We start from the raw sequence: 72,089 nt of genomic DNA, 5'->3' as shown, positions 1-72,089 counted from the left end.
ATGATGCTGAGTCTAGTTGGGCAGTAAATTCTTGGTTATAAGCCTCAGTCCTATGCCTTCAAGCGTATATTATTCCAGTCCTTCCAATCCTAGATAGTGGAAGCTGCCAGATACTGGGTAATCCTGACTGGTTGAAAATTTGCTCCTTGATAATATAAATTGGTTTTGTTTGTTTTGTTTTGTTTTGTTTTGTTTTGTTTTGTTTTGTTTTTTGGCAACTTGCAATATTTTTCTTCAAGATTATAATTTTGGAGTTTCACAACAATGTTCCTTGAGGTTTTCCTTGTGGGATCTCTTTCTGAAGGTAATGGATGGGTTCTTTTAATGAGTGTTTTTCCCCTCTGTTTCTATAACATGAAGGTGTAATGACCGCATATTTAAAATCAGCCGGAGTCAGGAATTCAGGTTAAGGGAAAAATCTTCAATCTTTATTGAAGTGAAGAGGTGAATAAGGATTGCAATAGTAATATGGGCAAGAAAGATTGCGATAGGAATATGGGCAGCTGTGACAGGAAGCCAGCTAACAGAGGGGGATCTGAGCTGAAAATCCGTCACAATGGCAATACAAGCAGTCTCTCTTTCCCCTTCCTTTTCCACTCCCCTGCCTCCACCCACCAAAATCGTCATTTCCTATAAAACACATCAGGACTTGCACAAAGAGTGGGCGGGGACCATTCTTTCTCCAAGCTTATATATTAATAGAGTATGGTCCAATTACTATTTAGCCTCATGTGCTTGGGACCTCAGTGCATCAACTCAAGCCTCAGCCCATTACATGAAGGCAGTTTTCTTTCTTTCTTTCTTTCTTTCTTTCTTTCTTTCTTTCTTTCTTTCTTTCTTTCTTTCTTTCTTTCTTCTTTCTTTCTTTCTTTCTTTCTTTTTTTTAAATTTTAATAGCTTTTTATTTACAAGTTTATTTACAAGTTATGCATGGGTAATTTTACAGCATTGACAATTGCCAAACCTTTTGTTCCAATTTTTCCCCTTCTTCCCCCCACCTCCTCCCCTAGATGGCAGGATGACCAATATATGTTAAATATATTAAAGTATAAATTAAATACAAAATAAGTGTACATGTCCAAATCGTTATTTTGCTGTACAAAAAGAATTGAACTCTGAAATATTGTACAATTAGTCTGTGAAGGAAATCAAAAATGCAGGTAGGCAAAAATATAGGGATTGGGAATTCAATGTAATGGTTCTTAGTCATCTCCCAGAGTTCTTTCATTGGATGTAGCTGGTTCAGTTCATTACTGCTCCATTAGAACTGATTTGGTTCATCTCATTGCTGAAGATGGCCAGGTCTATCAGAATTGATCCTCATATAGTATTGTGTATATAATGATCTCCTGGTCCTGCCCATTTCACTCAGCATCAGTTCGTGTAGGTCTCTCCAGGACTTTCTGAAGTCATCCTTGAGTTGGTCATTTCTTACCAAACAATAATATTCCATAATATTTTTATATCACAATGTATTCAGCCATTCTCCAATTGATGAATATCTACTCAATTTCCAGTTTTTGGCCACTACATAGAGGGCTGCCACAAACATTCTTGCACATACAGGTCCTTTTCCCTTCTTTAAGATTTCTTTGGGATATAAACCCAGGGTATGCACAGTTTGATAACTTTTTGAGCATAGTTCCAAATTGTTCTCCAGAATATTGGATGTATTCACAATTCCACCAATAATGTATTAGTGTTCCTGTTTTCCCACATCCCCTCCAACATTCCGCATTATCTTTCCCTGTCATTGTAACCAGTCTGACAGGTGTGTAGTGGTATTTCAGAGTTGTCTTAATTTGCATTTCTCTGATTAATAATGAGTTGGAGCATCTTTTCATATGGCTAGAAATAGTTTCAATTTCTTTGTCTGAGAATTGTCTGTTCATATCCTTTGACATTTATCAATTGGAGGAAAGGCTTGATTTCTTATAAATTAGAGTCAATTATGTATATTTTTTTGGAAATGAGGCCTTTATCAGAACCTTTGACTATAAAAATGTTTTCCCAGTTTATTGCTTCCCTTCTGATCTTGTCTGAATTAGTTTTGTTTGTACAAAAACTTTTCAATTTGATGTAATCAAAAATTTCTATTTTGTGATCAGTAATGATCTCTAGTTCTTCTTTAGTCATAAATTCCTTCTCTTCCACAGGTCTGAGAGGTAAATTATTCTGTGTTACTCTAATTTATTTATAATCTCATTCTTTATGCCTAGGTCAGAAGGCAGTTTTCTTTAACAATCTCCTGAAGAATACTATACAGGCTTTTTTTTTTTTTTTTGGACATGGCCTTCAGGTTGACCAACACTTTTAAATTGTCTTTATTTCTAGGTTGACCACTTTTTCCAATGTAATATTTCACATTTTCTTCCATTTTTTCATCCTCTGTAGTTTGTTTCATTGATTCTTGTTGTATCAGAAAGTTATTGTCTTCCATTTGCCCTAGTCTAGTTTTTAATGTTATTTTCTTCAATTAGCATTTTTAAAATTTGAGTAATTTTACTTTTGAAGATGTTGTTTTTTCAGTGGATATATTTTGCATTTGGCCAATTGCATTTTTAAGGAGTTGTTTTCTTCTGTCTCTTTGGGTTTGCGACCAATTCAAATCACTCTTTGAGATTTCCTCTGTGGATAAAGTCCTTATCTGGATTGGTGTTCTGATCTTCTATGTCATAATAATTTTCTATGATGTTGGCTTCCCCTTGATGATTTCTTGAAAAATTGTTGTCTAAACTCTTTTTATCATCATGGTTTCCAGGTAGCCCAATAATTTTTAGATTGTTTCTCCTGGATCTATTTTTCATGTCAGCTGTTTTTCCAATGAAGTATTCTTCTATTTTTCTCCTATTTTTTCAGTTTTTTTATTTGATTTGACTGATTCTTCATATCTCATAGAATCATTCACTTCCATTTATTCTATTTTAATTTTTAGTGAATTATTTTCTTCAGTTAGCGATTTTACCTCCTTTTGCATTTGGCCAATTGAAATTAAAATGAATTGTTTTGTTTATTTTTTCCCCCCATTTCACAAATTCTCTTTTTCTTTTTCTTTTTTTTAATTTTTATTTAATAATTACTTTATATTGACAGAATCCATGCCAGGGTAATTCTTTTTTTTTTTTTTTTTACAACATTATCCTTTGCACTCGTTTCTGTTCCAATTTTTTTCCCCTCCCTCCCTTCACCCCTCCCCTAGATGGCAAGCAGTCCTTTATATGTTTGATATGTTGCAGTATATCCTAGATACAATATATGTTTGCAGAACCGAACAGTTCTCTTATTGCATAGGGAGAATTGGATTCAAAAGATATAAATAACCCGGGAAGAAAAACAAAAATGCAGATAGTTCACATTCGTTTCCCAGTGTTCGTTCTTTGGGTGTAGCTGCTTTTGTCCATCATTTATCAATTGAAACTCAGTTAGGTCTCTTTGTCAAAGAAATCCACTTCCATCAAAATATGTCCTCATACAATATCATTGTCGAAGTATATAATGATCTCCTGGTTCTGCTCATTTCACTTAGCATCAGTTCATGTAAGTCTCGCCAGTCCTCTCTGTATTCATCCTGCTGGTCATTTCTTACAGAACAATAATATTCCATAACATTCATATACCACAATTTACCCAGCCATTCTCCAATTGATGGGCATCCATTCAATAAATTCTCTTTTTCAAAGAGTTGTTTTCATTTTCCATTTTGATAAAACTTTTTTTAAGGAGTGGTTTTCTTCAGACAAATTCTGTTTTTCCTTTTTTAAAGCTCTCATTTCCTATCTCATTTTCCTTCTAACTCTCTTAAGATCCCTTTTGAATTCTTCCAATAGAAGAATTTCTTTGTTCTTTAGAAGAGTTGGAGACTAACATATCATCTTTCGAGGTTTCACTTGGAGGCAGTTTGCCCCTAGTGTCTTCAGGATTCGAGATCTGTTCTTCCCTGTCTCCCTAAAAACCCATCTATGGTCAGAGTTCTTTTTGCTTTTTATTTTTAAAGGTTGAGGTCTGCTCTTACAACAAAATGGAGATTTCCCAAATTTCTTCTACAGGCAACAGCAGCCTCACACTTTCCTGGAGCCAGCACTCCTGGCTTCCTTCTAGTGCTGTGTGAGTGTGGCCAAACCTTACTTATTATGTTGAGTTTCAAGGTCTCACTATTTGCCTTCTGTAGTTGCATTGAAGGTCTCACAGGTAGTCTGCTGACCCACCAGTTTCTGAATCAGGTCAAAGTAGCCAATGTTGCAGTATTTTGGCTAAGAGACCCCCAGTAGATTTACCAGTATGCAGAGGCCACTCTGACCTGAGTCACTGTACTGTGCCTGTGCTGGGTTGCCCCTACTCCACCCTAACATTTTGACAGTTTTTCCTAAATATCTTCTACTGGATATCTGTTACATATCAAATATTTGTGGGATCCATCTCTTCAAAATCAGTTCAGAGGCTTGATCTGGTATGACCTCAGGGAAGCCAGTAAGAGCTCAGACAAAAACTTGTCTGACATATTGGCTTTGCTTCATAGTAATATATCTCCTGAACATATCTAAATAGGGAGAATCATTAGTTACTTTGTTCTATATGAAGTTAGATGACTTGTTCAGACCCTCCATTCTTTGGGATAGAATCTAAGAATACCATTTTATGCTGCAAAATATGGCATGCATTTTTAACTTACTTATATTTAAATGGGGAGAAGGTAAGAGTCATGTTGGTTACTCAGGGGTTACTCACATAAATCTTTTCTAGACAACCCAATAAGTATTAGGCTCTATATAGAAGTCTTAATTCTAAAATACATCAGGGAATAGAGAGAACTCTAAATTCTCATGAGGTCTGAGTAGCCACAGAGAATACTTTTGAAGGTCCTAGCCACTTGGCAAAACTGAATAAAAAGCTGTCATTTATAGCTAAAAGTCATGGGTTTAAAACCCATTTGTGAAACATACTACTGGGTTGATTCTAGCCAGGTTGCTTAATCTCTGAAGGCCTCAATTTACTAATTCACTTAAAATATAATTTTCAGAGAAATTACCTATCAATGGAGGTAATTTTTATCACTGTGATTTCCATGCAAATGATATCTCATATCTAGTTGAACATAATGAGTTCAAAAGCAATCTGACAGCATTATGTTGGATACTTTGGAGAATAGTTATAAATCAAGTTATAAAATAATATATCTAGTGAAATGGGCAAATGGTCACTTCTTAGTTCTTTCCCTTAGATCCATATGATGGATGAGAGAAGAAAAAAAGGAAGTGCTTATTTCATTTCCTAACTGAATATTTATATTACATTTTGCAGTCAAAGGTCAGAAGAAATAATAGATGTGCATTGTACATCATAAGTTTTATTTTTATTTTTTGCTTCCCTTTCTAGGAAGGGTTGAAAAGAGAAAATGCATTGGTTTGCTGCTCATTAATGCATTTCTTCTAGGGAATGTAAATGTCTACAATGTTTTAGACCTCTTGCCCATGGAGAAGAGGTTGAAATAGGTTATGTCATACTAAACAGGAAGTCTCTGGATTTCCTTAATTTACAGAATGAACAAATAAGCCATGCCATGTCATGTTGAATTTGGCAGTACGACATCTCCACACATTGTGAACTGTGGTGAGAAGGTCAATTTTTTCAATGTGGTCTTTTTGCAATCTACTTCCATAAAAAAAAAAAGTATGGATTAATCATATTATGACAGTTTGTTCCTTCTATTTATGGTATCTGCTAGAGATATTGTGCTCTGTCAGTGTAAAGCAGTGAATGTAACCAAATCACTGACAGATAGCTAATACTTTAAGACTACTTCTTTATACCCACTTCATTCTACTTAAAGACATTTATTTACATCACAATTCCATTTAAATTATATTGTCATTGATCAAAAAACAAATTGTAGAAGTGCTTTAAAATTATGCTTTTCATATTACACATTATAGATGTGCTTTAAAATTATGCTTTTTACATTAATTCTATTTATGTAGTTTTAATTGTATTTTAATTTTTTTCTACAATAGCAGAAGAAAGTTCTGCAGAAGATTCTATAAGCAGGTAGGCTTAGTAGTAGGCTTACATTTCTTTTAATTTATCCTTGGTCCAGATTTCAATGAGTTTGTCAGTCTTGGGTAAAGCAGACTCTCATGCGTCCAAAAGTCATATCTTTAATTTTATCAGTTTCCACTATCACATTAATCCATATTTGTACTTGATTATCTTTCAAAAAATTAGCTTTACTAAATGCCTAATTGGTATGTATGTATGTACACATATGTATATATGTATATTGCATTATTATGTGTGTATATATGTTTCTATGCATATATACAATATGTAATAGACAAATAATATACAAAAATATACATATATACACATCCAAAGACACACATTTATGCACACTCTGTGTGTGTGTGTGTGTGTTTGTGTGTGTGTGTGTGCTTATTTATCCATGAGATTGGTAACTATTTTGTGTTGAGAGAGTTTTCTGAGAATGCTGAAGGATTAAGTGACTTGTTTGGACTCATAAAATTTGGATTTGACAAAGGACAAACTTGAATCCACTATATTTTTACCCCTTTCTATCATAACTATTAATAGTTATTGGATGAATGAAGAATGAATCAGTTCCATATGGCCACACCACATAATAATCGCTTGAGATGAATTCCTAACAAGCCTTTTAAGGCATATCTACAATGCAAATATGTATTATCTTATACTTGTGGAGATTCATTTAAGTACTCAGAAAAAGGAATTATCAAGATGGGGTAGGATTAATCACTGGGGCCAGGATCCTAATTTAAGAGAAGAAGTGGTATTAAAAATTACTCAGCAAAGAGAGAAGCAATAAAAAAGAAGAGGAAAGTGCCTGGGGAGTGGTTTCTGCTTGGACAACTTGTGGTAGAAACTTGGACAACTACTTTTTACTTTGAGACTTTAGCAGGAATATTCTTGTGTTCCTATTAGAGACATGTGTGCAACCTGGCCTTGTACCTTGAGAAGAAGTGGTAAACCTTTTTTAAAAAAAATTTTTCTGGAGTTCCTAGAAAGGTAAACAGATGTGACAAAGCATTAGTTGTAAAGGCCATTAACAACAATGAGTAAAGATGCTAAAATATCTAACTTCTAGTGAATTCATTTTCTCACAGCACAGAATGTTATTTTTGCAGTGACCTACAGATTCTGTGCTCTTTGTTTTATCAGTGATAAGAGTTAGTTTTACCACAAAAAAAAAGTGAAAAGTCTGGGGGGGGCGGGGAGGAAGAATTTCTACTTTCTAGATGATCAAGTAGAATGTAGTATTCCTGGAAATGATTAAAAAAAATTTTTTTTTAATAAAAAAGAGAGAACCTACAAGAGGCAAAGTGGGGAGTGATTGTGTCAGAAGGTTGGTGAGAAGAATCCTATGACACCAAGAAGCTCAACATTTGGAACCTTTCTTCCAACTTTTGTCCAATAATGAAGAACTGTTAGATATATACATCACCCAGATACCAATGAGAGAGCCATTCCTAATGTGACAAATTCACCGGAGATACTTATCAAAACCACATTTTGAAACAGCTTTTGGGCTAAATCATATATGATTAAGCAAGATGTTTCAAGTGACATGGCTTTTTAAAGTCAGAGGGAAGGAGGGGGGATGGTAATTAAGGACTTGATCTTGGGAATAAAGAGGCCATTAAGAAGGACTTAGGAAGGGGACAGGAAATGGTCTGGGTAAGAACAAATTCTCATGTACATTGTGTTTATATGAGTACAGGATACCTAATGAGATGATTGAGTCAGTCTTAGATATGCTAACAAGACAATCCTGGAAAATTAACTTCCTTTGCAGGGGATTATGGTTGATGGACATGTTGCAGCATTTACATTATTCCTATTAATGGGGCAGAATGAGCTCTTTTAGATTTGAATTTAAGGGAAAACAAATGTGAATATAATTTTGAATCCTTAAGAATTTGGAAAAAATAAAAGATTAAAAGTTAACAAATTCAGGAGGCCTAGAGAAAATGAAGTGACTTGAATTGAAGAAGACTTCAGCTAAAGTAGGAAAAGAAAGAGAGCCGAAGGAGGATTTGAGGAGATGAAGGACAGTACAAAGAAAACAAGGTGAAAGCTATAAAGAGGAGGAGAAGGAGGAGGAAGAGATGGAATTGAACTAAAGAAGACAAGGAGAAAAAGGATTTTAAAAAAACAAGACCAAAAATGGAAAGTCAATTGGCAAATTTAAGGAGAAGGGAACAGAAATTGGCCATGTCTATCAAAGTACTAGAGCTAAAAAAAGAAAGAAAAGCTATCTTTGTGCTAACACATTCTAGGAAACTGAAAAGAGAACTGCCTTGGGGTCAGTGGACTGGGAGTGGGAGTAGGAATAAAGATAAACTGGATTCAAGTTTTCCCTTTGTCACACTCAGCAAGTGTCTGCCAGCAATTCTGATCTACATTTGCCAATCTACATTATTTCCTCTCTGGAAGTTCCCTGCACAATCACAAGTCATATACCCCATACTCCTTGATTCTGGACACAACTACACTGCCTCTCCACCCGAGGTGAATTGAGAAATCTGGCATTGAAATTCCCTGAAAGCAGATTACCACAGCAATTGTAAAAACTGATAAATGCTTGCCCTTTTAATAAAGACTTTTTCTGAGATTGGTATGTATGACCTATTCTCATATCTAAAAGGCAGCCAGGCAAATCAGTGGGTGATGTCCTGGGCTTGGAATCAAGAAGACTCATCTTTATGAGTTCTAATCTGGATCAGATACTTATCAGCTTGTGACTCCACTTAATCATGTTTGCCTTGGTTTGCTCATCTGTGAAATAAACTGGAAAATAAATAGCAAGCCACTTTGGTACCTTTGCCAAGAATATGTCAAATGGGATAACAGAAGTCAAAACACTACTGAAATAATTGAACAACAATAAATACAACTCATATCTGTCTGAAACCTGTGGAGGATAACTTAAAAAAAAAAAGAAAAGAAAAGAAATGCACAGTGAAAATGTATGTCAGAACCTAGTAGGGAAGGCATAGCGAACAGTCACATGCCACAAATAGATTCCAGGGTTTTGATGACTCTGGGGTTTATAATGTCCCATTGTGTTCATTTGTAAACTTTAGAAGCATGTAAAAATTTAAAATGAGATTATTCTGAAAGATAGACCTATTGATAGCTTCTACACAAATATTTCTTCTCTGACAAAATGAATCTTGGAATACAAATTGTTGATATATCCTGCTCTATTAAGTCATCTTTTGTAATGTATCATTTAGTGTTAAAGCATCTTGCAACAACTTAAAAGCCTTCTTGTTCATGATTAACTTCTGGAAATTAAATCATTAATTTTTGGCTTCTTTTTGAAAGACTCTCTGACAACCCAGGACCTGATGATCACTTGCCAAGCACAGATTGTGAATTTAATTTTAATACGGAGGTAAACATTCTTTATTGAATTTTTTCTACTCTTATATTTCTTATATTTTGCCTGGTTAAAAATATTGTATACATTTAGCATTTAACATCAAAGATTCAAATGGAGTTGAATGGACCCAAATGATTTTAAAACAAATATGCCTTTGTAGTGTATCAAGCTTTCTTTCAAGTATTTCCACCTCTAGCTTAGTTTTGTTGCATATTTTTATGTTTTTATTTTTTTCTGAAAAGCTAGTTGAAATCCATTTTTATACAATTTGCTTTCTGCTAATATTTCTATATCACGACGTATTTCTTTGTACTTTTCTATTTTTCTATGTTCTGAAAAGAATATTTGAAATGGAGGATCAGGCTTCATATACCATGACTGCCACTTTAAAACAAATGACATTTTAAAATCTTTGTTTACTATGTGATATTTAAGGTCCCTTCTAGGTCCAAATCTGTGATCCATAACATAATAATACTTTTTTCAAAATGTTGGTTGTACAGATTGCTTCCAATATATTTTTTTAACAAATAGAATAGCTAAGAATATTTTTATATGCATAGATTCTAATTTTCCATCTTTTGCTCTTTTTAGGATGAATTCTAAGCAATAGAATCAAAACATAGAATCAGTTTTATGACTGTTGTATGTTGTTTTCTAAAACACCTAGATCAATGTGAAGTCCTCCTAGTGGCATATTAGAATTTCCCACTATTTGTATTTATTTTTGTTTTTCTATGGCATTTTATTTACTTTTTAAAATTTATTTTATTTTAAAAAAACAATAAGAAAAAGAAAAACAGAAAAGTAATACAAAGCATAATAAAGCAAAATAAAAGAGAACATTGTCATGTGCCCTGCAAAATCTCAGGAAGGATTCAAAATATATAACAAATTTCAAGAACCATAAAGTATATATATATATATATATATATATATATATATATATATATATGGAATTATATTCATGAATATCCATTTTTCTTTACTTCTCTATAAATTGTTCTTTGCTTATTTGCTATATAAATTATTTGCTTTACTCTTTTTTCCCCTTTCATTCCCCCTCCCACCCTCAAACAAGTTAGTTAAGAAAAGAAATGTTTATGTAAATATATGTATGTATATATTATATACACATATCTTCCACATAATCATGCCTTTCTTATTGCTGCTTACTCTTTAATTAAATTCTGCTCCATAAAAATGAATGGATGCCCATCAATTGGAGAATGGCTTGATTTCTTATAAATTTGAGTCAGTTCTCTATATATTTTGGAAATGAGGCCTTTATCAGAACCTTTAACTGTGAAAATGTTTTCCCAGTTTGTTGCTTCCCTTCTAATCTTGTTTGCATTAGTTTTATTTGTACAAAGGCTTTTTAATTTGATGTAATCGAAATTTTCTATTCTGTGATCAGTAATGGTCTCTAGTTCATCTTTGGTCACAAATTTCTTTCTCCTCCACAAGTCTGAGAGATAAACTATTCTATGTTCCTCTAATTTATTTATAGTCTCGTTCTTTATGCCTAGGTCATAGATCCATTTTGATCTTATCTTGGTATATGGTGTTAAGTGTGGGTCCATGCCTAATTTCTGCCATACTAATTTCCAATTATCCCAGCAGTTTTTATCAAATATTGAATTCTTTTCCCAGAAGTTAGGGGCTTTGGGTTTGTCAAACACTAGATTGCTATAGTTGACTATTCTGTCTTGTGAGCCTAGCCTTTTCCACTGATCCACTAATCTATTTCTTAGCCAATACCAAATGGTTTTGGTGACTGCTGCTTTATAATATAATTTTAGATCAGGTACAGCTAGGCCACCTTCATTTGATTTTTTTTTCATTAGTTCCCTTGAGATTCTCGACTTTTTATTGTTCCATATGAATTTTGTTGTTATTTTTTCTAGATCAATAAAATATTTTCTTGGAAGTCTGATTGGTATAGCACTAAATAAATAAATTAGTTTAGGGAGTATTGTCATCTTTATTATGTTCGCTCGGCCGATCCAAGAGCACTTAATATTTTTCCAATTATTTAAGTCTGACTTTATTTGTGTGGAGACTTTTTTATAATTTTGCTCATATAATTCCTGACTTTCCTTTGGTAGATAGATTCCCAAATATTTTATGGTATCAACAGTTATTCTGAATGGAATTTCTCTTTGTATCTCTTGCTGTTGGGTTTTGTTGGTGATGTATAAAAATGCTGAGGATTTATGGGGATTTATTTTGTAGCCAGCTACTTTGCTAAAATTATGAATTATTTCCAATAGCTTTTTGGTAGAATCTCTGGGGTTCTCTAGGTATACCATCATATCATCTGCAAAGAGTGATAGTTTGGTTTCCTCATTGCCTACTCTAATTCCTTTAATCTCTTTCTCGACTCTTATTGCCGAGGCTAGTGTTTCTAATACGATATTAAATAATAATGGTGATAGTGGGCAACCTTGCTTCACTCCAGATCTTACTGGGAAAGGTTCCAGTTTTTCCCCATTGCATATGATGCTTACTGATGGTTTTAAATATATGCTCCTGACTATTTTAAGGAAAAGTCCATTTATTCCTATGCTCTCAAGTGTTTTTATTAGGAATGGATGTTGGATTTTATCAAATGCTTTTTCTGCATCTATTGAGATGATCATGTGGTTTTTGTTTGTTTGGTTATTGATATAGTCATTTATGTTAATAGTTTTCCTAATATTGAACCAGCCCTGCATTCCTGGTATAAATCCTACTTGGTCATAGTGTATTATCCTGGTGACAATTTTCTGTAATCTTTTTGCTAATATTTTATTTAAGATTTTAGCATCAATATTCATTAGGGAGATTGGTCTATAATTTTCTTTCTCTGTTTTCAGCCTACCTGGTTTAGGTATCAGTACCATATCTGTGTCATAAAAGGAGTTTGGTAGGACTCCTTCAATCCCTATTTTTTCAAATAGTTTATATAACATTGGAGTTAATTGTTCCTTATATGTTTGGTAGAATTCACATGTAAATCCATCTGGTCCTGGGGATTTTTTCTTAGGGAGTTGATTGATAGTTTGTTCTATTTCTTTTTCTGAGATGGGACTGTTTAGGATATTTACTTCTTCCTCTGTTAGTTTGGGCAAGCTGTATTTTTGGAGGTATTTTTCTATTTCATTTAAGTTGTCGAATTTATTGGCATAAAGTTGGGCAAAGTAACTCCTAATTATTGCTCTAATTTCCTCTTCGTTAGTGGTGAGTTCTCCCTTTTCATTTTTAAGACTAACAATTTGATTTTCCTCTTTCCTTTTTTTAATCAGATTTACTAAGGGTTTGTCTATTTTGTTGGTTTTTTCATAGAACCAACTCTTAGTTTTATTAATCAATTCAATAGTTTTTTTACTTTCAATTTTATTGATCTCACCTTTTACTTTTAGAATTTCAAGTTTAGTGTTTGACTGGGGGTTTTTAATTTGTTCCTTTTCTAGCATTTTTAATTGCAAACCCAATTCATTGACCTTCTCTTTCTCTATTTTATACAAATAGGCCTCTAGAGATATGAATTTCCCCTTATTACCGCTTTGGCTGCATCCCATACATTTTGGTATGATGTCTCATTATTATCGTTTTCTTGGGTGAAGTTATTAATTATGTCTATGATTTGCTGTTTTACCCAATCATTCTTTAGTATGAGATTATTTAGTTTCCAATTATTTTTTGGTCTACTTCCCCTGCTTTTTTGTTGAATGTAATTTTCATTGCATCGTGGTCTGAAAAGGATGCATTTACTATTTCTGCCTTACTACATTTGAGTTTGAGGTTTTTATGTCCTAATATATGGTCAATTTTTGTATAGGTTCCATGAACTGCTGAAAAGAAAGTGTATTCCTTTCTGTCTCCATTACATTTTCTCCAGAGATCTATCATATCTAGCTTTTCTAGTATTCTGTTTACCTCTTTGACTTCTTTCTTATTTATTTTCTGGTTTGATTTATCTAATTCTGAGAGTGCAAGGTTAAGATCTCCCACTATTATAGTTTTACTGTCTATTTCTTCTTGCAGCTCTCTTAGTTTCTCTTTTAAGAATTTAGATGCTACCCCACTTGGTGCATATATGTTTAATATAGATAGTGCTTCATTATCCATGCTACCCTTTAGCAAGATATAGTGTCCTTCCTTATCTCTTTTAATTAGGTCAATTTTTGCTTTAGCTTGATCTGAGATCAGGATGGCTACCCCTGCTTTTTTGACTTCACCTGAAGCATAGTAGATTTTGCTCCAACCTTTTACCTTTAACCTGCATGTATCTCCCCGCTTCAGGTGTGTTTCCTGTAAACAACATATTGTAGGATTCTGGCTTTTAATCCATTCTGCTAACCACTTCCTCTTTATGGGGGAGTTTACCCCGTTCACGTTTATGGTTAGAATGACCAATTCTGTATTACTTGCCATCTTGTTAACCCCGTTTATGCTTTCCTCCCTTCTTTCCCCTTTCCCCCCTTCCAAGTATTAAGCTTGTGAGCACCCCTTGCTTCTCACAGCCCTCCCTTTTTAGTGTCCCTCCCCCCGCCTTAGAGTTCCTCCCCCTATCTTACCCCTTTCCTCCCAGTTCCCGTATTCCCTTCCGCTTAGCTTATTCCTTCCCTTTCCACTTTTCCCTTCTCACTTTTCAATGAGATGGGAGAAGTTTCACCATAGATTGAATATGTCTTAAGATTTTTCACTTAAAGCCAATTCTGAAGGCAGTAAGATACCCACTATATTCATCCCCCTCCATTCTTTCTCTCAGATATAATAGGTTTCCTATGCCTCTTCATGAGATGTACTACCCCCACTTTACCCTTTTTCTGGTACAATGTCCTTTCCACATCAATTTCTAGAACAAGGTATACATGTATTCTTTATACATCTATATAGTCAAAATATAGTTCCCAAGATTAATCTTTACCTTTTTAGATTTCTCTTGAGTTCTATATTTGTAGATCAAACTTTTTGTTAAGTTCTGGTTTTTTCATCAGAAATAGATGAAATTCGCTTACTTCGTTGAATGTCCATCTTCTTCCCTGGAAAAAGATGCTCATTCTCGCTGGGTAAGTTATTTTTGGTTGCATACCAAGTTCCTTAGCCTTTCGGAATATCATATTCCAGGCCCTTCGATCTTTTAATGTGGATGCTGCCAGATCCTGGGTGATCCTTATTGTGGCTCCTTGATACTTGAATTGGGTTTTTCTAGCCGCTTGCAATATTTTTTCTTTCACCTGAGGGTTCTGGCATTTGGCCACTATATTCCTTGGTGTTTTGATTTTAGGATCCCTTTCAGTGGGTGATCGATGAATCCTTTCAATGTTTATTTTTCCTCTGTTCCTATGACTTCTGGGCAGTTCTCTTTGATGATTTCCTGGAAGACAGTGTCCAGGCTCTTTTTTTCATCATGTTTTTCTGGAGTCCAATGATTCTCAGATTGTCTCTCCTGGATCTGTTTTCCAGGTCTGTTGTCTTCCCCAGAAGGTATTTCACATTTTTCTCCATTGTTTGATTTTTTTGGATTTGCTTGACTGATTCTTCTTGTCTCCTCGAGTCATTCAATTCCACTTGTTCAATTCTGATTTTCAGTGAAGTATTCTCTTCACTCACTTTTTTTAAAATCTTTCTCTAATTGTCCAATTGAGTTCTTTTGTTCTGTGGAATTTTTTTCCATTTCGCCAATTTTGTTTTTTAGAGAGCTGTTTTCTGTTTCCAGTTCACTAATCCTATTTTTCAAGGATTTTACTTCTTTATCCACTCTCTCTTTAACTTTCTCCAGGCTCTTTTGCCAAGCCTCCCTCTCCTTTTCCCATTTTTCTTCTAGCTCCCTTGTGAGAGCCTTTTTAATCACTTCTATGAGGTTCATCTGTGCTGAGGAACAGATGATTTCCTCCTTTGGGGAATCACCTGGGGACTGCCTGTTTTTAGTCTCCTCAGGATTTAGAGTCTGCTCTCTATCTGTATAGAAGCTGTCAAGGGTTAAAGTCCTCTTCAGCTTCTTGCTCATTCTGTCTATTAGTCAGAGATAAACTACCAAAGAAAAACAGAAAAAACTGGAGTCTTTCTTTGGGGGGGGGGGCTGGGTGTGTTATCGAGCTTCCTCTACAGACTGCAGGTGGCAGCAGTGAGGCACTAGCAGGACTGTGCTGCGCCTGCGCTCTGAGATCCCAAAGCGTGCTGAGTCACTGAGGCGGGGGAAGGGGGGGGGGCCAGGTCCTGAGAGACTCCAGCTGTTTGCGGTTGTATTCTTCAACCCCGGTGTTTTTAGCTTCTCTGCTGGGCTGTTGACTTGCTGCAGGTTCCAAACCTGTAGCGAAGCTCTCCCCGCAGAGACGGCTACGATCACTCCCCACCCCCTCTCAGCTCTGCTCCCGTGCTCTCACTGCCGCTGCCCTCAGCCTGCGCCCGATCTAAAACCGCCCCAGCCCTCCAGTAAAGACAGACCTTTCTTGGCGGATCTCAAGGATGGCTTCTCTTGGTAACTATTTGTGGGTTTTTTTCAGTCAAGCATTGATTCAGAGGCTTGTAATGAAGTGGATAGTGAGAGAGAGTGTGGAGCTTATGCAACTGTGAGCCTCCTCTCCGCCATCTTAACCGGAAGTCCCTATCATTTAGTGTTAAAGCATCTTGCAACAACTTAAAAGCCTTCTTGTTCATGATTAACTTCTGGAAATTAAATCATTAATTTTTGGCTTCTTTTTGAAAGACTCTCTGACAACCCAGGACCTGATGATCACTTGCCAAGCACAGATTGTGAATTTAATTTTAATACGGAGGTAAACATTCTTTATTGAATTTTTTCTACTCTTATATTTCTTATATTTTGCCTGGTTAAAAATATTGTATACATTTAGCATTTAACATCAAAGATTCAAATGGAGTTGAATGGACCCAAATGATTTTAAAACAAATATGCCTTTGTAGTGTATCAAGCTTTCTTTCAAGTATTTCCACCTCTAGCTTAGTTTTGTTGCATATTTTTATGTTTTTATTTTTTTCTGAAAAGCTAGTTGAAATCCATTTTTATACAATTTGCTTTCTGCTAATATTTCTATATCACGACGTATTTCTTTGTACTTTTCTATTTTTCTATGTTCTGAAAAGAATATTTGAAATGGAGGATCAGGCTTCATATACCATGACTGCCACTTTAAAACAAATGACATTTTAAAATCTTTGTTTACTATGTGATATTTAAGGTCCCTTCTAGGTCCAAATCTGTGATCCATAACATAATAATACTTTTTTCAAAATGTTGGTTGTACAGATTGCTTCCAATATATTTTTTTAACAAATAGAATAGCTAAGAATATTTTTATATGCATAGATTCTAATTTTCCATCTTTTGCTCTTTTTAGGATGAATTCTAAGCAATAGAATCAAAACATAGAATCAGTTTTATGACTGTTGTATGTTGTTTTCTAAAACACCTAGATCAATGTGAAGTCCTCCTAGTGGCATATTAGAATTTCCCACTATTTGTATTTATTTTTGTTTTTCTATGGCATTTTATTTACTTTTTAAAATTTATTTTATTTTAAAAAAACAATAAGAAAAAGAAAAACAGAAAAGTAATACAAAGCATAATAAAGCAAAATAAAAGAGAACATTGTCATGTGCCCTGCAAAATCTCAGGAAGGATTCAAAATATATAACAAATTTCAAGAACCATAAAGTATATATATATATATATATATATATATATATATATATATATATGGAATTATATTCATGAATATCCATTTTTCTTTACTTCTCTATAAATTGTTCTTTGCTTATTTGCTATATAAATTATTTGCTTTACTCTTTTTTCCCCTTTCATTCCCCCTCCCACCCTCAAACAAGTTAGTTAAGAAAAGAAATGTTTATGTAAATATATGTATGTATATATTATATACACATATCTTCCACATAATCATGCCTTTCTTATTGCTGCTTACTCTTTAATTAAATTCTGCTCCATAAAAATGAATGGATGCCCATCAATTGGAGAATGGCTGGGTAAATTGTGGTATATGAATGTTATGGAATATTATTGCTCTGTAAGGAATGACCAGCAGGATGAATACAGAGAGGCTTGGAGAGACCTACATGGACTGATGCTAAGTGAGATGAGCAGAACCAGGAGATCATTATACACTTCGACAACGATATTGTATGAGGATGTATTCTGATGGAAGTGGATTTCTATGACAAAGAGACCTAACTGAGTTTCAATGGATAAATGATGGACAGAAACAGCTACACCCAAAGAAGGAACACTGGGAAACAAATGTGAACTATTTGCATTTTTTATTTTCTTCCCGAGTTATTTTTACCTTCTGAATCCAATTCTCCCTGTGCAACAGGAGAACTGTTCAGTTCTGCAAATATGTATTGTATCTAGGATATACTGCAACATATTTAACATATATAGGACTGCTTGCCATCTTGGGGGGGGTGGAGAGAGGGAGGGGAAAAAACGAAACATAAGCTATTGCAAGGGATAATGTTGTAAAAAATTACCCTGGCATGGATTCTGTCAATACAAAGTTATTATTAAATAAAATAAAATTAAAATTTAAATAAATAAATAAATGATGCTCCATAACTTTCCTTGCTATTACTTTACCTCCCCCCACCCAAAGATCCTTCCCTTGTTTTTTTTTTCTTCACACTTTGCATCCCTGTTCTGCCCATCACTCTGCCCTTATTTCTTTATAGATTTCGGAGGGTCCTATACTCTTCATGCTATATATGTAGTGTGGACTATTGAACCAATTCTTGATGTGAGTAGGTTTTCAGAACTGAGTCTTCTTCCCCTCTCTCTAAGGCCAGTTTCTATTCTGCTTCTACACTTCATTTGTATAACATTATTACTATTTTATCTTAACTAACTTTAACTTAACTAACGTGATGACCACATATTTAAAATCAGCCGGAGTCAGGAATTCAGGTTAAGGGAAAAATCTTAATTCTTTATTGAAGTGAAGAGGTGAAAAAGGATTGCAATAGCAATAAGGGCAAGAAGGATTGTGATAGCAATATGGGCAGCTGCAACAGGAAGCCAGCTAGCAGAGGGGGATTGGAGATGAAGGGCGGTCGAGATAGCAATGCGAGCAGCTGTGTCAAGACGCCAGCCAGCAGTCTCTTTCTGCTTCCCTTTCCACTCCCCTTTCCATTCCCTTGCCTCCACCCACCAAAAACGTCATTTCCTATACAACACATCAGAACATTCTTTCTCCAAGCATATATATTAATAGAGTATGGTCCAATTACTATTTAGCCTCATGTGCTTGGGACCTCAGTGTATCAACTCAAGCCTCAGCCTATTACAGATGTGAATCTTAAATATATAGTATATATTTCCCATATAAAAAGAATAAATTATTTATTGATGTTTTAAACATTTTGTCTATGTGAGTTCCTTAAAAGGGATTTTTGATATTGGTTCTTATATGTTAAATTTTTTGTTAAGTTCAGATTTGGTTGATAGAAGTTCATTTAATATTCTTTTTTTCTCATTCAAAATTAATAGGTAATTTTGCTGTTTTGGCCACAGGCTTAGTTTTTTTGATTGTGAGTAGATTGATTCCAGAGTCTGTGGTATATTATTGTAGATGCTGATAAGATTTGTACAATTCTAATTGCAGCTCCAGAGTACTTGAATTGCTTTTTTGTCCTTGTTTCTTGCAAAATTTTATTTTTGATAAGAGGATTTCAAAATTTGGTAGAAATATTCCTATGTATTTTCCACAAAGGTTCTCTTTGAGGTGGTGATCAGGTTTTTTTTTTTTTTTTTTCTATTTCTACTTTCCTTTCATGTTCTGTCACTCCAGGATAATATTTTTACATCATTTTCTGCATTATGGTGTCAAAGTCTTTTTTGTTGTTGTTGTTCCCAACTTTCTGGCAGTCCAATTATTCTTATATTTTATTTTCTTCATCTGTTTTTCAGATCTGTCATTTTTGTACAGTATTTTCACGTGCTGTAACATTGTCTCATTGTTTATAATGTTTTATTTTATCTTGGTCTCTCATAGATTCACTGGTTTTGAAAAAGAATAATTTTAACAGGCTTTACTCAATTCTAATTTTCAATTATTTTCATCTTTGAGACTCTGTACCTCCTTTTCTAGTTGGTTAAATTGTTTGTAAATAAAAAGCTCTAATTTAAAAAAGGAAAAAAAAAAAAGAAATGTTTCCTGCCAACACATTAAAACTTTACCTTAGCCTGTAATCATGTAAGCCTCCCAAGTCTTGGCAACTTCTTCATTTCTATTCATACCACCTATATTTTTGCAGGTCCTTAGCCTTAAAAAAAACTCAGTTATTTCTTTTGCTCTCTGCAACCGAGTAATTGTTATATACTATCTCATTGTTGAAGAGAACCCCGTCTTTCAAAATTGATCATCTTATACTCTTGTTGTTGCCTGTATAATGATCTTCTTGTTCTGCTTATTTCACTTAGCATCAGTTCATGTAAGTCTCTCCAGGCCTCTCTGAAATCATCCTGTTGGTTGTTTCTTACAGAACAATAATATTCCATAACATTCATATACCATAATTTTTTTCAGCCATTCTCTAATTGATGGGCATCCATTTAATTTCCAGTTTCTTGCCATTACAAAATGGGCTGCCACAAACATTTTTGCACAGGTGCTTTCCTTTCCCTCCTTTAAGATCTCTTTGGGATGTAATCCCAGTAGAAACAGTACTAGATCAAAGGTTATCTACAATTTGATAATGTTTTGAGCATAGTTCCAAATTGGTCTCCAGACTGGGTGGATCTGTTCACAGTTCCATCAACAATGTATCAGTGTTCCAGCTTTCCCATATCCCCTCCAACATTGATCATAATCTTTTCCTGTCATCTTAGCCAGTCTGACAGGTGTGTAATAGTATCTCAGAATTGTCTTAATTTGCATTTCTCTGATACAATAGTGATTTGGAGCACCTCTTTATATGACTAGAGATAGTTTCAATTTCTTCATCTGAAAATTCTGTTTATATCCTTTGACCATTTATCAATTGGAGAATGGCTTGAATTCTTATAAATTGGAGTCAATTCTCTATATACCTTAGAAATGAGGCCTTTATCCAAACTTTTACATGTAAAAATGTTTCCCCAGTTAATTTCTTCCCTTCTAAACTTGTCCACATTAATTTTGTTTGTACAAATACTTTTTAACTTAATATAATCAAAACTATTTTGTGATCAATAATGATCTCTAGTTCTTCTTTGGTCACAAAGTCCTTCCTCCTCCACAGATCTGAAAGTTAAACTAGCCTATGTTATTCTAATTTGTTTATAATATAATTCTTTATGTCTAGATCATGAACCCATTTCACCTTATGGTATTAAGGGTCAATGCCTAGTTTCTATCATGCTACTTTCCAATTTTCCCAGAAGTTTTTGTCAAAGAGTAAATTCCTATCCCCAAAAATGGGGTCTTTGGGTTTGTTAAACACCAGATTGCTATAGTCTTTGATTATTTGTCCTGCGAAACCAAACTTTTCCACTGACCAACTAGTCTGTTTCTTAACCAGAAACAAATGGTTTTGATAATCACTGTTTTATAATATAATTTTAGAGCTGATACTTTCTTTTGCTTTTTTATTAATTATCTTAAAATTCTTTATCTTTCGTTCTTCCAGATGAATTTTGTTATTTTTTCCTAGAACAGTAAAATAGTTTCTTGGGAGTTTGATTGGTATAGCCCTAAATAAATAGATTAGTTTAGGGAGTATTGTCATCTTTATTATATTTGCTTGACCTATATTTGCTTGATATTTTTCCAGATGTTGAGATATGACTTTATTTGTGTGGAAAGTATTTTATAGTTTTGTTTACATAGTTCTTGACTTTCCCTTGGCAGATAGATTCCCAGATATTTTATATGTCAACAGTAATTTTAAATGAAATTTCTCTTTGTATCTTTTGCTGTTGGATATTCTTAGTGATGTATAAAAATGCTAATGATTTATTTGGATTTATTTTGTATCCAACAACTTTGCTAAAGCTGTGAATTGTTTCTACTGGTTTTTTAGTAGATTCTCTAGGGTTCTCAAAGTGTATCATCATATCATCTCCAAAGAGTGATAATTTGGTTTCCTCTTGACCTACTCTTATTCCTTTAATCTCTTTTTCTTTTGTTAATGATAAAGCTAACATCTCTAATATAATTTTGAATAGTAATGGTGATAGTGGGCAGCCTTGCTGCACTCCTGATCTTACTGGAAATGGCTCTAGTTTGTCCCCATTACATATGATGCTTGGTAATGTTTTTTATTTTTATTTTTTATTAAAGCTTTTTGTTTACAAAGCATATGCATGGGTAATTTTTTCCAACATTGACTCTTGCATAATCTTTTTGCGAATTTCCCCCTTTCCCTCCCCATCCCCTCTCATATCTTCTCAGGTAGTCCAATACACATTAAATATGTTGAAATACATGTCAGATCAAATATGTGTATACATATTCACACAGCCATTTGGTTGCACAAGAAAAATCAGATCAAGATGGAAAAAAAACTGAGAAAAGAAAATATATATAAGCAAATAACAACAAAAAGAGAATGTTATGTTATGTTCACTCTGTTCCCATGGTTCTCTCTCTGAGTGTAGATGGTTCTTTTCATCACTGCACAAGTGGAACTGGTTTGAATTATCTCAATGTTGAAGAGAGCCATGTCCATCAGAATTGAGAGTCTATAGTCTTCTTGTTGCTGAGTATGATGGTCTCCTGGTTCTGCTCATTTCATTTTGCATCAGTTCATGTAGATCTCTCCAAGCCTCTCTTAAATCATCCTGCTGGTCATTTCTTACAAAAAAATAGTATTCCAAAGCATTCATACACCATAATTTATTCAGCCATTCTCCAATTGATGGGCATCCACTCAGTTTCTTGCCACTACAAAGAGGGCTGCCATAAACATTTTTGCATATGTGGGTCTCTTTCCCTCCTTTAAGATCTCTTTGGGATATAATCCCAATAGAAACACTGCTGGATTAAAAGGTATATTCAATTTGATAACTTTTTGAGCATAGTTCCAAACTGTTCTCCAGAGTGGTTGGACCTGTTCAAACTTTCACCAACAATATATCAGTGTCCCAGTGTTCCCATATCCCTTCCAACATTTGTTATTATCTTTTCCTGTCATCTTAGCCAATCTGGCAGGTATGTATGGTATCTCAGTGTTGTCTTAATTTGCATTTTTCTGATACAATAGTGATTTGGAGCACCTTTTCATGTGGCTACAAGTAGTTTCAATTTCTTCATTTGGAAATTTTCTATTTGTATCCTTTGACCATTTATCAATTGGAAAATGGCTTGAACTTTTATAGAGTCAATTCTCTATATATGTTCTCATAAACTTGTTTAAAAAACATTAGTCACATGCCATGTGAAGTGTTATTGTAAGCTCTAGGAAAAATAAAAAGCTGAAAAAAAAAAAGATACTACATGACCTCTTGATGTGTACAGTATCGTAAATACAATATACATACATACATGTATATATATATATACATGTATGTATGTATGTATGTATGTATATTCAGCTCTTTTCTGGAGGCAAAGAAATAAAAATTGAGGGGATGTCCATCAGTAGGGGAATGGCTTAACAAATTGTTGTAACTGATTATGATGGAATACTATTGTTCTATTAAAAAATGATGAGCAGGATCACCTCAGACAAACATGGGAAAACTTTCATGAATCAATGTAAAGTGAAATAGATTGTGTACAAAACATTAGGAATATTGCACAAGGATCAGTTGTGAATGACTTGGGTATTCTCAGCAATACAAAGATCCAAGACAACTCTGAAGGATTTATGATGAAAAATGCTATTCATCTTTAGAGAAAGAACTGATGACTGAATACACATTGAAACATACTTTTTTGGCTTTATTTTTCTTGAGGATTTTTTCTGAGGGTTTGTTTTCTTTTATATGGTTATTACGAAATCTTTTTGCATGACTATATATATATATATATATATATATATATATATATATATATATATTACCTATATTAAATTGTTCACCTTCTCAACATGGGGGTAGAGGGAGAAGGAAGGAAAAGCACTTGAAATTAAAAGTTTTTAAAAATGAATGTTAAAAATCATTTTACATGTAACTGGGGGAAATAAAACACTAAATACATTTAATATTAAAAAAAGAAAAAAATTAATGATCATGATCATGAGTCCTTTCAAAGTTAGAAACTATTTTTAGGAATTCTGAATAGTTCTTTGAATCACTGACTGAAATTAAAATGAAAGCTAACAGAATATGATAGCAAACTTCATGTAGTTTTCAGGTTAGAGAAAGACATTTTAAAAAACTCTCTTCTTTGTTTTCTATTGGTTTAGACACAAGGAGCATAGGACCAAATGGAGCACCAACTTCAAGAACTGAAAGCTGAACTCTCCAAAATGAAAATCTCAAATGAAAAGTGTAAGGCGGCCCTAGAGATAGGGGTGGAGTCAAAATGGAGGAAAGGACACAGGTCTTTATCTAAGCTTCTCCAGGAGTCCCTCAGATCAGCACCAGATCAAGCCTCTGAACTTGTTTGGAGTGACATAACCAACAAATATTTGGAGGATAAAAATTGTGCAATAGAAGATATTTTGGAATAACTTCTGAAAAGATCTTATTTTAATCAGGTGGGGGGCGGTGAGAGGGATGTGGTGGCTAAGCCCAGGCACAACGCAGGGACCAGGGATGTCAGGAAATTTAAAATAGGAAAAAGTATAAAATTTGCTTCACGTTTCCTTACTTAAAAAAAAAAAATCTTTCTGCCCTTATTGAGCAGTTTTAGAGCCTGGAAGTTAAGCACAGAAATATAGAATGGGAAGTACTGGAGATTTTCTCAAAATACCTAAATATTGAATCTAAGTTGTAGGAAAGATAGTTATGTAGAGAGGTCTCAGGGAACTAGGAAGATGCCTCGTGATATTCAAAAGAGGTGATCTCCAGTACCTTCATTTGGGGAACTGCTTAAAAGGAACAGCCAACAGGTTAAGATCGTATAGATGGGAAAAGAAAGTCTGTCCTTTCAGTATAAGTTCAGGATTTCAAAGTAAAGGATTTTGAAATTTCAAAAAGTAAATTTCTGAAAGCATCTTAATCCCAGTAAAATAGAAAAGATTTAGGAATCTCTCCCCGAGTTTTTGAAAAAAAAAACAAAACACATAGGTGTGAAGTACTTAACACAGTGCTTGGCTTGTGTAAAGAATGAGCACTTTATTATTTGGACTTTGTGGGAATCCAACTGAGGAAAAATGCTATTGTGTTTTATAGGTTTTTTTTTCTAAATGGCATGCAATGCTAACAAAATTGAAATACACACACACACATATGTATATAAAATCTAAAACATTTTAAAGTATTTCTAAAAACAGACTTAAGCAACTTTCAAGATACAGAAAAAGCCTGACAAGTGATAGGCACTATCTAAACTACTGTGATTAGCATGAAAATTCCCTTTGGAATTTTACCCCTTGGTAATGAAATGGTAATGGAAAATTACCCCTTGGTAATGAAATAAATGACTTTCTATAATTTTGATACATTTGAAAAGTATTTAAACTATCACATGTTTGGTGATGTTTTAGATGCAAGAAAGCTAAGAAACTGTTAAATTTCTTCCTATTTTCAATATAAATAGTGTTACATTATACACACACACACACACACACACACATATATATATATACACACATATATATATTTATTGCATGATTATTGGAGTATATTTTAATAATTTAGAAAATAATAATAGTAAAAAACTTACTGTTGGGAGAAAAGCCTGCTAAAAATCATCTTAGGAAATATCTGTATGTTTCTTTGGAATAAACCTTACTGACAAGGTATTATGAAACTTAGCAGCACTGTTATTTGAGGAATTAGGCCTTGTCCCACCCAAAGTAGAATAAATTGGATGTCATTTGGGATCATTTAGAAATTTTATCTCTTTTAAAGTCTATTGAACCAACTATTTAGTGCATGTGTATTTGTGGTGAAGAAGTAGAGCAATACAGTGCCAAACAGGTCTCTTAATTCTGAGTGACTGAGGAAGCTAAGATTCTTCCCAGAACTTTCATCATAAGGTATATTTTTTAGATCCTAAGGGGTACATACAAAGCATAATAGATTCAATTAAGTGAGAATGGGTTACTTCAGACATCAACCAAGTGACAACTCACATGGCAAACATTTTTCTCAATTGTGGAGCTTTTAATCAGCTTGCCTTTCAACTCACATTGTCTTTTCTGCTAAATTGCATCTCTCTTTGAGCACTTATAAAAGAAGATTCTTATTGTGAACAAGTTCATCCTTGACCAAGGTTGCACTATTTACAATTTCATCTGATACCATAGCTTTCACCAAGGAAATTGTGCCCATGTATGACCTACTTTTCTATACGACTCTGCTAAGGTAATCTCATCTCATTCTCTATAGTGTTCAAGGAATAGTATGATGTTCTCTTTTTGGCTTTATCTACAAACAAGGGGGTGAGGGAGTAATACTTGGAATGATGGTTGCAAAGAGATGAAATTTGTAAAAAGTTTTTGTTAAATTCTATATAAGATTTTGAGACTAATATATGAGAAAAAACAATATTTCCCCCAGGCTATAATTAGCAGAATTTTGTTTGAGAAAGAGTCTCTTGGGACTTCAATTTGCTGCTATTCTAAGTCTTTAATCCAGGTATGTGCCTTAGCAATGCATATAGTTACTAGTTCATCATTCAAAGGCAATGTCATGTACCCCAACAGTCTTGAGGATGAATGTCTGTCTCTCAGAAAGTTAGAGAATGATCTTGTGAGGGTTAAAGTAGGTTTCTCTTGACTTATCCCCATCTTAATAAATAAATTGCTTTGTAACTTTACTTTGCCAATCTTTTTTTCTGATACTATCATAGAAAATATCCAAAGATGGGCATGTATTTCATTGCTGGAGTTGTAGCTATAATGATAATCTTACAATTGGAGGTGTACAAGGGTACTTGAAAGGATCATCTATACCAAAATTTTTTACACTGTTATGTGTTATAATGTTATGTTACACATTGTTATGTGGGAGGAATGAAATTATGGTTTATAAATCGGTAAATGATTGAATTGTTGAAGTGATTCAAGGCAATTCCAATATATTTGTGATGAAAATAGCCATCTCCTCCAGAAATAACACTATGAAGACTGAATATGGATGACAGCATAGTATTTTTGCCTTTTGTGTTTGTTTGATTTTCTTTTTTTTCTTTTGATAAAATATCAATACTAAATATATATGCACCAAGTAGTATAGCATTTAAATTCTTAAAGGAGAAGTTGAGAGCTACAAGAAGAAATAGTCAGCAAAACTATATTAGTGGAGGACTTCAAACTTGCTCTCTCAGAATTAGATAAATCGAACCACAAAATATTAAATATATTAAAACAGCGGGCATCAATCAGTGAAATAAGTAGGTTCACAGGACAAAATAGTCAATAATTATAGCAATTCAGTGTTTGACAAACCCAAAGACCACAGTTTTAAGAATTTGACAAAAACTGCTAGGAAAATTGGAAACTAGTATGGCAGAAACTAGGTATTGATATATACCTAACACCACATACCAAGATAAGGTCAAAATGGGTCCATGATTTAGACATAAAGAGCAATATCATAAGCAAATTAGAAGAACATTGAATAGTTCATCTCTCAGATCTGTGGAGAATGAAGGAATCTGTGACCAAAGAAGAACTGGAACTCATGATTGAATATCAAATAGATAATTTTGATGTTAAATTTGTGTGCCAACAAAACTAACGCAGACAAGATTAGAAGAGAAACAAATTGGGAAAACATTTTTACAATTAAGGGTTCTGATAAAGACCTCATTTCTAAAATATATAAAAAAACTGACTCAAATTTATAAGAAATCAAGCTGTTCTCCAATTGATAAATGGTCAAGGATATGAATAGACAATTCTCAGATGAAGAAGTTGAAATCATTTGTAGTTATATGAAAAGATGCTGTAAATCACTATTGATCAGAAAAATGCAAATTAAGACAACTCTGAGATACCACTACATACCTCTCAGATTAGCTAAGATGACAGGAAAAGATAATGCGGAACATTGGAAGGGATGTAAGAAAACTGGATTGTGAATGGATCCAGCCATTCTGGAAAGCATTTTGGAACTATGCTCAAGAAGTCATTAAACTGTGCATACTCTTTGATCCAGCAATGTATCTAGAAGGCTTATATCCCAAAGAGATTTTAAAGGAAGAAAAGGAACCCATATGTACAAAAATGTTTGTGGCAGCACTTTTTGTAGTGGCTAGAAACTGGAAACTTGAGTGGATGCTCATCAGTTGGAGAATGGCTGAATAAATTATGGTACATGAACATTATAGAATATTATTCTATAATAAATTATCAGCAGAATGATTTTAGAAAGTTCTGGGAAAACTTATATGAACTGAAATATGAAATGAGTAGAACCAGGAGATTTTTGAACATAGCAACAAGAAGATAATATTATGTTTAATTCTGATTGACATGGCTTTGACAATGAGATGATTCACATCAGTTCCAATAATCTTGTAATGAAGAGAGCCATCTATACACAGAGAGGATTGTAGGAACTGAGCATTTTCATTCTTTCTATTGTGGTTTGCTTATATTTTGTTTTTCTTTCTCAGTTTTTTCCCTTGTTCCAATTTTTCTTGTGCAGCAAGATAACTATATAAATATGTAGACATAGATTTAATATATATTTTAACATATTTAACATGTATTGGATTATCTGCTATCTAGGATAAGTGGTGGGAGGAAAGAAGGGAAAATTTGGAACACAGGGTTTTTCAGGGGTCAATGTTGAATATTACCCATGCACATGTTTTGTAAATAAAAAGCTTTAATAAAAAACAAACAAACAAACAAACAAAAAAAACATCCCATCCCACATGGTACATTGGACTCCCAATCCAAAACAGTATACATACAACAAATTTATAAGTTTTGCATAATATGGCAATGCTGTTATTAATCAGTTATAGGAAAAAAGCCAACAAGCCACCTATATTCCATTTTTTGAGAAAGGGCAATAGTGAAAAACCACCAAAATAAATTATAGCATATATATGAATAGAATGCCTGTGGCATTTTTCTTATAAATTTAACCAAGATGAAACAAATTCATTTGGATTAGACCTCTGACTGAAAAGAATGAAGCCCCAAAAAATGGAAAACTTTTCAAAGCCTTTCTGGAGGAAGTCTGAAAAGGGAAATGTAGCTTCCCAGACTTTTCACCTATTGGAAAAGCTGCCGCCATTGAAAAAAAATTCAATTGTCAGCCCTCGGGCAAGCTTGGCTTTCTCTTGCCAGCATCCATCTTTAGTTCCAGGAGCCTTCAAAAACTGCTTTGAAAGCATTCTATCCTCAGCCTGCACTATTACCGTGTTTCCCCGATAAGAAGACACTGTCTTATTATTTTTTTGGACAGAAAAACACCAGAGGGCTTATTTTCAGGGGAGGGCTTATTTTAACAAACATTGACAGCAATGCTCCCTGAGTGCTCCTTCTATCCTCCATGATGCCCCCTGAATTCTTCTTTTATCCTCCATCATGCCCCTTTTATCCTCCATCATGCCCCCTCACTCCCGCTTACATACCGGGTTTTTATGTTGTCCTGCCTCAGCTCTCCTCCCCGGCACTGCTCTCAATGGCGCCAGCAAGCAAATCACTGGGGAAGAACAGGATGACGTGCTCATTGCTGCATCTCTGATTGGATGCAGCTTGGAGCGCAGCATGCGTTTCACGGTGGGGAGGGAAGGGGGACAGTGCATACAGAGGGTATCATAATATAGCATGTAGCGCAGGGGATCACCTTCACTACAGTAGCAATCTCAATAGGGCTTATTTTGGGGGGAGGGCTTATTTTAGAGAAATCTTACACAGTAAGGGGAGGGCTTATTTTCGGAATAGGTCTTATTATCGGGGAAACATAGTAGTAGTTGATATCCTGACTAGTAGACACAAGGAAAAGCAGAATGGAATATACTCTTCTTGGAATAGGAATCACTGTACAGAACTTTGAACATCCAACAGATATTCATGTTTGTGTTGACCAGCCTGTTTTTTAATCCAATTAGCATCTCTTACCAAGGAATTTTTTTTCATTTTATCTCTCCATTTCCAAATCTTGTTTTTTCTTTTTCTGGTCATTTCCTCCAGCTTCATTTCTCCCAACTTATTTCCCTTAAGTAAATCATTGGTGATAGTGTCCAATTTCAGAAAGTTCCAATCCATTAATGTGAATCTCCTTTGGTAAAAATAAAATCATTTCCTTGAAATACATCTTTGAGGCAGTGGAGCAAGTAGACATGGGTATTCAAGACAAATGAAATAACACATTTCATTGCTTTCAAAATAAGTGATATAAACTATTTGTGCTTTCTTAAGAAAGCGTTTCTCTACAAATTAGAGAAAAAAATATATATAATTGGTTACCTTCAGAACTTTAACTTGATCTGAACTAATACTTGAAATGTTTGTTTACTCCAATATGCATTTTTTTTCTCCTGAGGGATTATGCTCATTTTTTTTCTGAGCAGGTGATTCTTTGTTATAATCCTAACTCTTTTGCCATCTGGTATATCATATTCCAAACTTTCTTATCCTTTAATATAGAAGCTACTAAATCATGTATTATCCTGACTGTCCATACATAATACTGAAATTATTTCTTTCTGCCTGCTTGCAAAAGTTTATTCTTGATCTGGGAATCTGAAATTTGGCTGTAATATTTCTGGGAATTTTCACTTTGTGATCTCATTTAGAAGTGGATTCTTTCAATTTTTATTGTACTTCTAGAATATCATGGCAATTTTCCCAACCAGTTTTTTTGTATCTCATTCCCCAATTGGACAGTTTTGCTTTTTAAGGCATTCTTCTCATCACTGGCTTTTTATATTTTTCCACAACTAAATTTTTTTTTCCTAAAAAAGGGAAAATCCTTTATATCTCTTACTGGATTTTCAAAATCCCTCTTGACCTCTCCCATGACCTGAGACAATTCTTATTTTTCTTGAAGGCTTTAAATGTAGGATTTTTGACTTCATCACCTTCTGGGTGTGTGTTTTCATATTTTTTTTCACCATAATAACTATGGTCAGAAATTGTTTTCTATTGTCTCATTTTGCTAGCCTATTACTCAGCTTTTAACTGTTTGTTAAAGTGGGGCTCTGTTTCCAGGGTAGAGAGTGTACTATCACAAGTTTCAGGGCTTATGCAGCTGTTTTCTTTCTGATCTTTCTAGGAACTTGACTCCCACTCTGATGTTACAGACCTTTTCTGCTGAGCTAAGTTGTCTTCAGCTCTGCTCCATCTGTTTTAGTGTTCTGACGCTATAAATTTGTTTTGGAGTTATTGTTTAAAGGAATTTGGATTGATCAGGGGGAGAGTTTGGGATAAGTCCTTCCTTTATTCTGCCATTTTGAGCTTGCCTCTTGAGTATGTATTTTGATCTTCCCTCTCATTGTAGTCATTTATGGTCAGAATCTTGCCTTGCTATTTAACTCTTTTTTCAAACTAAGGCTCTGCTTTAAAGGTTGAAAGAGCATTTTCCCAAGTTCCAGGAGTATTGAGTAGTTATTTTCAGATATACTCATAGGGATCTCTTAAGTTTCTAGTTCACCCAAGGTCATCTAGGGTTAGAAAAATTGTGTTAATTGTTCTTCTGGCCTGTGTTCTGATTTAGGAGTGATTGCAAGCCAATCACTCTTTTTGCAATCCAAATTCAAGTATGGAAAAAAAACACAGAGTCTTTCCTCAGTGCTAGCAAAGAAACCCCTGTACTCTCCTTCAGAGCATTCTGAAAGCAGCCACCACTACAGCTGCTACCTTTACCAGTGATAGTGGCGCCCAAGCCCACCTCCAGGTTTACTAAGATTGTGCTAGCATATCCTGCACTGGATTTGAGCTTCACTCTCACTCTGGTATGACAAAAGCTTTCTTGCCAGACTTCTAAACTGTCTTTGGAACCTGTGGGCAGAGAGGTCTGGAAACCATCACTGCTATGACTGATTACCAGAACTATGTTGGCCTGACCAATACCTGGACTGCAGACTCACCCTGGTGTGACAGATATTTCCTGACAACCTTCTGCATTGTCCTAGATTGGAAAGTTGCTTCACAACATCATTTTGTGGGTTACGAGGCTCTAAAATTTGTTTAGTCATTATTTAATAATATTTGGAGGGATTTAGGGGAGTAGTCAGCAAGTGGAACCAAATGGAAGCTAATGACTTTCTGAGAAATCAAGATATAATAAAGAAAAACCAAAAAAGTATAAAAAAGTTTCTCTTTCAGGAGGTGTTTAGTGAATTCTTTCACTGGCTATTTTACCTTCTGATTCCTGGACATCAGGGCAGTTCTCTTTGATGATTTCCTGAAAAATAATTCCGAGGCTCTTTTTTTATCATGGTTTTTAAGAGTCCAATAATCCTTAGATTGTCTATCATAGATCTCTTTTCCAGCTCAGTTGCTTTCTCAAGTAAGTATTTTAAATTTTATTCTATTTTTTTTTTTTGATTTTGCTTGACTGATTCTTGATGTCTCATTCAGTCATTTCCTTTGTCCAGTTCTGATTTTTAGTGAATTATTTTCTTCATTTACTTTTTTAGTTCTTTTTGTATTTGGCCAATTGAATTTTTAGATGAATTGTTTTGTTCAATAGATTTTTTTTTCCATTTCACAATTCTGTCTTTTAAGAAGTTATTTTCTGGTTTGGGACTTCCGGTTAAGATGGCGGAGAGGAGGCACACAGCTGCATAAGCTCCACGCTTTCTCTCACTATCCACCTCATTACAAGCCTCTGAATTAATGCTTGACTGAAAAAAACCCACATATAGTTACCAAGAGAAGCCATCCTTGAGATCCGCCAAGAAAGGTCTGTCTTTACTGGAGGGCTGGGACGGTTTTGGATCGGGCGCAGGCTGAGGGCAGCGGCAGTGAGAGCATGGGAGCAGACTGGAGAGGGGGTGGGGAGTGATCGCAGCCATCTCTGCGGGGAGAGCTTCGCTACAGGTTTGGATACGTTGCTCCGGCAGCAAGTCAGCAGCCCAGCAGAGAAACTAAAAACACCGCGGCTGAAGAATACAACCCCAAACAGCTGGAGTCTCTTGGGACCTGGCCGCCCCCCCCCCCCCCCCCCCAGTGACTCAGCACGCTCTGGGCTCAGGCGCAACACAGTCCTGCTAGTGCCTCACTGCTGCCCCCTGCAATCTGTAGAGGAAGCTCGATAACATACCCAGCCCCTCCCCCAAAGAAAGACTCCAGTTTTTTTCTGTTTTTCTTTGGTAGTTTGTCTCTGATTATTAGACAGAATGAGCAAGAAGCTGAAGAGGACTTTAACCCTTGACAGCTTCTATACAGATAGAGAGCAGACTCTAAATCCTGAGGAGACTAAAAACAGACAGTCCCCAGGTGAATCCCCAAAGGAGGAGATCATCTGTTCCTCAGCACAGATGAACCTCATAGAAGTGATTAAAAAGGCTCTCACAAGGGAGCTAGAAGAAAAATGGGGAAAGCAGAGTGAGGCTTGGGAAAAGGAGAGGGAGGCTTGGCAAAAGAGCCTGGAGAAAGTTAAAGAGAGAGTAGATAAAGAAGTAAAATCCTTGAAAAATAGGATTAGTGAACTGGAAACAGAAAACAGCTCTCTAAAAAACAAAATTGGCGAAATGGAAAAAAATTCCACAGAACAAAAGAACTCAATTGGACAATTAGAAAAAGATCTTAAAAAAGTGAGTGAAGAAAATACTTCACTGAAAATCAGGGTCGAACAAATGGAATTGAATGACTCGAGGAGACAAGAAGAATCAGTCAAGCAAATCCAAAAAAATCAAACAATGGAGAAAAATGTGAAATACCTTCTGGGGAAGACAACAGACCTGGAAAACAGATCCAGGAGAGACAATCTGAGAATCATTGGACTTCCAGAAAAACATGATGAAAAAAAGAGCCTGGACACTATTTTCCAGGAAATTATCAAAGAGAACTGCCCAGAAGTCATAGGAACAGAGGAAAAAATAAACATTGAAAGGATTCATCGATCACCCACTGAAAGGGATCCTAAAATCAAAACACCAAGGAATATAGTGGCCAAATGCCAGAACCCTCAGATGAAGGAAAAAATATTGCAAGCTGCTAGAAAAACCCAATTCAAGTATCAAGGAGCCACAATAAGGATCACCCAGGATCTGGCAGCATCCACATTAAAAGATCGAAGGGCCTGGAATATGATATTCCAAAAGGCTAAGGAACTTGGTATGCAACCAAAAATAACTTACCCAGCGAGAATGAGCATCTTTTTCCAGGGAAGAAGATGGACATTCAACGAAGTAAGCGAATTTCATCTATTTCTCTCTGAAAAAACCAGAACTTAACAAAAAGTTTGATCTACAAATATAGAACTCAAGAGAAATCTAAAAAGGTAAAGATTAATCTTGGGAACTATATTTTGACTATATAGATGTATAAAGAATACATGTATACCTTGTTCTAGAAATTGATGTGGAAAGGACATTGTACCAGAAAAAGGGTAAAGTGGGGGTAGTACATCTCATGAAGAGGCATAGGAAACCTATTATATCTGAGAGAAAGAATGGAGGGGGATGAATATAGTGGGTATCTTACTGCCTTCAGAATTGGCTTTAAGTGAAAAATCTTAAGACATATTCAATCTATGGTGAAACTTCTCCCACCTCATTGAAAAGTGAGAAGGGAAAAGTGAAAAGGGAAGGAATAAGCTAAGCGGAAGGGAATACGGGAACTGGGAGGGAAAGGGGTAAGATAGGGGGAGGAACTCTAAGGCGGGGGGAGGGATACTAAAAAGGGAGGGCTGTGAGAAGCAAGTGGTGCTCACAAGCTTAATACTGGGAAGGGGGGGAAAGGGGAAAGAAGGGAGAAAAGCATAAACCGGGGTTAATAAGATGGCAAGTAATACAGAATTGGTCATTCTAACCATAAACGTGAACGGGGTAAACTCCCCCATAAAGAGGAAGCGGTTAGCAGAATGGATTAAAAGCCAGAATCCTACAATATGTTGTTTACAGGAAACACACCTGAAGCGGGGAGATACATGCAGGTTAAAGGTAAAAGGTTGGAGCAAAATCTACTATGCTTCAGGTGAAGTCAAAAAAGCAGGGGTAGCCATCCTGATCTCAGATCAAGCTAAAGCAAAAATTGATCTAATTAAAAGAGATAAGGAAGGGCACTATATCTTGCTAAAGCATGGATAATGAAGCACTATCTATATTAAACATATATGCACCAAGTGGGGTAGCATCTAAATTCTTAAAAGAGAAACTAAGAGAGCTGCAAGAAGAAATAGACAGTAAAACTATAATAGTGGGAGATCTTAACCTTGCACTCTCAGAATTAGATAAATCAAACCACAAAATAAATAAGAAAGAAGTCAAAGAGGTAAATAGAATACTAGAAAAGTTAGATATGATACATCTCTGGAGAAAATGTAATGGAGACAGAACGGAATACACTTTCATGGAACCTATACAAAAATTGACCATATATTAGGACATAAAAACCTCAAACTCAAATGCAGTAAGGCAGAAATAGTAAATGCATCCTTTTCAGACCACGATGCAATGAAAATTACATTCAACAAAAAACCAGGGGGAAGTAGACCAAAAAATAATTGGAAACTAAATAATCTCATACTAAAGAATGATTGGGTGAAACAGCAAATCATAGACATAATTAATAACTTCCCCCAAGAAAACGATAATAATGAGACATCATACCAAAATGTATGGGATGCAGCCAAAGCGGTAATAAGGGGAAATTTCATATCTCAAGAGGCCTATTTGTATAAAATAGAGAAAGAGAAGGTCAATGAATTGGGTTTGCAACTAAAAATGCTAGAAAAGGAACAAATTAAAAACCCCCAGTCAAACACTAAACTTGAAATTCTAAAAATAAAAGGTGAGATCAATAAAATTGAAAGTAAAAAAACTATTGAATTGATTAATAAAACTAAGAGTTGGTTCTATGAAAAAACCAACAAAATAGACAAACCCTTAGTAAATCCTATTAAAAAAAGGAGAGAGGAAAATCAAATTGTTAGTCTTAAAAATGAAAAGGGAGAACTCACCACTAACGAAGAGGAAATTAGAGCAATAATTAGGAGTTACTTTGCCCAACTTTATGCCAATAAATTCGACAACTTAAATGAAATAGAAAAATACCTCCAAAAATATAGCTTGCGCAAACTAACAGAGGAAGAAGTAAATATCCTAAACAGTCCCATCTCAGAAAAAGAAATAGAACAAACTATCAATCAACTCCCTAAGAAAAAATCCCCAGGACCAGATGGATTTACATGTGAATTCTACCAAACATTTAAAGAACAATTAATTCCAATGTTATATAAACTATTTGAAAAAATAGGGATTGAAGGAGTCCTACCAAACTCCTTTTATGACACAGACATGGTACTGATACCTAAACCAGGTAGGCTGAAAAAAGAGAAAGAAAATTATAGACCAATCTCCCTAATGAATATTGATGCTAAAATCTTAAATAAAATTAGGAAAACTATTAGCATAATTGACTATATCAATAACCAAACAAACAAAAACCATATGATCATCTCAATAGATGCAGAAAAAGCATTTGATAAAATCCAACATCCATTCCTAATAAAAACACTTGAGAGCATAGGAATAAATGGACTTTTCCTTAAAATAGTCAGGAGCATATATTTAAAACCATCAGTAAGCATCATATGCAATGGGGAAAAACTGGAACCTTTCCCAGTAAGATCTGGAGTGAAGCAAGGTTGCCCACTATCACCATTATTATTTAATATCGTATTAGAAACACTAGCCTTGGCAATAAGAGTCAAGAAAGATATTAAAGGAATTAGAGTAGGCAATGAGGAAACCAAACTATCACTCTTTGCAGATGATATGATGGTATACCTAGAGAACCCCAGAGATTCTACTAAAAAGCTATTGGAAATAATTCATAATTTTAGCAAAGTAGCTGGCTACAAAATAAATCCCCATAAATCCTCAGCATTTTTATACATCACCAACAAAACCCAACAGCAAGAGATACAAAGAGAAATTCCATTCAGAATAACTGTTGATACCATAAAATATTTGGGAATCTATCTACCAAAGGAAAGTCAGGAATTATATGAGCAAAATTATAAAAAAGTCTCCACACAAATAAAGTCAGACTTAAATAATTGGAAAAATATTAAGTGCTCTTGGATCGGCCGAGCGAACATAATAAAGATGACAATACTCCCTAAACTAATCTATTTATTTAGTGCTATACCAATCAGACTTCCAAGAAAATTTTATTGATCTAGAAAAAATAACAACAAAATTCATATGGAACAATAAAAAGTCGAGAATCTCAAGGGAATTAATGAAAAAAAAATCAAATGAAGGTGGCCTAGCTGTACCTGATCTAAAATTATATTATAAAGCAGCAGTCACCAAAACCATTTAGTATTGGCTAAGAAATAGATTAGTGGATCAGTGGAAAAGGCTAGGTTCACAAGACAGAATAGTCAACTATAGCAATCTAGTGTTTGACAAACCCAAAGCCCCTAACTTCTGGGAAAAGAATTCATTATTTGATAAAAACTGCTGGGATAATTGGAAATTAGTATGGCAGAAATTAGGCATGGACCCACACTTAACACCATATACCAAGATAAGATCAAAATGGGTCTATGACCTAGGCATAAAGAACGAGATTATAAATAAATTAGAGGAACATAGAATAGTTTATCTCTTTGACTTGTGGAGGAGAAAGAAATTTGTGACCAAAAATGAACTAGAGACCATTACCGATCACAAAATAGAAAATTTTGATTACATCAAATTAAAAAGCCTTTGTACAAATAAAACTAATGCAAACAAGATTAGAAGGGAAGCAACAAACTGGGAAAACATTTTCACAGTTAAAGGTTCTGATAAAGGCCTCATTTCCAAAATATATAGAGAACTGACTCAAATTTATAAGAAATCAAGCCATTCTCCAATTGATAAATGGTCAAAGGATATGAACAGACAATTTTCAGAGGATGAAATTGAAACTATTACCACTCATATGAAAGAGTGTTCCAAATCATTATTGATCAGAGAAATGCAAATTAAGACAACTCTGAGATACCACTACACACCTGTTAGATTGGCTAAGATGACAGGAAAAAATAATGATGAATGTTGGAGGGAATGCGGGGAAACTGGGACACTGATGCATTGTTGGTGGAGTTGTGAACGAATCCAACCATTCTGGAGAGCAATCTGGAATTATGCCCAAAAAATTATCAAATTGTGCATACCCTTTGATCCAGCAGTGTTTCTATTGGGCTTATATCCCAAAGAAATACTAAAGAAGGGAAAGGGACCTGTATGTGCCAAAATGTTTGTAGCAGCCCTGTTTGTAGTGGCTAGAAACTGGAAAATGAATGGATGCCCATCAATTGGAGAATGGCTGGGTAAATTGTGGTATATGAATGTTATGGAATATTATTGTTCTGTAAGAAATGACCAGCAGGATGAATACAGAGAGGACTGGCGAGACTTACATGAACTGATGCTAAGTGAAATGAGCAGAACCAGGAGATCATTATACATACACTTCGACAACGATATTGTATGACGACATATTTTGATGGAAGTGGATTTCTTTGACAAAGAGACCTAACTGAGTTTCAATTGATAAATGATGGACAAAAGCAGCTATACCCAAAGAAAGAACACTGGGAAACGAATGTGAACTATCTGCATTTTTGTTTTTCTTCCCGGGTTATTTATACCTTCTGAATCCAATTCTCCCTATGCAACAAGAGAACTGTTCAGTTCTGCAAACATATATTGTATCTAGGATATACTGCAATATATCCAACATATAAAGGACTGCTTGCCATCTAGGGGAGGGGGCGGAGGGAGGGAGGGAGGGAAAAAAAATCGGAACAGAAACGAGTGTCAATATAAAGTAATTATTAAATAAAAATTAAATAAAAAAAAGAAGTTATTTTCTTTTTCCATTTCATAAATTCTATTTTTCAATGGGTTATTTTTCTTTTTCCATTTCCCAAATTCCGTTTTTCAGCTAGTTCTCTTTTTTCTGTTTTGTCAAATCTACTTCATAAGGAGTTATATGCTTTTTCCATTTCACTAAATCTATTTTATAAGGGATTTTCTTCAGATAATCTCTGTTATTTCTTTTTACAAACCTTGTTGCAAAGTTCTCATTTCCTTTCTTCATTTTTCTTTTACTTCTTTTAAGATCATTTTGAATTATTTCTATGAGAGCCTTGTGTGATGGGGACCAATTTATATCACCCTTTTGGGCTTCATCTAGAGATGATCTACTTTTAGTTACCTCAAGGTTTGAAATCTGTTCTTCTTTTATACCATAAAAACTATCTATTGGCAAAGTTCTTTTTGCTTGTTTCCTCCTTTTTAAACAAAAGTTGAAATCACCTTGAAGTCAGAAAGACCTGAGTTCAAATCTGGTCTCAGACACTTAACACATTCTAGCTGGATACATCACATAACCCCAATTGCCTCAGGGGGAAAAAACAGTTAAGATCTTCTTTTAGGGCAAGGGAGATTGGCCAAGATTCCTCTGCAAGTGGTAGTGGCTGTGCTGGGGCAGTGCTAACTGACTCCCTGTTCTGGGTAGCTCTGGCCACATCCCAAGAAATTCTGATATTTTGGGATTCACTATTTACTTTTTTGTTTGTTTTGGATATTTTATAACTTCTCTGTTGATTTACTAGCTTGCATCAGGGCAGAATAACCAACATTGCTGTAGATTCCTCCCCACAGATTCTCTGCCCTAAGGAGCCCACACCATCCAAAGTCTGTGCTGCCTACACTCAGTGTCTGCGCTAGGCCTGCTTATGCGTGGCCTGCTTCTGTGCCCTGTTGAAACACACTTTTTTATGGAGATTTTTGAAATTATCTTCTGCTGGTAATTTGTCATACTTCCAATATTCATAGGTTCCTAACTCCAAAGCTAATTCAGAGGCTGGATTTGCTAGTTTGTCTGAGGGTTGTAAAAAGAGTTCAGGCAAAATATGTGTCCTACTCACCATCTTGCTCCACTCCCTTATCCCACACATAGTTTCTATCTCTCCTCCTCTTCTATGAATACTATTCCCTTGCCATAAGTTTACACCTGCTTCTATAATTACAATCACTTTGACATAAGCATTTATTTCTTCTTCTTCTTTTTTTTTTTTTTTTTTTTTTTGCAGATGATTGTGCACTCAATGTAGTCTATGAAGCTGAGAGGCAACCAAGTGTGGATTGATTCTTTGCTCCTTCTGATAATTTTTGGCCCAACAATTAACAATAACAAAACATAGCTGATCCATCAACCAGCACCACACCATCCATATGTAGAAACATTGTTCCAACCAGTGGAGAAGCTTTGAATGCTGTGAATAAATTCTTATTTTGGCACTGGTTAATTGATTGATACACTCTTTGCCAGAGATAGCTCACTGTTTGGGAGGCTCTGAGGGAAAACTTGGGAGAGTAAGACATTAGACTGATTACCAAACTAAAGGGCTACAGAGCCGTTGAGCTTGCCTCATTGTTGTATGTCTCTGAAACTTGGACAGTATACCAGTACTATGACAAGAAACTAAATTACTTACATTTGAATTGTCTTAGGAAGATTCTGAAGTTCCCACCAAGTAGGATAAAATATCAGACACGGAGGTCCTTTCTTGAACTAAACTCCCAAACATACAAACTACTGCAGAGAGAACAACTCTATTGAGTTGACCACATTGTTCTAAATGCCTTAGAGACATTTGCCAAAAAGATTATTTTTATGTAGAATTTGCAAAGGACAAACATTCACAAGATGATAGAAAAAGCAATACAGAGATACTCCCAAGGTTTCTCTTAATTTTAGAATTGATTGCATGACATGGGAGTCACCTGCACAGCACTGCCCAGCATGGTGTGCTCTCATCAGTGCTCTATGAACAAAACAAGATTGAAGTAGCTTAAAATAAGTGGGAGAGGCACAAAGTTAGAGAAGTCACTTCAAATATTCATAAGGACTATTTGAGTCTTACCAGTGCCACAGGATTCCAAGATCTTATTGGTCTTATCACAATTAGACATGCTAAGTTGACACTAAGATAGTAATGTCTGGTCTTCTTCAAAAATGAATGACAACAACCATTATATCTAGTATCTTACAATATCCTCAAGGTCAGTTCTAGAGGAAAGAAATACACAAGAAAGTCAAAGGAAATCTAGAGGACCTACTAAAAATGTAGTTAGTGGAGCCTGTGCTCAACTCTATATGGAAAGCCATTCACCAACTTCACAAGATTCTTCTATGGAGCATCCCTCCAATAATTATCATCATCATTGTCATCATGATTAACATTTACATATGCCAAGTCCTGTACTAAGCACTTAGTGAATGATATCTCATTTGATTCTCATAACAATGCTAGGAGGAGATTGCTATTATTCTCCCCATTTTACAGAGGAGGATACCAAGGCAAATAGAAGGTTGTGTCTTGTCCAGGGACATATATGTAGTAAGCATCTGAAGCTGGACTTGTATTATTGTCTTTCTCATTTCCTGTCTAAGACACAATCCATTGAGCCCTACAAATGCAAAGGTCACCAAAATTATGCTTATATCCCCATACCAAGTGCAATGACTAGCTACATGCCCCTTGGAAGAAGCTACAAAGAACCTTAACCTCCACTAATTTTTGCCTTTTACCTACCTTCACCCTTTTCCCGAGGTTCAATTTTGGGAGAAGCTTGACATTCAAATAGCAGAAAAGAGCAATGAAATTGGAAGTTGCTGGAACATCCATTGGCTCCTCACCTTTCCTTCTCCTCACTCTCACCCTGCTTCAAAGGGAAAATGGCTATACAAGTGTTATTTTTTTGGCAATCTAAGTTGTCCCTAATGGAAAGAAAGTGAAAATGCTATTCTGTGCCTAAGGTAATAGGCCAATTTATTTTCTCCCCACATAGAACACAATGATGAGCATAAGAGAATTAGAGTGTGTATTAAAACAATTTAAATAGATCTTGTAAATTCAACTTGTAGCCAAATTGTAAATAGCAGCTATTTTCCAAGAGGCTCAAAGCAAGCCTTCACACATACTTCAGTTTGACATTTGTTCAAATGAACAATTTCATATTTTTCATGAACAAGATTCTATCAAACTCTGTGTGTGTGTGTGTTTCCAAAGCAGATCTTTTCCAGTGGCTCCTTTTTCTCAAACGCCAGTCCTGCCTTTTATTCAGGATTTGGGGAGGGGAAAAGAGGATTGAACTTTTCCCGTTTGTTCTTCATCCAGTACTGGGGGTATGCAGATAACTAAGTAGTAAGACTACTTAGATAATAATCTGCATTGTTTCCTTTTGCAGAATTTTCCTTATGGTTTGGGGATAAAATCCAAGCCAATAAAACAAAATATTGCTAGCTTCTTTTAAAATAAAGCAGCCTTCCATGATCTCTCCTAATGGAAGTCTGCAGCAGTATGATATACACTAATATAATCAAAGTATCCGTGTCACAGATGTTTGAAAAGAATCATATCTTCCCTTAGTTTTCTCTATCTTATATCTCATGTCTCTGAATTCATCAAGGTCCTTCCTAGAAAGTTGTTCCTTAAAAAAGGTCCTTCCTTGCCAGAGACCATGTCCTTGGAATCAAAGAGCTAAAGAAGAATGTAATTGCCTGCACATAAATTCTGAAGCTACAACCTTATCGTAAGCAAACTATACATCCTAAACTCCTGAGACAAGATGATGTGTGTCCTAGGAAATTGGCCCTATCAGCCCAGGTGGAAGATAACGATTAGGCTCCAGGATGTCTGCCACACATTTGGTGTAACATTCTTTACTTTACAACCCCCCATTCAGAAATGTATTTAACTGGACCCTCTTCATTCATTAAACTGAGACTTTGTTTCACCCCAACTGGTCTCCCTCCTCATTTCTAACCCCATCCCTTTTCAGGCCTAGCCTCACAGACAAATGTCCACCTCAGGACCCACACTTTGATGACCTGCTGGACGGGTCACTTCCTTAAAAACACAACACTCTGGGTATGTTTAAATCTTTCAACTAAAAGTGATATATTTTTTTCCCACTAAACTGCTAAAAGCTTTTCTCCGTACAGCCCCCTCCATTAATAACAGCACCAGTTTTTTATTAAATTTTGTAGAGGAGGAGCTTGAACCCAGGTCGGCCTGGTGGAGACCAGCCATCCAGCTGGGAAGGAAGAATCGAGGCAAGACTGCATTTGTTCATCCAATCCCCCAGGGGGCTCCTCTTCAGAATTGTTATAAAGCCCTGCAAGATTTGAGAGATTATCGAGAATGTCTTCATTTTACAAAAGAAACCGAATCTCGGAAAGGAAGCGCTCTGCCCATCATTACAAAAGTAAGCAACAGAACGAGTCCCGAGATGCGAACGCTACCCACCCTCGCAATCCACAGCCTCGGGCTTCTGGCGCTGACAGCTAACGGTCCCGGTACTCGCGCACTCTCCCAGTGCGTTACTTGACCATAGCATCCGCGTGAGCCACAGACAAGATAAACGCACGCGCAGTTCAGTTCCCCTCCCGCCATTGCCAGGGTTGCAATCGGCTCTAGGGCTGAATCGGTTGTAACTGCTGCGGGTTCACAGGTCTCTAAACCTCCGGCCTGGAGTTATTGATATTTCCCCTTTTAATTCCTCCTTTAATTCTCCCTTTAATATCCCTTTTAATTCCCCCTCCCAGCAGGCTGAGGGGCCGGAGAGAAGTTTCCCCTGCGAGTTCTCTCTCCCAGTCGGGAATGCTGCCTCCGAGATGAAGAAGATTTTCAACTTCGGCAAGAAGAAGGGGCAATCAACATCTCGCTCCTTCAACAGGGTGCCGAGTTACTTTGGGGTCCAAACACCCTACTCCACCGAAAGATATGAGATCCCGAGCAAGGACCTCGGGAAAATGCACAAAGCTGCCTTGCTCGGAGATGTGGCGAAGGTGCAGCAGCTGCTGCTGCTTGGAAAAAGCACCGTAAATGAACTGGATAAAATGAAGCGGTAAGAGCAAAGGTTGGTGGCGGGGGGAAAAGGAGAAAGCTCCCACTGAAGAAGCATAAGACACTCACCCTATCCCTCCACATGAGTCCGTGTTCCTCACCCCCTTAACCCTCGGGAAATCAAACCCTCTCAGCTCCTGGGGATTTGCCTCCCAGGATCTTGGATAGCAAGTCCCAAAAACTGGCTTCACCAACCCCTCCTGCCTGTCCATTTTTAATGAATTGGAAACTTTCGATTTACTTTTAGCTAACGTCCAATTAACATTGTTAATCAGTAGCAACGTGGGAGCAAATACTCTTCCCTAATGCTGAATTGTTGACACGTCTAAAACGACTGTGTCAGACTAACCGTGAGGATTTGGGGGGGATTTTCTTGGGAAAGTTAGTGGAATAGCTTGCCATTTCCTTCTTCAGCTCATTTTGACAGATGGGGAAATTGAGGCAAACAAGGTTAAGTAACCTGATCAGGATCACACAGTGGTAAGTATCTGATATCAAATTTGAACGCAGGAAGATGAATCTTCCTGACTACAAGTCCAGAACTCTTATTCATTGTGTCACTTAGAAGCCGCAGTTGGTGAAATATGGAAAAGATATTGTCCATACTCTTCAGATATGTGAAGAGTAAAAGTTTCAAGGTAGAAAATTAATTGTTGCTTTTATTAAGTCCTTTCTGTTTCAGGCACTGGATTAATAGCAATAGATACAAAGGAATGGGGGAGCAGGGATTGTCCCTATTTTAGGAGTTAGTCTAGTAAGGGACTTAATAAGCAAGGGAGCCTGAGAAGCAGAGAATCGGATACTTGGGAAAAGAACTTGGAGAGAGGAGTGTTATAAATCTTTATCAAGAAAACCCAACATGAAATGACAGAGTTGAACAGTACTGAAATGACTAAATCACAAACATGGACTTTGAAATACACTATCAATAAAAAACTCATTCTCCTTTGACCAAACTGGTGATATCTTTATGACATTTGTTAGGTGGGTCCATGGACAGCAAACATACCAGGTTCTTACTGCAAACATTTTCAGCACGGTAGAACACCAAAACGTTTATCCTGCTGGAATAGCCTGTGGCAAAACAGAGCCACTTCATTTGCTTCCTTTCAGTAAGCCTTAGCAGGAAATGCACATGTATGTGGTTGTACAAAGATACAATATGCAAATATGTAAGGTTTTTTTTTTTTTTTCTGAGAAAGCTGCTTTACTAAATATTTTGTAAATGTGGATGGATATTCTTATTGAAAAGTTATTAGACTTAACAATTAGGCAGGGTGAAGCCCACCTATAATCCCAGTTACAGGAAAGCTGAGGCTGACAGATCTTTTGAACTCATGAGTTTTGGGTTGCAGGGGCCATGCCAGTAGGAACTTTGCATCAGTATCAAATTTGGCATCAGTATGGTTAATCCCAAGGTACAAGGGATCAGCAAATTGCCTTAGGAGAGGCGAAGCATCTGAGGTCAGAAACTGAGCAAAATTCCCATGCCAATCTGTGGTGAAATCTAAATCTACCTATTGGATATATTCTCCCCCAACACCCCGGGGAATTTTCTCTATCATATGAGCAATGAGAATTAATGCATGTTTTGCATTTACTTAGGTGACAATAGTAATAATTTATTTTGGAAATGATTTACAATTTAGGCATAAAAATGATAATGCATGTTATAGTAAAATTTATTCTTAGAATGATACAATCTTGATTGTTGTAGTACATTATCAACCAATCACTTTACTCTCTCATTTCTATAGAACACCTCTTCACCTGGCTTGTGCTAATGGATATCCAGACCTTGTGTCTCTCTTAATAGAAAGAAAATGTGAACTGAACTTATTGGATGATGACAATCGAACACCTTTAATGAAGGTACCCATTAGTTAACCATGTTGTTCATTGAAATGCATTTTGATTTCTTTCTTTGATTAAGAAAAAATAAAAGTTAGTAAATAAGCTACTAGGCATTACTAACATTTAAATATCACTAATTATGCTTGAGTATACTACATTTTATATTACATTTTTTTTTCTTTGTATATATTATACTGACAGGCAATAGAGTGTCGGCAGGAGGAATGTGCAACAATCCTGCTGGAACATGGTGCAGACCCTAGTCTTAGGGATAAGAACAACGACACTATACTTCACTATGTTGCCTGTGGTCGGACCAAATTCATGGCAGAAATACTGATTAAATATAAAATTGATATTGACGCAGTAAACAAGGTAGAAGCTAATCTCTTGTATAATAACATAGATCATCAGCTAAAAAATGAATTAGTGTCCACATTCACATATTTTATAGTTCATTTTTAGTTAAAGCTTTTTATTTTCAAAACCCATGCATGGATAATATTTCAAAATTAACCCTTGAAAAACTTTGTGTTCAATTTCCCCCTACTTCTCCCATCCCCTGTCCTAGGTGGCAAATGATCCAATATATGTTAAACACAGTGGAAATACATGTTGAATCCAATATATGCATACATATTTATAAAATTATCTTGCTGCACAAATCAAAAAGGGAAAAAGTAAGAAAGAAAATAAAATGTAAGCAAACAACAAAAAGAGTGAAAATGTTGTGAACTCAGTTCCCACACTCAGTTCCTACAGTCCTCTCTCTAGTTGTAGATGGCTCTCTTCATCACAAGATCATTGGAACTGGTCTGAATCATTTCATTGTTGAAGAGAGCCACGTCCTTCAAATTAGATGATCATCATCTAATATTGTTTTTGCCATGTACAACAATCTCCTCGTTCTGCTCATTTCACTTAGCATCATTTCATGTAAGCCTCTTCCAGGCCTCTCTAAAATTATCCTGCCTATCGTTTCTTATAGAGCAATAATATTAATTGACATTCATATACCATAATTTATTTAGCCATTCTCCAACTGATGGGCATCCACTCAGTTTCCAGTTTCTTGTCACTACAAAAAGGGCTGCCACAAACATTTTTGCACACGTGGGTCCCTTTTCTTCCTTTAAGATCTCTTTGGGGATATAAGCCCAGTAGAAACACTGCTGGATCAAAGGGTATGCACAGTTTGATAACTTATTGAGCATAGTTCCAAATTGCTCTCCAGAATAGTTGGATCACATCACACCACCACCCCTAATGTATTAATGTCCCAGTTTTCCCACATCCCCTCCAACATTTGTCATTATCTTTTCCTGTCTTCTCAGCTAATCTGAGAGATGTATAATGGTATGTCAGGGTTATCTTAATTTGCATTTCTGTGATCAATAGTGATTTAGAGCACCTTTTCACATGACTAGAAATGGTTAAAATTTCATCATCTGAAAATTGTTTATATCCTTTACCCATTTATCAACTGAAGAATGGCTAGATATAATTCATTTATTCATGGAAGCATTTCTTTCATGGAAATAACTTAAAATTATTCTATAGTTACAATTCATTAACTTTCAGAATTTTCTAGTGCAGGGTGGAGGTGTGAGAAAGGGAGTGGGGGAGTGGGCATGACACTGGAAGAGATTTCATTCACATTCATTCATATTCATTCCTAAGAAGGTAATTCCCTCTACTGATTTAGACCCGAACTTACTCTGTATTTTAATCTAAGAGCATGGATTTTTCAGCTGGGGTCCATTAATTTTAAAATGACTATAATGAGATTATTGTTATTTCAATGTAATTGGTTTTGTTTGTCTTCTACATGTTTTAGTCATTTAAAAGCATTTTTCTGGAAAGGAGTATATGACATAAAAATGTTAAGAAACCTTGTGTTAGGAAAAGTCCTGCAGTACTGCAAGGTCACCCAGTCAGTATATACATGTCAGCAGCAGCCCTTGAATCTAAGTCTTATTGACTTTGAAGCTAGCTAGCTAGATAGCTATTTCATCACATTCTGTCTCTCCAGAATCTTCTTTAAATGATAGATTAGGTCTGCTTTTCAGAATACAATAATTCCACCAGATATTGCACACAATATGGATTTGTCATGATGAAATGTCATGATTTTTTAGGAAAAACTTTTTGAAATTTGTTCTACTAGGTATAACTACATAGAGACAGAATTTCCACAGGAACAAATTCTTAAGTACATGTTTCTTTATCCTAATGACTACACATTTAAAGTCATTTTCTTTCTAGAATTACTGAATGACTCCTGATTTTTTTTTTTTTGAGTAAAGGCTTAATTTTTAGTCATTGCCACCTGAAAGAGAAAAATCATGGAATATATTAGGAAAGGTAGTAAGAGAGGAAAAATGCTAGTAAATTGCTTCCATATTTAAGCCTCTCAAGGCAAGATTTTTAAAATAAGATTGTTTTGGTTGTTATATTGTGGTTGTAGTTGTTTTCAGTTTGTACACTCCAGAGGAATGGATAAAGATAACTAGTCAACTTTAAACCCAACCAGGATATAGCTTTATTTTAGTACAATTCTGAAGAAAAAAGTTTGGCTGCATTTGGACAATAATTGATTATGAAATGAAAATGGCAAGAAAGGAAGACACCTATGGAATAATACCAAATGGTCTCTTACAAATTCTGGATTTTTATCTTCTGATTACATAATTATGTATTAGCTAGAAAAAATCCCAGAGATTATATCATTTTGCATGTAAGAAAACTTTAATAATTTGCTTAATGATCACATAGGAATTGGCTAATAGATGCAGGATTTATGTTCTTTTCTTCTAACTTTAATGGTCCATTGTGCCATGTCTTTAACATGTCATTAGCAAATTTACAAGATATTCACAAAATGTCATAAGGTGAATTGAAATAAATATAAAATGCTTACTTAATATCTTTGTTTAGTATCTTTGTTTTGACTTTGCAGGAAGGCCTTACACCACTTTTGCTTGCAATTACATCTATGAACACTGAATTGGCAGATTTTCTCTTGAAAAATGGAGCAAACGTGAATGCTTTGGATAGCTATAAAAGGTACAGTAATTAAAGCTTATGTTTTTAAAGCAACATTTCTAGAGGAATAAGATTAAATCATTTAACTTAAATCATGGAACACAGTGAACAATGGCAATTGAAATTTACTATCATTGCAAAGGTCTGAAAAATGTCAAAAAATCAGCTATGAATAGAAAAACTTAGGATTGTGCAAGAGAGAAAGCATTCCACATGGGCATACTAATTATCATTCTTTATTGGTGATTGTTATTTTCTGTTTCTTTATTGATTTTAAATTAATATTATTCCATAGAAGTTTTGAACTCTGAGTTAGTTGATTCTCTTTATGAAATAATCTTAATGTCATCCATGAGGATTGTAGCATGTATTTTCTGCTCCTCCTTGTTTCCTTTAAGAATATGCACATTGACAAATGCAAAAAATAAAAGCATGATATGATGAAATACTTTGATGGACCCTTAATCTTTTTGTAAATACTCATGACACTGATTTCTTATTTTGACCATTCCATCCAATCTTCTCCTACAGGACTTGTCATTCTTAATAAAGAATCCAGGAAATACATTGACTCATTCCCTTGGTTCTTTTAATACTTGAGGACCAGTGGAAGCTTTGATTTTCAATACAAGATTAGTCCACATTTTTTTCTGTTCATGCATGTCTTTGACATCACTTACTACATCAAAGACATTATTGTCTGCAGCTACTTATATTCACCACACATAATATCTATAGATCTTTGGATTATCTACAATTTTGATTTTTTTGAGATCATATATTTGGGTTTGGAATTTTAAAAAATTCACTGTGGCCAAATATAATTCCTGAAAGAATATTATTGTTTAAAATAAGTTTTTGTGGCAGTGTGATCATTAGAAGTGTTATGTAGTTTCTCAATTGAGATTCAATTAGATCTCCTTTCCCCAACACTTTTGAGACCAGTGCATGGTTGTTGTTCATTGCCCATGAAGGGTTTGAGGTATGCATGTATGTCTACACATATATCTACATCTACAAAGATAATGATGAGTCAACTAGATGGGACTGCTCATTAAACTACACAGAATCTGGAAAATACTTAGTTTTCCTCTACTTTTTCAATGTAGAATCTCTTTTTATTGCATGTGGGCCTTTTTCATGTTACAAGGCTTGATGCAGGAGCATTTGGACATCATTTCTATCATATATAATCTATTCTAGTAGGATTCTGTGCAGAGTATCTTATAGAGTACTGGCAAACACCTTAGATGAACATATACCTCATTATTTACATTTAACTTAATGCTGATAGTTATTGGGAAAAAAGTATCCCTTTGGTGGAATGTGTCATCGGATTTTGTATGAATTTAACATTTGCATGAAAGAAAATTTTTTGATGTCAACAAAACCCAACAACAACCACTACCCAACCCCCGACACAAAACTACCATTATTCTAATAGACAAAAATTACTGTTACCATTGCTTGAACAATTTTAGAATTAGTTGTTTATGGTCATTCAGATCACAGCTGGCTAGAGTTAAGATAAAAATTAATGCAAACGAGGAGAAAGTCTTAAGATGAAAGAGAGACAGTGGTTATAACAGTTATGATCTGCTGTGGTTAGACAAGCTATCAACTTTCCAAAATGGGAAGTTCAATCAAATACTTTTCAATCAAAAACCATTGTCCCAAAAAAGAGGCCAAAATAGCCCAGAAATTGCAATTTCTGTCAAAAAGAGAAATATTATGGCTAAGATTAATTGAAGGTTGAAAACAACACAATTTGTAAAAAAAAAAAAATGAAGATAGAAGATGAAGACTTGCAGTTCTTTATTAAAAAATGAAAAGTTATTAAGAAGAGAATAATCCTGAAGGCTGTTTTACATGAAAACTGGCCAGATCATCTTGTGAACATTTGTCTATGAAACTGAGAGCATGACACTGAATAAATATGAAATTGAACAGAACTATCAATATTTTTATTTGAAAGAAGGGAAGATTCCAAAACTGTGGGAAAGATCACTTCCTAGTGAAAGAAAAATGTACAAATATTGAAGAGTAATAGATTAGATTTTCATTGAGCTGAAATTTCAAAGATATTTATAATGTATTTTTGAGCCTTTATTCTGAATATATTAATTTTATTTTAGTAGCATTTTATGTTTTACCAATTATATATCAAGACAATTTTAGCATTCATTTTTTACAATATTTTGAGTTTCAAATTTTTCTCCTTCCTTGCAAGTAGATATAGATTATATATATGCTATTATCATGGAAAACATTTTCACATTAGTCACATTAGTTTTCAAAGAAACAGATCAAAAGGGAAAAAAAATGTGATGGAGAATGAAGTGAAAAAGTATGCTCCAATCTCCAAAGTCCATTGGTTCTTTATCTGGATGTGAATAGCATTTTCTTTCCTTAGTTTGTTCTATTTATCTTGGATCATTGCATTGTTGAGAAGATCTGAATCATTTATAGTTTATCATAACACAGTGTTTTTACTATTGTGTACAATGTTTTCCTTTTTTTCCTCATTTCACTTTGCATAAGTTAGAATAAGTCTTTCCAAGCTTGTATAAAATCTGCCCCATCATCATTTCTTATTGCACAATAGTATTCCATTATTACATTCATATACCAGTTTGTCTAACCAGTCTCTGGTTGCAGAGCATTTGTTTAATTTTCAATATTTGGCACCACAAAAATGGCTTCATTAAATATTTATCAATTAAAGAATGGCTTGAATTCTTATAAATTTGAGTTGATTCTCTATATTTCTCTATATTCTCTATATTCTCTACATTCTCATTTAAGAAATGAGGCCTTTATTGGAACCTATGAGGCCTTTGTTTTCCCAATTTATTGCTTTCTTTCTAATCTTGTCTGCATTAGTTTTGTTTGTATAAAAGCTTTTTTACCTTACTTAATATAATCAAAATTGTCTATTTAGTGTTCAATAATGAGTTCCAGTTCTTCTTTAGTCACAAATTCCTTCTTCCTTCACAGATCTGAGAGGTAAATTATCCTATGTTCTTTTAATTTGTTTATAATAACACTCTTTATGCCTAAATCATGAACCCATTTTGACCTTGTTTTAGTATATGATTTAGGTGTAGGTCAATGCCTAGTTTCTGCCATACTAGTTTCCAATTTTCCCAGCACTTTTTGTCAAATAGTGAATTCTTATCCCAAACCCCGGTGTCTTTGGGTTTGTCAAACACTATATTGCTATAGTTATTGAGATTTTGTCCTGTGATCCTAACCTAATACACTGAAACTACTTTACTTCTTAGCCAATACCAAATGATTTTGATGACCACTGCTTTATTATATAGTTTTAGGTTTGGCATAACTAAGCCACCTTTATTGGCATTTTTTTTCATTAATTCCCTTGAAATTCTTGACCTTTTGTTCTCCCAGATGAAATTTGTTATTATTTTTTTCTAGATCTGTAAAATAAATTTCTTGGAAGTTTGATCAGTATGGCACTAACAAAAGTAGATTAATTTAGGTAGTATTATCATTTTTATTATTTTCACTCAGCCTACCCATGAGCACTTGATATTTTTCCAGCTGATTAAGATCTGACTTTATTTCTGTGGAAATGTTTTGTAGTTGTGTTCGTATAGTTCCTGACTTTTCCTTGGCAGATAGATTCCCAAATATTTTATACTATCAGCAGTTATTTTGAATGCAGTTTCTCTTTGTATCTCTTGCTGCTAGACATTGTTGGTATTATACAAAAATGCTGATGATTTATGTGGCTTTATTTTGACTCCTGCAAAATTGGTAAAGTTGTAAATTGTTCCTAATAATTTTGTAGTTGATTTTCAAGGGCTCTCTAAGAATACCATCATATCATCTGCAAAGAATGATAATTTGGTTTCCTCATTACCTACTCTGATTCTTTTAATCTCTTTTTCTTCTCTTATTGCCAAATCTAACATTTCTAATAAAATATTAAATAGCAATGGTGATAATGGGCAACCTTGTTTCACCCCTGATCCTATTGGGAAGGGGTTATATTTTGTCCTCAGTAGATGTGGTGCTTGTTGATGGTTTTAAATAGATGTTACTGATCATTTTAAGGAAAAGCCCATTTATTCCTCTATTCTCTATTGTTTTTAATAGAAATGGGAGTTGGATTTTATCAAATGCTTTTTGATATGATTTTTGTTAGTTTGGTTATTGATATAGTCAATTATGCTTATAGTTTTTCTAATATTGAACCAGCCTTGCTCTCCTGGTATAAATCCTACTTGGTCATAGTTTATTATCCTGGGGATGACTTTCTGTAATCTCTTTGCTAATATTTTATTTAAGATTTTTGCATCTTAATGATCTAGAAAAATAACAACAAAATTTATATGGAACAATAAAAAGAATCTCAAGGGAATTAATGAAAAAAAATCAAATGAAGGTGGCCTAGCTGTACCTGATCTAAAATTATATTATAAAGCAGCAGTCACCAAAACCATTTGGTATTGGCTAAGAAATAGATTAGTTGATCAGTGAAAGAAATAGATTAGTTGATCACAAGACAGAATAGTCAACTAATAGCAATATAGTGTTTGACAAACCCAAAGACCTAACTTCTGGGATAAGAATTCATTATTTGATAAAAACTACTGGGATAATTGGAAATTAGTATGGCAGAAATTAGGCATGGACCCACACTTAACACCATATACCAAGATAAATCAAAATGGGTCCATGACCTAGCCATAAAGAACGAGATTATAAATAAATTAGAGGAACATAGGATAGTTTATCTCTCAGACTTGTGGAGGAGAAAGAAATTTGTGACCAAAAATGAACTAGAGACCATTACTGATCACAAAATAGAAAATTTTGATTACATCAAATTAAAAAGCCTTTGTACAAACAAAACTAATGCAAACAAGATTAGAAGGGAAGCAACAAACTGGGAAAACATCTTCACAGTTAAAGGTTCTGATAAAGGCCTCATTTCCAAAATATATAGAGAACTGACTCAAATTTATAAGAAATCAAGCCATTCTCCAATTGATAAATGGTCAAAGGATATGAACAGACAATTTTCAGATGATGAAATTGAAACTATTACCATTCATATGAAAGAGTGTTCCAAATCACTATTGATCAGAGAAAATGCAAATTAAGATAACTCTGAGATACCACTACACACCTGTCAGATTGGCTAAGATGACAGGAAAAAATAATGATGAATGTTGGAGGGGATGCGGGGAAACTGGGACACTGATGCATTGTTGGTGGAGTTGTGAACGAATCCAACCATTCTGGACAGCAATCTGGAATTACGCCCCAAAAGTTATCAAACTGTGCATACCCTTTGATCCAGCAGTGTTACTTCTGGGCTTATATCCCAAAGAAATACTAAAGAAGGGAAAGGGACCTGTATGTGCCAAAATGTTTGTGGCAACCCCGTTTGTAGTGGTTAGAAACTGGAAATTGAATGGATGCCCATCAATTGAAGAATGGCTGGGTAAATTGTGGTATATGAATGTTATGGAATATTATTGCTTTGTAAGAAATGACCAGCTGGATGAATACAGAGAGGTTTGGAGAGACTTACATGAACTGATAATAAGTGAAATGAGCAGAACCAGGAGATCATTATACACTTTGACAATGATATTTTATGAGGATGTATTCTGATGGAAGTGGATTTCTTTGACAAAGAGACCTAACTCAGTTTCAATTGATCAATGATGGACAGAAGCAGCTACACCCAAAGAAAGAACACTGGGAAACGAATGTGAACTATTTGCATTTTTGTTTTTCTTCCCGGGTTATTTTTACCTTCTGATTCCAATTCTCCCTGTGCAACAAGAGAATTGTTCGGTTCTGCAAACATATATTTTATCTAGGACATACTGCAACATAACTAACATATATAGGACTGCTTGCCATCTAGGGGAGGGGGTGGAGGGAGGGAGGGGAAAAATCGGAACAGAAGCGAGTGCAAGGGATAATGTTGTTTAAAAAATTACCCTGGCATGGGTTCTGTCAATAAAAAGTTATTATAAAATAAAAAAAAAGATTTTTTTCATCAATATTCATTAGGGAAATTTTTCTTTCTCTATATTCACCCTACTTGGTTTAGGTGTCAACACTATATCTTTGCATTAAAAGGAAATTGGTAGGACTCTTTCTTTCCCTATTTTTACAAATAGTTTGTCAAGTATTGGAATTAATTGTTCTTTTAATGTTTGGTAGAATTTGTAAGTTCCTCTGGCCCTGGAGATTTTTTTTTTAGGGAGTTGATTAATACCTTGTTCTATTTCTTTTTTTCTAAAATGGGACTATTTAAGTAATTTAGTTCCTCTTCTGTTAACCTGGGAAATCTGTGTTTTTGTAGATACTTCTCCATTTCACTTAGATTATAAAATTTATTGACATATAGCAAAATAACTCCTAATTATTCCTGTAATTTCCTTTTCATTGGTGGAAAGTTCTACCTTTTCATTTTTGGAACTAACAATTTTATTTTCCTCTTTCCTTTTTCTAATCAAATTAACTAAAGGTTTATCTATTTTATTGGTGTTTTCATAAAACCAACTCTTAGTTTTATTTATCAACTCAATATTTTATTAATCCCTTTTATTTTCAGAATTTCAAATTTTGTATTAAATTGAGGTTTTTTAATTTGCTCTTTTTCTAGTTTTTTTAGTTGCAAGCCCAATCTATTGATCTTTTTATTTTATTCAAGTAAACATCTAGAGATATCAAATTTTCCCTAATAACTGCTTTGTCTGCATCCCTCAAATTTTGGTATGTCATTCTCTTCATTGTCATTCTTTTGGATGAAATTAATAAAAAATTGATTCTATGATTTGTTATTTTACCTATTCATTCTTTAGAATGAGATTATTTGAGTTTCCAATTAAGTTTTGTCTTTTTTCCCCCTGGCCTTTTATTGAATGCAATTTTTTGCACAGTTATCTGGGAAAAAATGTATTTACTATTTCTGCCTTTCTGCATTTGACTTTGAGGTGTTTATGCCCTAATATATTGTCAATTTTTGTATAGGTTCCATGAACCACTAAGAAATAAAGTTTACTCCTTTCTAGCTCCAGTCTATTTTCTCCAAACATCTAGCTTTTTTAAAATGCTATTTATCTGCTTAACTTCTTTTTTATTTAGTGGTTTGATTTATGTAGTTCTGAGAGATCAAGGTTGAGATCTCCCACTAGTATACTTTTGCTGTCTATTTCTTTTTTCATTTCTCTTAACTTCTCTTTTAGGAATTTAGATGCTATACCACTTGGTGCATATTTTAGTATTGATATTATTGCTTTATTTGTGGTACCCTCTAGCATGATAGTTTCCTCCCTTGTCTCTTTTAATTAGATTTATTTTTGCTTTTGCTTCATCTGATATCAGGATTACTACTGCTGCTTTTTTTTTTTTTTTTTTTTACTTCACCTAAAGCATAATAGATTCAGCTCCAATCTTTTACTCTATAATTATCGCTCTGATTTAAATGTATTTCTTGTAAACATATTATAGGATTCTGGCTTTTAATTGTCTGCTATCAACTTCAGTTTTATGGGAAAGTTCATCCCATTCACGTTTACCATTAAAATGACAAATTCTGTATTTTCTGCCATTTTGTTTACCCCAAATTATGCTTTTTTCTTTCTTTTCTCCCTTTCCCTTCTCCTCAGTATTTTGCTTCTGACACCACTTCCCTCATATAGCTTTCTTCATTTATAGCCCCTTCCCCTTTCTAATGCTCTTCCCATATTACTTGTTTCCCCTTCTATGAGCCTCCCCTTTTGCTTTCCCTTTTCTTCCTCTCCCACTTCCCTATAAGGTGAAATGAGTTTTTCTATGAAACTATATATATATATATATATATATATATATATATATATATATATATATATATATATATGATATTCTGTCTTTGAGCCAAATCTGATGAGAGCAAGATTCATACAATGTTCATCCCTCTCCCTTCTTTCCCTCAATTATAATAAGTCTTCTTTGCCTCTTTGTGAGATGTAATTTCCCTCATTTTACCCCCATTTTCCTTTTTTTCCAGTACAATTATCTTTTCACCTCTATTTTTTTTATCATGACAGTAAAATCAAATTATGCCTGCATTCTTCAAATATACCCATAACAGAGATATAGTTCTCAATAGTTTTTCCCTTTTTACCTTTTTATGCTTCTCCTGAGTTATATATTTGGAAATCAAATTTTTTGTTCATCTCTGGTATTTTCATCAGAAATAGGTGAAATTTACTTGTATCATTGAATGTCCATTTTCTTCTTTGAAAAAAAATAATGGATTCATTAGATAATTGATTCGTGGCTGCATTCTGAGTTTTTTTGCCTTTTGGAATATCAGATTCTACGCTACAAGGTCCTGGGTTATCTGATTGTGGCTCTTCAGTATTTGATTTGTTTCTTTTTGGCTGCTTACAGTATTTTTCCTTGGACCATTAATTCTGAAATGTAGCTATGATATTCCTTGGAATTTTCTTTTTAGGGTCTCTTTTAGGAAGTGATTGGTGAATTCTTTCAATGGCTATTTTACCTCTGATTTTAGGACACCAGGGCTTTTCCCTAATGATTTCCTGAAAGATAATGCCTAAGCTCTTTTTTTTTTTTTTTTTTTTTTATTTCATCATGTTTTTCAGGAAGTTCAATAAACCTTAGATTGTCTCTCCTAGATCCTTTTTCTAGGATAGTTGTTTTTCCAATAAGGTATTTTGTATTTTCTTCTATTTTTTTTTCATTTATTTTTGGTTTTGCTTGAGTCATTCATTTCCATTTGTTCACTTCCCATTTTTAGTGAATTTTCTTCAGTTACCTTTCTTAGTTTTGTTTTTTTTTTGTTTGTTTGTTTGTTGTTGTATTTGCCTAATTGAATTTTTAGATGAATTGTGGGGTTATTTTCCAGATTGTTTTTTCCATTTCACAAATTGTTTTTCACAGGGTTGTTTTCTTTTTCCATTTCACAAATTCTGTTTTTTAGGGAGTTGTTTTCTTTTTTTTATTTTGTCACATCTATTTTGTTATATGCTTTTTCCATTTCACTAAATCTATTTTGTAAGGAATTTTTTTCAGATAATTTCTGTTTTTCCTTTTCCAAATCCTCTCACAAAGTTTTCATTTCCTTTTCCCATTTTTCTTCTAGTTCTCTTTTAAGATCCTTTTGAATTATTCTGAGAGATCCTTGTAAGATGGGGACCAATTTATATCACTTTGGGACCTCATTTAGAGACGATCTGCTTTTTAGTGTCCTCAGGGTTTGAAATCTGTTCTTCTCTTTCTCTATAAAATCTATAGTTAAAATTCTTTTTGCTTTTTTGTTCATTAAAAAAAAAAAAAAAAAGTTAGCGTCTGCCCTAAAAAGGGCAAAGGGCAGATTGTTCAAACTTTCTTTACAGGTGACAGCGGCTGTGCTAGGTCAGAGTTGACAAATTTTTGGTGGTGGGTGGGCGTGGCCAGGTCCTGTGAAATTCTGGCATTTATGGGCTCACTATTTGCCTTTTCTATTTGTTTTGGATGTCTTAGTCTGCTGATCTACTGGCTTGCAACCAGTCAACACTGCTATAGATTCTTCTCAGTAGATTCTCTGGCATGCAGATCCCATACTGCCCTAGGACTGTGAACTACCTGCATTATTCGCTTGTCCTCAGCCCACCTGTCCCCGGTCAGCCTGTGCTTGGTCCATCTCTCTCCATGTTGATTGAAACAGACCTTTTCTGAAGATCTTTGAAATTATCTCCTACTAGAAATTTGTTACAATCCCAATATTTGTGGGTTTTGTTACTCCAAAACCATTTCAAAGGCTAGATTTGCTGTTATTTGAAGGGGGGAGTTCAGAAAAAGATGTCTCTTCTCTGCCATCTTGGATCTGCACCCCCCTCCCCATTTCATTATTTTTTTCACATATTATCCCTTTGTACTCAACTTATACCTGTACCCTCTGTCTATATATGCTCCTTCTACCGTAATAATGAAAAAGTTCTAATGAGTTTCAAGTATCATCCTCCCATGTAGGAATATAAATAGATAAACTTTATTAAGTCCCTTTTGATATCACTTTCCTGATTAACTCTTATGCTTCTCCAGAGTTCTGTATTTGAAAATTGAATTTACCATTCAGCTCTGGCCATTTCATCACAAATGTTTTAAAATCCTCTATTTCATTTAAAGACTACCTTTTCCTGTGAAGGATTATACTCAGTTTTGCTGGGTAGGTGATAGTTGTGATCCTGTCTCCATTGTTTTCTGGAATTTCTTAGTCCCAGCCCTCTAAATTCTTTAATAAAGAATCTGCTAAATCTTTTGTTATCTCGACTGTGACTTCACTATAACTGAAATGTTTCTTCCTGTATGCTTGCAATATTTTCTCCTTGACCTGGGAACTGCAGAATTTATTATAAATTCCTGTGAGTTTGTATTTTGGTATCTCAGGAGATGATTGGTCTTTTCTTTCAATTTATATTTTACCCTCTGCTTCTAGAATATCAGGACAGATTTCCTTAATAATTTCTTGAAAGATGATTTTTAATCATTACTTGCATGTACTGTCATAATATTTAAATTATCTTTCCTGGACCTATTTTTCTGGGTCAGGGTTTTTCCAATGAGATAGTTCACATTTTTCCTTTTTTCCCTTTTTGCTTTGGCTTTATTTTATCTGGATTTCTTATAAAGTTATTAGTTTCTATTTGCTCAATTTCAATTTTTGAGGAATTATTTTCTTTGGTGAGATTTTGTACCCTTTTTTCCAATTGTCCAATATTATTTTTAAGTCTTTCTTCTCATTAGCTTTTTGTATATCCTTTTGCATCATTCTCAATTCTTTTTTAAAATGTTCTTCTGTTATTTAATTTTAAAAATCCCTTTTGAGCTCTTCCATAACCTGTGACCAATTTTAGTTTTTCTTGGAAGCTTTGGATGTAGCTTTTGGATGTTTTGACTCTTTTATCTTCTTCTGTGTGTGTGTTTTGATCTTCCTTGTCAACATGTTATCTTTTATGATAACTTTTTTGCTGTCTGCTCATTTTCCTAGCCTATTATTTAGCTTTTAACTATTAGAATAGGACTCTTTCCAAGGTAAAGGATGGAGTGCCCAAAGTTTTACTATTTGTTTTGTGTGGTTGTTTTGGAGGTATTACAGTAAATCTGCTAACCCATTGACTTTAAAACCAGAACAGAGAAGCCAAGTATTTTGTCTAAGAGCTTCTCACTACATTTCCTGGGCATGGGTCCTCTCTGATCTGAGACTCTCTGCAGGCACCTGTGGTGGGACACACACACACACACACACACACACACACACACACACACAACACACATATACACCCCTATACCCCTGCCTATTGAGACAGACCTTACCTGAAGTCCTTCTGCTGGAAATTTGTAATACTACAAATATTTGTGGGTTCTATCACTCATAAATTCTATCACTCCTAAACCCATTCAGAGGCTTAATTTGATATTGATTCTGAGGGAAACCAGAAAGAGCTCTTGTCTACTGTCTGACATCATGACTCCACCCTCCATAATTTCCCTTTTCTTTTCTTTTAAATTAGATCTATTTTTACTTCAAATTGATTTGAGACCAGGATTGCTATTCCTGCTTTTTTTCTTCTTAAGCTATAGTATGTTATATTCTGTTCCAGACTTTTCCCTTTATTCTGTTTATTATTCTGCTTCAAAGGTGTTTCTTGTTAACAACATATTGTAGGATTCTAGCTATGTGCTTTCATTTTATGAGAGACTTCATTCCATTCACATTCACAATTAAGGTTACTAACTCTGTTTTCCACCATTCTATTTTTCACAGGTTTTACATTTCTCTTTTTTCACTTTTAACTTCAAGTGTTTTGCTTCTAACCACCATCTCTCAAACTGCCCTCCCTTTTGTCAAATCCCTCTTTCTTCTCCTTTCTCCTTCTCATTCTGCCCTCCTTTCTGTTACTTTCCTCTTTTCCTTTTCCCTTTCTCCTCCTCCTCCTCCTCTGTAGGATGAGGAAAATTTCCATACCATACTAAATATGCATGTTATTCTCTCTGAGCCAAATCCCATGTGATTATAGTTCAAACAATGCTCATCCCTCCCTTCTTTAAAGGTAATAAGTCTTGGTGCATCTTCATATGATGTACTTTATTTTATTGTGACTTCCCCTTCCTTTTCTATTAGTATAATTTCTTTTCTACTTCTAATTACTTTTTATATCATCACATTAAAATCAAGTTATATCTACACACTTCTAACTGCCTTGAAAAAGAAATAGTTCTCAAGAATTATATGTATCATCTTCCCATGTAGAGATTTAAACAGTTTAATGTTTAAAACATAGGTGCTTTTCTTCTTCCATTTATCCTTTTATACTTTTCTTGAATCTTTGATTTGAAAGTGGAATTTTCTGTACGGCTCTGATGATCTTATCAGAAATGATTGAAAATTATTTAGTTGGATTTTCATCTTTTCCCAAAAAATGGTAATGATTAATTTTGTGGGGCAGTTGTTCTTGGTGTAGCCCATGATCCTTTGCCTTCCAGAATGTCATAGTCCAGGCCCTCTAATCCTTTAATGTGGGATTAGAAAGTGTCACTGTTAATTTCTGGCTGCTTGTAGTATGTTTCCTTGGATGTGATCATTCTGGAAATTAGCTACAACATTCCTTTCAGTTTTCTCAATGAGTATTTGAATGTGTTATTATCCAGGTTCTTTTTTTTTTTTCAGGCAGTCCAATAATTTTTAGATTAACTCTTCTGGATTTCTCCAGTCACTTTCTGTGCTTTTCCAACTTGTTAGATTTCCCAAAAACAACTTTCATTATTCTCTTGCATAATCTCTCCTTTCTTTTCCCTATTTTTCTTCTCTTTCTCTTTCATTATCTTTTTCAAATTATTCCCAGAGAGCTTTTTGACATTGAGGTCATGAGATCAGTTCATATCCCATTTTGAGAAGACATATATCTTTTCTATCCTCTTCTGATTCTCTATTCTGATCTTCCGTAGATTTCTATGACCAGAACTCTTATTTTGCTCCTTTTAAAAAGTTGACTTCTGCTCCTAGGGCATAGGAGATATTGTTGTCCCAGTCTTCTTTTGTACAGGGACAGAGACCTCTTACTGATTTTGCTGGGGCCAGGGTTGCTAGAGATTTTCCTACTGCACTGGGTGGCCTGGCCAAGTCCCACCAGTTAAACTTTGGATTGGGGCTTCACATATTTTTGTAGTTTTGTTGACGAGCTCACATTTATTCTGCTGATCCACTGGCCTTCTGAACCAGAACAGAGTAGCCAACACTGCTATATTTTTGCTAAGAGCCTCCCTTTAGATTCCTTGACTGTACTGGGCCATTTTTCCTTCCACCCAATTGAGCCAGATCTTTACTGAAATGCTTCCAAGATGTCTTAAGATGGAAAATTATTACACTCTGAATATTAGTGGGTTCTATTACTCGAGATTCCATTCATTGACTTGATTTAGCCTTGATTCTGATGATTTGGTCTTATATTTTAAGACTGGATTATTTAGTTTTCAATTAATTTTTATACCTTTTTTCCCCACTGTTCTTTGTTGAATTGAATCTTAATTGTAGTAGGATCTGAAAAGAATACATATAATTTTGAATGACTTCTGGGAGGTGAGCTAGAGGAATAAGCAGGAAATCAGTGTAACTATCCCATATTCACCTCCAAAAAACATAAAATAGTTTCCAAAACAAATCTGGGCACAGTAGAATCATCAAAAATACAAGAGAGAAATAATCTGTGAGCCTAAGAAACTTAGAAAATTAGCAGGAAATGTCTCAAGTAAAAGAGGGAGCCTAGTCCATGTCAGGAAGCAAGCCATCAACAATCCCCCACCTCAGTAACCATAGGTAGAAACTGAGCACCAGTATGATAGAGTAGACAAATACCAACACTTAGATCCCCCAAATACCTCAATATAGTCAGGGGAACAGGGAGACTAGCTCTGAAAACTGTCACATGCTTCAGTGTAGCCCCTAACAAATGGGTAATCTCCAGAGGCCTCAGTGTAGCCCCAGGAAAATAAGTAGACCTTGAACCTTCATGTACCTATGCAAACAGTCAGCTGCCAGTGACTGGATCACCATGTCCTTCAGTGTATTGGAGGATGAATGCAGAAACATCTCACCAGATGCCATCACTAATAATCTAACTCAGTACCAAATAAGCTGCCAGACTCTAAAGGGCCTCCAGCAAAAACAAAACAAAACAAAACAAAACAAAATAAAAAAAAAAAAAAACAAAACACAAAAATTATTATGGTGACAGAGTAGATCTATACAAACTCAGAAGAGGGCAAAAGTGTCAAAACATTGCTGGGCAAAATCCCAAATATTTCCTCTATTTTTCTTACACTTTTCTCATATGATTTTAAAGCTCCTTTCTGGGCTCTCCTAAAAGTTCTTTTTGGGCCTGAAACCACTTCCCTTTTTTCTTTAGGGATGGGGTAGGGTGCCTGGCACTGCTGAAGGCTTTAGGAGTCTAGTTGCTTGGTACTGAGCCAATGTCCTAGTGTTTGTGCCTGCCCTCTTTTAAGGCTGTTTCTGCATTTTTCCAGAGATACACTGAAGCATGTGTTAGTCTGAAGCTTATGGAGGTCTGGCCACTGCAATTTGCCTGTTCCCCTAACTCTGATGAAGTACATGGGAGATGCTTTTTTAGCTTTTGCCTACTTCTCTGAGCCGACATTCAGAATCTACTGCTGGTTTACCGGTGTGAAGCCTCATTCAGGTTTACTGAGATGTTTCCTGTTCTGGTCTACACAAATGAGGCCTTTCCTGCCAATCTTCCAAGATTCTTAGGCTCACAGATTTTTTTCACTCCATCCTTTTGATGGTCCTACTGTTGTAGCATTGGGGAGCTACTTTATGTTGTTTGGAAGTAAATATCAGAGAATTAAAGTGATTTACTATTTACTCCATCATCTGTTAACTAAAAAAAAATTAACCTTTTTAGACATGATAATATTAACTACTGATACCAGAGTTTATGATTCCATCAGTTTTAATATATGTCATAATCCTTTTAATTCCTATACAAATATACTTAATGATTTCTTTTGATCCTTTCTTAGATATTAGAGATTTAGGATCATAGAAAAAAGATTTAAAGAGAGTTAATAATTCTATATTCTAGAAAGAGTTTATTAATAATTCAAAAAAAACTTTAAAAATCTGATTTCATTAGTGAGGATGCTCCTTACACTAATTGAAGCTTTAAAAGAATCAAGCTGTTTATCACTTATCACTAACAAGTCAAAGGATAGCAAATCTTCCCACTATATCACTGATAATGCTTCAAAAATAGCTCAGACAAAAAGCCCATGCATCATCCAGCATATAGTAAACTCAGAACTTCAAAAGTCTTGTGTTTTCATCAATATGGTTTTTCTTTGACTTTTCCAGCTCCTAACCAATCTGAATCTTAATAAACTGCCTTTGTGAGTTAATGGTATTTCTCCAAATCAACTGGTGCTCTCATGTGATTAATTCTTCTGAATTTACCTAAGTTAGTCTCTAAACAAGAAAGTTCATTGCTGTATTCATGTTCAAAGACTTTCAGAAAGTTAAAAAGTAAAATAGCTCGTTCTGGTTTTGCTTTAGACAATCAGTGGTTACTTCTACTTTATGATGGGGCATTGGAGTAAGAATTTAATGGAGTTGCTAAAATTGTTTCTAATTATTTTCAAAGAACTTCCACTTTACTTTTAAGCCCAGTAAGCAAACTGAATTCCCTAATTGTTTTACTCAAAAAACTTTGACATATTCTCTTTTTTCTATGTTAAATTTGATTATTACTATTAAAATTGAAAGGAGACAAAAAAGTTTTCTTTTCTTTCTGTCTAATCTTCCTTGATATTTGTAATGCTGCACTTAAAACTATAAAAATACTCCTCTCCACTACCACATAGTCAATGTTGCATATATGTATTAAGACTAAAGAATATAAGATATTCTCTTGTTGAAGTACGTCCAGAAAAATATGAATGATGTGACTAGTTTAAATTTTTACAAAACAAATTGCTTCTTTGTTATTCTAGAACGGCCCTTATGATTGCTGTCAGTGTGGAAGCTTTAGGCCTGGTCACTCTTCTTCTTCAAAATAATGCTGATTATACTCTCCGAGATGTAAGTGGATGGACAGCTGAAACATATGCTGAGCGGTATGGTTATCCTCTGTAAGTGTTAATATAATTCTAATTGTTTTTATATCTTTGCACTTAAAAAGCATTTTTCTTCATAAAACTGAGAGTGAATGTGGCTTTTATAGTTGCATAATATACTAACTGTCTAGCAAATACCCTGGCAAACTCCAGCTCTGAAAACTGCCACATGCTTCAGAATAGCCCCAGACAAACAGGCAACCTCTCGAGGACAGACCTTTACTTGTTTCATACTTAAGGATTGTTAAGGGACAGGTCAATTCTCCAAGAGCCTCCCAGGCTGTGGATCATAGCATCTGAAGGGGTTGCAGGGCAGCCTTTGCTGACACAGATGTTGTGGACTGGAAATGAGATAAATTGGAGGCAGAGGGAAGAGGAAAGAGGTCAGACAATGCAACAACAGTCTCTCAGTCAGAGAGGTCAGAAAACAACTGCCTCTCAGTCTCCTTGTATCATCTTCTCACAAGAGGAGATCTATTCTGGATTCCACTATCAAGTAGCTCTCACATGTATTTCAACAAAGGATCCTACAAAGAAATTGAGCAAATGGCAGATTTAGGATATTGAAGTTCAGTATGACATAAACAAAAGAGATATGACATAGAATCACATAGTCTGAAATCAGTATTTTGAGAAGTAATAATGATAGTAGCTGCCATTTAAAAGTTTTTAAAGGTTTTCCAACATTTTACATACATTTTACTATTTAATCTTCACAGAAATTACATAATTTAATAATAATAATAAGTATAATGCAAATGTTTACAGGCAGTGGTTTTTGTTGTTTGTTTGTTTCTATTTTAACGTCTTGCTAACACCTCTCAATTGTAAGATACCTAAAATTAGTTTTAGGGGAAATCACATTATGTCTTGAATGTCTTCGATGTGTGCTAATGAAAAAAAATCATAAATGTTAATAGTCAGCGTTAGAATTCACAGAGAGGCGAATTGCAGGAGTAAGGATGTTCAACTTGAGTCAGAAGTCCTGGGGAGAGAGCCTGCTTCTCACCCTGTATGTCATCTTGGACAATTGAGAACTTTCTGTGATGTAGTTACTTAATAGATAAAATAAAGAAATTAATGTTAATGCCCTAAATAAGCCTTTTTGGTTCTAAGCCTACAATTTATATTACTGTGACACTAAAGACAAGTGTATTACATCTAGACTAAATGATTAGTTTTGTTCTACAGATTTAATTAGATTTTTTTTATTGTTTTAATAAAGATTTGAGATACACAAAGACTTGTTAAATATAATTTTTATTTTGGTGGATGTAGCCTTATTATGTTTTACTTTTTATTTTAGACATATTTATCACAAACAAATTGAAAAACAGAAAGAACGTATTGAAAAACAGAAGAAACAATTTGAAAAAGAGAAGCTTTGTCCACCCCAAATCAGCTGTTCTGATACTGAGAAGCCTTCTGATACTGAATTTGCTTTGGGTGCATCATCCCTGGATCAAAAAGGTAGAATTGACAAACCCAAATAAATAGTTAATTTAAAAAATAATGAAGAGCAATCTTAAAATTCATATGTTCTTTTTTTTTTCTATTTTCATTTTATATTTTAAAGCAATAGGAACTGCTTTATCTTTGGTTAATGAGTTAATTACTCTTGTAGGTCTACTACCCTGAAAGTGCAAAAACAGTGTTTTTGTTATTGTTGTCTGTTTTATCCAGAATAAAATTAGTTAGCCTGCATTATCAATTTTCTGATTTCTAAATTATTCTAACATGTTTAACCAAATGAAAACTCTTTAATACTTAAAAATATTAAATATTATATTTGGCCATATGATGGTTTTTCCTCTTAAATGTGGGGTAAATAAATAATGCATATTACTTATGAATGAATTTAGGTATATTGGTTGATTGAATAATAGAATAAACAGCAGAAAAGCTGTGACTTCATTCTTTTTTGGAACTCTGTAAATCATGTATCCAAGCTTTGGAAGCACATTTTAAATGTTTTCAAAATTTTACAACATTCATAAAGCTTCCCCTTAATACAAACTAATGAAAATGAAAAATTCATAAGAATTAGGGGGACCAAGGAACAGAGGATCAGGTTTGAACACTAATGCATGGTGTCTGTGAAGAAATCAATAAAGAAAAAGTTATAGTCTGTAAGAGAATTAAATAATAAATACAATTGCAGAGGTATCCATAGATATGTTCAAGGAAGATATCAGAATATACATCAATTCTGCAAATGTACAGTACCCAATAATGCTTCCAATACAAGGCAAAATTTTAGTTTGTGCAAAAATGTATTAATGTAAGAATTTTAAATGGTTAAAAGAATTAGTGGTATAACTAAGTTGATTTTAATTTGCTATTATAAAATATGTTTACTTTCCCTGAAATACTCATCTTCTGCCATAAGACATTTATTTGGTCCACCTTATTTTCTGTTCATCAAAACTTTAATAAAATTCATTATTTGATAGGCAAGTGTGGTAGTAATAATAACATTGCTTAATCCATCATTACACTTGTCTTTTATTATCATCATCTTTTACACATTATAATCTTTTGAACTTGAAGAGTGACTGATTTATCATCATAAATTTCAAATCTTGATTTTTTGGGAGCAAAACTTAGAGCAACAATTAGGTGAAGATCTTTTTTGTTCCCTTGAGTTTTACTAATAGAGGAACCTTTACATATAAGTTTTCCTATAAATTACATCCTATAAATTACATTACCGAGTGAACCAGACTCTTTATCATGAAGAATAAATGTGCTAGAGCCTGGTCTTGACCCTGGAAGTCCTTTTCAACATTCCTGGAATCCACATTTTGCTGTCTTGCCATTAATTTTTGCATTTAATTGTGAATTTTTTGTGAATTTGTGAATTGTGAATTTTGCCAAAAATTCCTAATTTACAAGTTTTCTGATACTTTGATAAATTATTATATTTGGGTATTAAACATTCCCTAGTTATTTTAATTGGTGACTTTGATATTTTAATAAAGGATTATGGAAAAGTCACAATTTGTCCATAACATTTAATTCCAAAAGCCCTTTTTCCCCCTCTGCTCTCTGAAAACATACTTAATTTCCTTTTTTCCCAACCATAATATTAATTGCATAATTTCATTTTCCAATACATATCATGGCTAATACTATGAGCTGCTGAATGACAAATGCCAATAAGGAAACAATATCCTTTTCAACTGAGACAATGCTGTAGTATAGACAGAACAGGCCAACAGGACCTGCTAGTGATCTAGTCCTGGTTCTACCACAAACTTTTTCATCTCTCTGAATCTCTTTCCTTTTGTTTGTATTTACAAACACAAAGGGAAAAGTTTGGATTGCCATCTGAAATTCCACCTATAATTAAACACTGTGTTTCTGTGTTAATTCAATTTTTAGTATCTTTGATTTGAATTAATTTTTATATAGCTATAGTACTCACTGCTCTCTACTTCAGAAAATATTTTATACCACATAAATACTGTAACATGACAAAAAAAATCCTTCTTTAACTGTGCACTTTATCATTTCTAGCACGTCTCGTCCCTGAAAATCTTTGCTTGATAATTTTTAAATCCCTGTGGCAATAAATACCATTTTACTTCTCAACTTGAACTTGAACCTACATGACCACTACTTTCACAGTCTATTTTAGGGCTATTTATTTTCCCTGCAGTTGGGAAATATTCTATTATACTTAGAATCTTCAATAGAAGTTGGCAACAGTATAGTGGAATGAATAAACACAGAATGAAGCCAGAGATTCTGGATTCAAATTCCACTCCTCATATTCTCTCTCCATGAATAGGTTTCTCTGATCTAAAATAATGAGGTTTTTAATAAATAACCTCTGAGATCCCTTCTAGCTCAAGCTTTATGATTCTAATATTTTATTGCTCAAAAAAAGGCCATGAGCATGTTTCAGCACATGGTTCAAATAGTTTGAAATTTTTTGAAATGAACCAAATGTAACCATTTTACCTCTTTAATATTTTTTTTTGGTATTTTACACTCTCTGGTTAGTAGCAACAGTAACTCACATTAAAATAATGTTTTAATGTTTTCAAGTTGTTCCCTTCACATTACTTTTGCGCTTATAATTGTTGAAATTTAACCTCTAGAGGAAAAGTCTAGAAACTTTTTTTTAATAGCATAATCTCTTTTTTGAAAAATGATTAGAATTCAGACTTAAAAAATTGGAATTAGAAATAGCAGGTCATCTATTCCAACTCAATCATTTGGGAAAATTCACTATTTAATTCTAGTTTTCTTCAATCTTGGGAAAGGATATATGGGATTCATTATATTGATATTTTCTTTGTGGCATGCCATTAGAAAGTTGTGTACAGGTTTTCAATTTGAAAAGTTTGAATATTTTGTTAAAAATGATTAAAAGATGGTTTCAGGGGAAAGGTAATAGTTGAATCTACTATTAATCTTCTATTAGCAGTTCTACTACTTTTTGAAAAAACTTAAGCATTTTAACTATCTAAAATATAAGGATTTTTGTTTGAAATTTCTATTGTTAAAATTATTTTAGAGTGGTAGTTTCTATTGAAATAAGAAGTTTTCTTTATTAATCTTCCCTTTTATTTTTAGAATTCCAATTTGGTATTTAATTAGGGGGTTTAAATTTGTTCTTTTCCTAGATTTTTTAGTTGCATGCTCAGTTCATTGAGTTTCTCTTTCTCTGTATTATGCAAGAAAGTATCTAGAGATGAAAAATTTCTCCTGATTTGGCTGCATCCCATAAATTTTGGTGTATTGTCTCATAATTGTTATTCTCTTGGATGAAATTACCGATTGTGTCATTTCACCAACTCTTCCTTTAGTTTGAGCTATTTTCCCCTGGCCCTTTACATATAATTCTTATTGTACCATAATCTGAAAAAGATGCATTTACTATTTCTTCCTTAAAATTATTTTAGAGTGGTAGTTTCTATTGAAATAAGAAGTTTTCTTTATTAATCTTCTCTTTTATTTTTAGAATTTCAATTTGGTATTTAACTAGGGGGTTTAAATTTGTTCTTTTCCTAGATGTTTTAGTTGCATGCTCAGTTCATTGAGTTTCTCTTTCTCTGTATTATGCAAGAAAGTATCTAGAGATGAAAAATTTCTCCTGATTTGGCTGCATCCCATAAATTTTGGTGTATTGTCTCATAATTGTTCTTCTCTTGGATGAAATTACCGATTGTGTCATTTCACCAACTCTTCCTTTAGTTTGAGCTATTTTCTCCTGGCCCTTTACATATAATTCTTATTGTACCATAATCTGAAAAAGATGCATTTACTATTTCTTCCTTTCTGCATTTGAATTTGAGGTCTTTATAACCTAATACATGGTCAGTTTTGTGTAGGTATCATGTACCACCTAGTAAAAAGTATATTCCTTCCTGTCCCCATTCAAATTTCTCCAAAAGTCCATCATAACTAATTTTTCTAAAATTGTATTTAAATTCTTAACTTCTTTCTTATTTATCTTGATTTATCCAGTTCCAATAGAGTAAAGTTCAGATCACTCACAAGTACAGTTTTGCTGTCTATGTTTTCCTGCCGCTCTCTTAACTTCTCCCCTAGGAATTTGTATGTTATACCACTTGGTGCATATATGTGTTGTATTGATAATTACTTCATTATCTATGTAACCTTTTAGCAAAATGTTGATTCTTTATATCTTTAAATTAGATCTATTTTTCTTTTGTATTGCTATCCCTGCTTTTTTTTTTTTTTTTTTTTGCTTCAGTTGAAGTAACATAGATTCTGCTCCATCTTTTTACCTTTCCTCTACATGTATTACTCTGCTTTAAATGTGTTTCATGTAAAGAACATATTGTAGGATTCTGGCTTTTTAATTCAATCTGCTATCCACTTCTGTTTTATGGGAGAATTCACCCCATTCACATTCACAGTTAAAATGATTAACTCTGCATTTCCTGCCATCCTGTTTTCCCCAAAGGTATACTCTTTCCATTCTGCCTTTCCCTGCTTCCACAGCATTTTGCTACTGACCATGATCTCCCTCAAACAGCCTTCTCTTTTTACAGTCTCTACCCCTTTTTTTATCCCTTTCCCCTTCTACTTCTTTTCTCCTTTCCATTAGTTTTCCCTTTTTTCCCCCTCCTCTTTCCTATAGGGTGAGACAAGTTTCTCTCTTTTTTAAATTAAAGCTTTTTATTTACAAAATATATGCATGGGTAATTTTTCAACATTGATCTTTGTAAAATCTTCTGTTCCAAATTTTCTCTCCTTCTTCCCACCTCCTCCCCTAGATGGCAGGTAATCCAATACATGTTAATTATGTTAAAATATATGTTAAATGCAATATATGTGTATATATAGTTATACAGTTATCTTGCTGCACAAGAAAAATCTGATCAAGGAAAAATAAATCTGAAAAAGAAAACAAAATGCAAGCAAATAACAGAAACAATGAAAATGCTATGTTGTGGTTCACATTCAGATCCCACACTCCTTTCTCTGGATGTGGATTGCTCTCTTCATCACTGAACAATTGGAACTGGTTTGAATTATCTCATTGTTGAGGAATTGATCATCTTATAATCTTGTTGTTGCCTAGTATGATAATCTCCTGATTCTGCTCATTTCACTTAGCATCAGTTCATGTAAGTCTCTCCAGGCTTCTCTAAAATCATCCTACTGGTCGTTTCTTACAGAACAATAATATTCTATGACATTAATATACCATAATGTATTCAGCTGTTCTCCAAATGATGGGTATCCATTCAGTTTCCACACAAGTTTCTCTGTCAAACTAAATATATCTGTTATTCTCTCTTTGAGTCAAATCCAGTGAGATTGAGGTTCACACAATGCTCATCCAATCAATGCTCTTCTTTCCATCAATTGTAATAGGTCTTTTTTTCCTCTTCATATGAGGTAATTTACCCCATTTTACCTTCTTTTTCTTTCTCTTCCAGTACAATCCATTTTGGACTACTAGTTTCTTTTTATATCATCATAATAAAGTCAAATTAATACCTACATCCTCTTAAGTTTGTCCCTAACAAAGATACAGTTTTCAAAAGTTAAATGTATCATCTTCCCATATAAAGATGTAAATTTTTTAACCTTTTTTTTTTAAACTCATTTTTATTTCTACTTTTTTAAGCTTCTGTTGCATTCCGTATTTGAAGATCAAATTTTCTGTTTAGCTCTGGTCTTTTCATCAGAAATAAATGAAATTCATCTGTGTCTTCAAATGTATATCTTGTTCCCTGAAAGATAATGCTTAATTTTGTTGGAAAGTTGATTCTTAGCTGCAGTCCAAGTTCCTTTGTCTATTTGGAATGTCATTTTCCAATGACTTTCTTTTAATCCTTATAAATGGAAGTTCCTAGATCTTGGGAAATCCTGATTGTGGGCTGCCTGATATTTGAATTGTTTTTTTTTTTTTTTTTTTTCTGGCTGCTTACCATAATTTCTCCTCTATCTGATACTTTTAAAACTTAGCTATGATATTCCTTTTTGATTTCAGGAGATGATCAGTGGATTCTT

The 72,089-nt window shown here is 34.4% G+C and overlaps 1 protein-coding gene across 1 annotated transcript; it reads left to right on the top strand.

Annotated features, from left to right (window-relative positions):
* The first annotated feature begins 43,089 nt into the window (after positions 1–43,089).
* On the top strand, positions 43,090–66,082 carry LOC127564425 (ankyrin repeat domain-containing protein 7-like). Its single transcript, XM_052000948.1, has 6 exons — positions 43,090–43,524; positions 45,281–45,395; positions 45,579–45,752; positions 48,337–48,443; positions 64,467–64,604; positions 65,896–66,082. Exons 1-6 carry the CDS (start codon positions 43,292–43,294, stop codon positions 66,080–66,082), a joined length of 954 nt encoding a protein of 317 aa, XP_051856908.1. The 5' UTR covers positions 43,090–43,291.
* Positions 66,083–72,089: the final 6,007 nt, after the last annotated feature.

The sequence above is a fragment of the Antechinus flavipes genome, chromosome 5, assembly GCF_016432865.1.
Source record: "Antechinus flavipes isolate AdamAnt ecotype Samford, QLD, Australia chromosome 5, AdamAnt_v2, whole genome shotgun sequence".
In the NCBI taxonomy this organism is placed as follows: domain Eukaryota; kingdom Metazoa; phylum Chordata; class Mammalia; order Dasyuromorphia; family Dasyuridae; genus Antechinus; species Antechinus flavipes.
The sequence above is the reverse complement of the archived record's forward strand: the minus strand, read 5'-3'. Positions and strand labels throughout refer to the sequence as shown.

Excerpts from the sequence above, each read along its gene's own strand:
- LOC127564425 (XM_052000948.1), top strand. The coding sequence starts at position 43,292 with ATGAAGAAGATTTTCAACTTCGGCAAGAAGAAGGGGCAATCAACATCT. Across the intron at positions 48,444-64,466 it reads GCTTTGGATAGCTATAAAAG|AACGGCCCTTATGATTGCTG; the intron begins GTACAGTAATTA and ends TTGTTATTCTAG. Across the intron at positions 64,605-65,895 it reads GAGCGGTATGGTTATCCTCT|ACATATTTATCACAAACAAA; the intron begins GTAAGTGTTAAT and ends TTTTTATTTTAG.